Source organism: Arachis hypogaea, chromosome 13 (genome assembly GCF_003086295.3).
Source record: "Arachis hypogaea cultivar Tifrunner chromosome 13, arahy.Tifrunner.gnm2.J5K5, whole genome shotgun sequence".
NCBI classification, from domain to species: Eukaryota; Viridiplantae; Streptophyta; class Magnoliopsida; order Fabales; family Fabaceae; genus Arachis; species Arachis hypogaea.
In genome coordinates, this window is record NC_092048.1 from 1,660,758 (window position 1) to 1,719,996 (window position 59,239).

General features: G+C 28.7%; 6 protein-coding genes and 2 long non-coding RNA genes across 8 annotated transcripts; 3 read left to right on the plus strand and 5 right to left on the minus strand.

Annotated features, from left to right (window-relative positions):
• Positions 1–2,031: 2,031 nt before the first annotated feature.
• On the plus strand, positions 2,032–6,024 carry LOC112736312 (cytochrome P450 71A1). The gene is made up of 3 exons (XM_025785705.3): positions 2,032–2,659; positions 3,664–4,119; positions 5,226–6,024. Exons 1-3 carry the CDS (start codon positions 2,153–2,155, stop codon positions 5,838–5,840), a joined length of 1,578 nt encoding a protein of 525 aa, XP_025641490.1. The 5' UTR covers positions 2,032–2,152; the 3' UTR covers positions 5,841–6,024.
• A 12,621-nt stretch (positions 6,025–18,645) lies between these two features.
• On the minus strand, positions 18,646–23,005 carry LOC112736313 (cytochrome P450 71A1). Its single transcript, XM_025785708.3, has 3 exons — positions 22,469–23,005; positions 20,141–20,605; positions 18,646–19,308 (listed from the first exon to the last, which is right to left on the minus strand). The coding sequence occupies exons 1-3, from the start codon at positions 22,928–22,930 to the stop codon at positions 18,694–18,696; spliced, it is 1,542 nt and encodes a 513-aa protein (XP_025641493.1). The 5' UTR covers positions 22,931–23,005; the 3' UTR covers positions 18,646–18,693.
• A 1,248-nt stretch (positions 23,006–24,253) lies between these two features.
• LOC112736316 (uncharacterized) lies at positions 24,254–25,953 on the plus strand. Its single transcript, XR_003168745.3, has 2 exons — positions 24,254–24,781; positions 25,606–25,953. It is a non-coding gene; the product is annotated as an uncharacterized lncRNA (long non-coding RNA).
• A 4,001-nt stretch (positions 25,954–29,954) lies between these two features.
• On the minus strand, positions 29,955–35,459 carry LOC112736317 (cytochrome P450 71A1). The gene is made up of 3 exons (XM_025785709.3): positions 34,734–35,459; positions 32,698–33,162; positions 29,955–30,875 (listed from the first exon to the last, which is right to left on the minus strand). The coding sequence occupies exons 1-3, from the start codon at positions 35,193–35,195 to the stop codon at positions 30,264–30,266; spliced, it is 1,539 nt and encodes a 512-aa protein (XP_025641494.1). The 5' UTR covers positions 35,196–35,459; the 3' UTR covers positions 29,955–30,263.
• A 3,059-nt stretch (positions 35,460–38,518) lies between these two features.
• LOC112736131 (phenylacetaldehyde oxime monooxygenase CYP71AN24-like) lies at positions 38,519–39,275 on the minus strand. Its single transcript, XM_025785468.1, has 2 exons — positions 39,252–39,275; positions 38,519–39,139 (listed from the first exon to the last, which is right to left on the minus strand). The coding sequence occupies exons 1-2, from the start codon at positions 39,273–39,275 to the stop codon at positions 38,519–38,521; spliced, it is 645 nt and encodes a 214-aa protein (XP_025641253.1).
• Positions 39,276–39,712: 437 nt separating this feature from the next.
• LOC112736319 (phenylacetaldehyde oxime monooxygenase CYP71AN24) lies at positions 39,713–43,446 on the minus strand. The gene is made up of 3 exons (XM_025785712.3): positions 43,416–43,446; positions 42,235–42,705; positions 39,713–40,745 (listed from the first exon to the last, which is right to left on the minus strand). Exons 2-3 carry the CDS (start codon positions 42,664–42,666, stop codon positions 40,101–40,103), a joined length of 1,077 nt encoding a protein of 358 aa, XP_025641497.1. The 5' UTR covers positions 42,667–42,705; positions 43,416–43,446; the 3' UTR covers positions 39,713–40,100.
• A 2,750-nt stretch (positions 43,447–46,196) lies between these two features.
• On the minus strand, positions 46,197–48,662 carry LOC112736318 (phenylacetaldehyde oxime monooxygenase CYP71AN24). The gene is made up of 2 exons (XM_025785710.3): positions 47,580–48,662; positions 46,197–47,014 (listed from the first exon to the last, which is right to left on the minus strand). Exons 1-2 carry the CDS (start codon positions 48,648–48,650, stop codon positions 46,391–46,393), a joined length of 1,695 nt encoding a protein of 564 aa, XP_025641495.1. The 5' UTR covers positions 48,651–48,662; the 3' UTR covers positions 46,197–46,390.
• Positions 48,663–55,886: 7,224 nt separating this feature from the next.
• Positions 55,887–58,893, plus strand: LOC140173097 (uncharacterized). The gene is made up of 4 exons (XR_011870148.1): positions 55,887–56,618; positions 57,548–57,685; positions 57,820–57,901; positions 58,430–58,893. It is a non-coding gene; the product is annotated as an uncharacterized lncRNA (long non-coding RNA).
• Positions 58,894–59,239: the final 346 nt, after the last annotated feature.

Consider the following 59,239-nt stretch of genomic DNA (forward strand, 5'->3'; position numbering starts at 1 on the left):
TAGATGCAGGTGGTGGCAACCTTGTCCTTGAATGTTGGAGTTGTTGCTACCGTGCTTCAAGCTCTTCCATTCTATCAAATTCTCTTTCAACATCATCACATGCTCCATAACTTTTTGCATAATTTTCTTGAGTTTTCCTTTTCTTATTCATAAATTCTTCAATATTTTGCCCAAATTGATGAGCAACAGCAGGTGGAACCTTTTTGCACTTCTCAACATCTCCTTCTTTTCCAGCCAAGTGATACTTAAATTGATTAATCTCACCTCCTCTAACAAGTTTGTCACAATATATGCACATCATAGTAATTTTTCCTGTTTTTTCCACAATTTATTTACAATGACCCCAAGCTGGATCAGTCTTTCCTTTATTATTATAAACTCTTTTAGTGGTAAGATCATGGGTAGGAGTTGCTGATGATGCTTGTTCTTGAGATGGTGGCGTTTCTGATGGTGTTTGAGATGAAGCAATTTTTAAAATTCTAGCAAAGAAACTAAAAATATATATTTTCAGCAACAAAGGATTTGCTTAAATCAGTTTTTAAGCAACACATCAACCACCACCATTTCACCAAAGTTTCCTGATTCAACTAACAGCAACTCTAAAGTCTAAACAAACCAGCAATAGACAACAACAGCTCTAAAAAACCCAGTAAAATACAATAGCAATTAGCAGCAACCAGCAACTAAAAAACTATATACCAAATTACCAACACAGCAACCAGCAACAGCAACAGGGAAAATACAGCAATTTTAACTAAAATTCAAGAACAAATTAACTAATATATCAACCAGATTTTAACTAATATACCAATTCAAGAACAGATTTTAACTAATATACCAACCAGCAACAATGCAATTCAAGAACAATTTTAACTAATATATCAAGTTCAACAAATTCCAATTCCATAACAATAGTTAATAGGTCAATAGCAGAGGCATTGACCTCAGGGAACAGAGACTCTGAGCTTTCTGACGACCAGGTGAGGCACCGACAAAGGACAGAAGCAAAAGCGGTGAAGTAGAGGCAGAAGAAGCACAACCCACAAACGACCAATATAACAACGAACACGACGAGGTGAGGGGAGAAGCAGTGACGGCCGGGAGAAGTAACGACACCACAGAGAGTGACGACGAGGGTGACGGAGAGACGGAGAGACGAGGTTGGCTGAGGGGGTATCGGCGGTGACTGGTGACTTCGGCGGTGACTAATGAGGCCGATTGATGAACTCAGTCTCAGACACTCACTCAACTCTCAAGAGATTTGTCTCATATGCCATTAGGGAGATCAGAGATGTGAGGGTGAGGCAATGGGGGAAATGGGGATAGCCTAGGCTTTCAGTTTCAACGAAAAGGGGGAGGGGATAGTAGAATGACGCCGTTTAGGTTTAGGATATTAAAAAAAAAATGCACTACCCGGACTGGGTCAAATAACCCGTCCGGGTCACCAGTTTTAGTCAAAACTCGTCGGATTGAACCGAGTTCTACCGGGTCCATTGTATGGTCGGTTCAACGTGTGGCTCGGCCCGATCAGGTAATCGGATGACCGAGTTCTGGTCGAACCGGCCGGATCAAACCGGGTTTGATAACTATGCTTAGTATACATTATTAAAATTTTTATGATACATTCCAAATTTAAAATCAATTTTTATACCTTTTCAAGAAAACCAACTATAATTATTTAGTTGTGGCCCGACTGCATAATCAAAATGTGAGAAATTACTACTTGATGATAATTTTCTAAAGTGCTTTGAGAAAATACCTTAGGATTTTGAATTTATTAAATAAAATTTATGCAAAATTATTTTGTATTGATTTTAAAAGAATTTTATCATTAAAATTGATATTGGTTAAAATTATAATTTTTTATCAATAAATTCATAAAATTATTTATTATAATTTAGGTATATTTTTTAAGTGTAGATAAAATTATTCATAAACACCATAAACGTCGTAATCATACAAAGACATCTAGAAGTTACACATGTTTATGTATACATATATTAAAATCAGTCACTAAAAATTTTGGAATATAATATAAATATTTATATATAAATACATAATGTGACTAATTTTGGAATATAAATAGTATTTTTATTATGTATATATATTACCTCGTTGCACCATAATAATTGCCACACGAAGTTGAGAAATAATGGGACTTGTCTCAGTTCTAAAGCAATTGTCAAATGAGGAAAACTCAACTCTTTACGTGTCAATATTATTTGGCCTCATTATCATCACCATGTTCTTGTTTCTTAATTTCACAAGAACAAAAAACAATCAAAACCTTCCTCCGTGCCCACCAAAGCTACCCTTCATTGGAAATCTTCATCAACTAGGAACACTTCCACACCGTTCCTTCCATGAACTCTCAAAGAAGCATGGCCCTCTAATGTTGTTGGAGTTGGGACAAGTCCCAACTCTGGTGGTTTCGTCCGCAGACGTGGCCAGAGAAATCATCAAGAACTATGATGTTATTTTTTCCGATAGGCCCCAAACTACGGCTGCAAATATTTTTACTTATGGATGTAAGGACGTGGGTTTTGTACCATATGGTGAAGAGTGGAGACAAAAAAGAAGAATTTGTGTTCTTGAACTTTTAAGCGTCAAAAGGGTTCGTTCTTTCTGCTTTGTTCGCGAACAAGAGGTTGCCGAATTGGTTAGTAGACAAATAATTATATTTTTAACATATTTTCTCGTGTAAAATTATTTTTTTAGCATGAAAGGTAATTTTTGCATAAATATCTTTTTAGTTTGTTTTATGTTTAGATTAATAAAGATCATTTTTTTTAATTATAAAAATTTTAACACCATATCATAAATAAATTATATAAATGCTTATTATTTTATGATTTTATACTCATATTCATGTTGGTCATCATTAGTAGAATTTTTTATTTTGCAAATTAATAAATATTTAATTATTCTATTGGTTCCTATAGTTTCGCAAAATTTTCAATTAGGTTCCTATACTTTTTTTCCTTTTAATTGGGTCCGTACAACAATTTTTTTTTTCAATTAGCTCCCTCTTAGTAGTAATTGGATTAATTGTATAGGGATCCAACTAAAAAAAATATTGGTGCAGAGACTCAAATAAAAGGAAAAAAAGTGTAGGAACTCAATTAAAAAAAAATTTGGTGCAATGACTCAATTAAAAAAAAAAGTATAGGAACCTAATTAAAAATTTTGCGAAACTATAGGAACTAACAGAGTAATTAAACTATTAATAAATTTAACTATAATATAATTAACATATTTCTGTCACCAGTGATTATATTTATATATTTATATACCTCTAAAAGGTTGTTTTTAGTGAATTTTTGTTGTTTGAATAATTAAAATAAAAATTAAATTTTATATGTATATATTTATTTTTAGAAAAAAAATTGAGGACTAACAATTTTAATTTATATTAATCAATATTTTTTGCCAATAGTTCAATACTTTTAATCCGATAACCTAATACTATACTTTAAGCCAATACTTTTAAATATTTTTAGTTAATTACTGATCAAAAATAATAAATTATATTAATCTTGTAATATTGTTTATATATATATATATGTATATATTACCATAGTTAGCTTGTATCCAACATTTTTATGTGTAGTATTTTACCGTATTTAATTTAATACATTTACATGTTTGGATACAACATATTAGGTGGGTGGAATACGTGAATCATGTGTAAGAAACAAAGGATCTTGTGTGAATCTAAGTGAGTTGCTAGTTTCAACATCAAACAACATCGTATCAAGATGTATTCTTGGACAAAAGTATAATACTCCAAAAGATTGTAACGACAAAAATTTCGGAGAGCTTGGAAGAAAATTGATGAGACAATTTTCGTCTTTCAGTGTGAAAGATTTCTTCCCTTCATTTGGTTGGATTGATTCTGTTAGAGGTTTGATATCAGATATGAATGCTACTTCTATAGCATTTGATTCTTTCTTAGAAGATGTAATTGAAGAACACATCATCAGGAGAAGGAATAAAGAGAAGAAGAAAGGTGATGATCATTTTGAGAAGAAAGATTTTGTTGATATACTTGTTGAACTTCAAGAGAATAATATGCTTGAGTTTGAGGACTCTCAAGATAACTTCAAAGCAATCTTAGTGGTATCTCTTTCTCTCTCTCCCCATTTATTTTTATAATTTTATTATTACATGAGCTTTACTACTATATGAGTTTCACCGTAGTAATTCTAAAACTAATATGTACAACAAACTTCAATTTCTAAAAGAATATATTTATTAGAAAAAAGAATAATAGAGTAAAGTAATAAATAAATCTTTAAAAATTTATATTTCGAATAGATTAGTCTGTATAAAAAATGAGGTTAAAGTATATTTATTGTCTTTGAAGTTTGACAAAAGTTTCAAAAATACCTTTAAATTTTATTTTGTTTCAATTTTGTTCCAAAAGTTTTTTATTTGCATCAAATATACCCTCAACGGCTAAATTTTTTAAAAAAATTAACACCAATCTAACAATAATGCATGAAAATTATGCTTGATTTGCTTGTGTTAAGGGTTATTCTTATGAAATTGTTGTTGAATTGGTCTTAAATTTTTTGAAAAATTAACCGTCAGGAGTATATTTGATGTAAATCGAAAACTTTTGGGACAAAATTAAAATAAAATAAAATTTAGGAATATTTTTGAAACTTTTATCAAACTTCAGGGACAAAAAATATACTTTACTCAAAAAATAAGTATCAATAAAGTCCTTTAAAATAATAAATGTAGGCATAATATCCTTAAATTATCTCCTATAATTATTAATAAAAACTCGTAATTTAAACTAACTTGTCTATATTTATTATCTTAAAAAATTTTATTAATATTTTTTTAAAGACTAATCTATCCAAAATAAAAATTCTCAAGAATTTATTTTTCATTTTATTTGCTATAATAACTCTTGGTATTGCACCATTCTTATGCTAGCTGTGTATAATTCAAATTTATGTTCAATCAATTTTTAATAGTCCGATAGTGACCTACCATAATAATAACATGTGACAGAATTTTTTTTATTAATATCAGTAATTTTTTTAAATTTAATTTTTATTCTAAATTCTAATTTCTAACTCTAAGCTTTCTAAAAGATAAGAGTTAAAAAGTTATTTTATTATTATAATAAAAATTTAATTAATATTAACTAATTAAAAATTAATTATTTTATTGATGATTATACAAATTAAAAGTTTTTCTAATAATTTCAGGACATGTTTGTTGGAGGAAGTGATACTTTCTCAACAACTCTAGAATGGACTTTTGCTGAGCTCCTCAAGAACCCAAAAGCCATGAAGAAAGCTCAAGAAGAGGTAAGGAGAGTTGTGGGGAGAAAATCAAAGGTGGAAGAAAATGATGTGAATCAAATGAACTATTTGAATTGTGTGATCAAAGAAACTCTAAGATTGCATCCTCCACTTCCTCTCTTAATTCCTAGGCAAACAACTTCAAGTGTGAAAGTACAAAGTTTCAATATTCCTCCAAAAACTAGAGTGTTTATAAATGCTTGGGCGATTCAAAGAGACCCAAAATTGTGGGAGGAGGCTGAAGAGTTCATTCCTGAGAGATTTGAAAACAACCAAGTTGATATAAAAGGGTTGGATTTTCAATTAATACCATTTGGTGTTGGGAGAAGAGGTTGTCCTGGAATTTCTTTTGGGCTTGTTTCTACCGGATATGTTCTTGCTAATCTTCTATATTGGTTTGATTGGAAGCTGCATGGTGAAGATGAAGGTGACATAGACATGGATGAAATGTGTGGACTCACTGTTAGTAAGAAAGTCTCACTCCATCTTCAACCCATACCATACTCTCTTAGTTCTTAGGCTTAATGTGTTGTAACAATAAGAGGAGTAAAATATCGTTTTTGTTTTCTAACGTTTGGGATAAGTTCTATTTGTGTTCCTAATGTTTAAATTGTTCTATTTGTATCCCTAATGTTTGTAAAAGTGATTCAGTGTTATTCTGCTGTCAATTACACATCATGAGCTTTAGTTGGAGTTCTAAAAATCTCTTTTTGAAGTTAGAATACAAATGTGTGGGTCAAAACCGATGATCCACTTCGGATAATAACTCATTAAAAGTTAAAACTAATCCCTGCAATATATATATATAATTCACTTTTTTAAGAACATAATTGAACTTGAACACAAATTTTGGATACAATATTAAAATCGAACACATTCAAGTGAGACCTAATTGAGAATGAATACATCCAAGTGAGAATAATTAAAAAATATAATCTGATCTCTATTAGTATAATTGACGGCAGGATAACATTGAATCACTTTTATAAATGTTAGGAATACAAATAGGACGATTTAAATGTTAGGGACACAAATAGGACCAACTCCAAATGTTAGGACAAAAATAATATTTTATTCTAATAAGAGTGGATACTTAAAAAAAATATTTTTAGTGACAATATCTATTACTTTTAGCGACAATAAAAATAGTCGTTAATATATTATTTATTGAGAACTATATATTGTTTGCCTTATTTTTTATTGTTAAAAATATTGTTTGTCTTATAATTTGTTATTATAATAACATATAATAATAAAATCAAATATATGAATACCACAAAATAATAAATTAATTAAAAGAAACAGTGACCATATATATATTATTATTATGTTATTACTATTGTTAAAAATTTGTCACAACCTAATTTCTTTTGTAGTGTATGTAATAACGGATATGTTATTTGTAATTATTTTTATTACATGATAAAGAGATGAATGTGAAATTAAATAGTGTATAAATAATATTTTCATTCTTTTCATATACTTGGTAGATATTTCATTCTCCAACGTCTTATTCCTTTTGATATTTTCACGAGAAACAAACAAGGGACACCGATTAAACCTCATCACATGCATTCCACTATAGCAATTAGCATGCACCTTGCTTGTTAAATGTCATTTTCCAATTTCATTCATAACATTACAATTATTGGACTATATATACTATTTGGATTTTAACTAAAATTAAAGTTTTCAAATCAAATATAAATCATAATTCATGTCATTTAATAATATTCACAAATATAAAAGAAATAAAATATTAAAATACATACGTTTTGGTTGAGTCATTTAGATAAAAAAGAGAATTAAAAACAAAAATAACATATAATATAGTAGGTATAAATTATATAATATTAAGAGTATTCAGAATCAGATTGCAGAAATAAAATTGAAAACCAAGAGTATTTAGAATGAGAGGTTCAAGATCAATGTCTTATTGTCTGGCTAATTGCGTCTATGGAGCCAAATTTTGTGAATCGAGTAATCAAATGTGAGTATATATCAAAAATCAAACACGGTTAAAGATTCAACTAAGAACACTCAAGAAGCATGGATCAACAGTAACATAGTATATGTCAAAAATCAATTAAGTAGCAGATTCGTTAAAAGCACTGGGAGCACCTCTCTCAAAAGAATAATACATTGAAGCAGCACTGGCAAGTCTTGGTGAAGAATACAATACATTTGTCACTGTCGCAATAGCAAGGATAGATCACACCATGAAAGCGAGTTTAAAACACAACTCTTGACTCAAGGAGAGTTGAGTGAGCTAGGATCAATGCAGGTGAATATTGCTCAGAGTGATAAAATTCAAGATGGATCTCAAAGAAGAGGCTACAACAATTACAATAGCAGAGGCAGCTCTCGAGGCTCCAGAGGCAGAGAACAGTTCAGGGGTGGAGGCGGACGATCCTCATGATGGTAAGGCAGTAGACCACAATGCCAATTCTGTGACAAGATTGGCCACACGGTTGTTCAATGCTACCATCGCTTTGATCAAGACTTCATGAATCCTCACCTTCAACCTCTAAACACAGCTCAACCATCTTCTCTTGCATTTCACAATGACTCAAATCCAAGAACCTCTCAGCAGCAACAACAATTTCCAAACACATCACAACCTACCTCTTTCAATCCTTAAACACTCCTCATCATGCCTTCATCAGTACCAGACACTGCATGGTACTTTGATTCGGGAGCTTCTCATCACATCACCTATGACTCAAGAAACCTAAATACAGGAACAAATTATGAAGGCACAAAGTAGGCTTTTAGAGGTAATGGCCAAAGTATAAAAATTAAGCATATTGAAAGTACATTAATGCATGCATCATTATCCAATACACCATTTCAATTACAAAATCTGCTTCATATCCCTATCATCTCCAAAAACTTAGTAAGTGTAGCCAAATTTGTATTAGACAACTGTGTATATTTTGAATTCTGGCCTTATTTGTGCAATGTGAAATGTCAGATCTCCAAAAAAATTCTTTTTTAAGGACTGCTTAAAGATGGACTTTACAAATTTGAGGGAGTTCAAATTATTCCAAGAACTTTCAACCTCAATGAAAATAGTATCACCAAACCTACTTATTACAACACTATCACTCTTCCTGACACTAAAATAGATCACATAATCAATCTCACCACCCCTTTTATAAGCCAATCAACACAACCACAAATTACCAAGCCTAACTCACTCACACACCTCACATCACAACTCATGTCAGCACCCATTATTGTAGAAAAACCAAATAACACCACCACTGCTCACACAAAGTCTCAACCAATGTCAAAGCCAACACAGTCACACAATAAGCCATCAAATGCTCATAGCACAATTCAGCAATCAACAAAGAAATCAAATCACATTCCACTAGTGATTTGTCATCTAATAGTGAAAATATAAATAAGCCAGTTAGATATGCAAGTGTGTTAATAGCTTGTAAAAATATGAGTCTTGCTGCACAACTATAGCATAGAAAGCTGGGCCACCCATCTGAGAAAGTCACTTTTATTGTAATAAAACAATGCAATGTTATTCACAATGATTCAATAAATAAAAATAGCCTTGAACCCTCATTATGCCATGCTTGTTGCATTAGCAAAATTCATCAATTACCTTATTTTGATTCCCACACCAGCTATGTACCTTTAGATTTGATCTTTTCTAACCTTTGGGGACTTGCACCTGTGTATAGTAGAACTGACTGTAGGTACTACATATGCTTCATTGATGCAAGCACAAGACACTCCAGCATCTACCTGCTTCAAACAAAAACTTGCACAAGACACTCCAGCATCTACTTGCTTCAAACAAAAAGACAAGCTTTTGATACCTTTCAAAAATACAAAGCAGCAATTGAACTCAAAACTGGACTGAAAATAAAAGCCTTACAAACTGACAATAGAAAAGAATATCTTTCTGTAGCCTTCACCCAATATCTTGAAACAAATGGCGTACAACATAGACTTACCTGCCTTTACTCTCATAAACAAAATAAAAAAATAGAAAGAAAGCATAGGCATACAACAGAAACCACCCTAACCCTCTTAGCTTAAGCAACCCTTCCCATAGCCTTTTGGGGGTAAAGCAGCCCTCTTAGCCACCTATCTTATCAATCTACTCCCAAATCCCAAGTTAAAAAATACCTCACCTCATGAAACTCTCACCAAAACCAAGCCCGATTACAACTTTCTCAAACCTTTTGGCTATACCTATTATCCATTCTTCAGACCATACAATCAAATCAAATTCAGCCACAGATCATAAAAATGTATCTTCATTGGCTATGTTCCAAATCATAAAAGTTACATTTGCCTCTCTCCAAATGGCAAAGAGTTCACTTCAATAGATGTTATCTTTAATGAATATGAGTTTTTCTATAATCAACTATTCCTTTCCCAAGCCATCCCTACCCCAACACCCCCTCCAACCCAAACCTCCCCTCTCATCTACCTACCCTTGGCTGCTACCTCAGCAACACCTCCCCCCATCCCTCCTCACAGCCATCCTCATCAACTCTGCCTCCACTACCCACCCAGTCTCAACCCCCCAAGCCCTCTACCCTTACATACATTACATGATACTTCCAATACTATTAATTTAATACCTGCATCATTACCTGCTTTACTTGTTTCTATGGCTAATAATTTTTTTTCTGTGGCTACTGCTGCTAATGCCTCTGCTAGTCTTTTTTCATTGAGTACAGGTGCTCCCCAACCTGCTCATATTGAGGTCGTGCTGCCACTTCCTCCTCCTGCCCTAGTCAACCAACACCCTATGCAGACTCGCAGCAAGACAGGGAGTCTCCAGCCCAGGACCTATGCAGCAATGCCTACCATCCCTGCCCCTGACCTCACCCACTCTCTGCCTCAATCTGTTCACCAAGCCCTAACATGTCCCTATTGGAGGCAAGCTATGCAAGAGGAGTATGATGCCCTCATGCACAATAGCACTTGGCAGCTAGTTCCCAAGCCTCCACCATACACTGAACCTGTGATTGGCTCCAAGTGGGTGTTTCGAATCAAGAAGCACCCATATGGCACCATTCAGAAATACAAAGCCCAACTCGTCGCAAAAGGTTTTTATCAACGAGAAGGGGTCAATTATGACCAAGTATTCAGTCCTATAGTTCATCTGCCCATAATTCGCGTCATGCTCAGCTTATCACTCTCCAAGGGGTGGTCCATCCGGTAGTTCGACTTCAACAATGCGTTCCTTAACGGGGATTTACAGGAGACTATTTTCATGTCTCAACCCGAAGGCTTCACGTCCCTTGCTCAACCCCATCATGTCTGCAAACTCCAGATGTCTCTATATGGCTTGAAGCAAGCTCGCCTTGCATGGTTCACAAAGCTAAAGGACACTCTTAATTGGTTTGGCTTCACTAACACCAAATCTGATATATCTCTCTTTACTAGGTTTTCTCACTCCTCTGTCATCTACATTCTGGTATATATTGATGACATTCTAGTCACTGGAAGCTCCCAATTGGAAATTTCCAAGTTAATTACTCAGCTGCATGCGATGTTTGCTCTCAAGAATTTGGGGGGAAATGAGCTATTTCTTGGGTATTGAGGCTGTGAAACCCAACGGCAGTGACATGCTCCTCTGTCAAACTAAGTACATACAAGACCTGATAATCAGAGCAGAAATGCGTAATGCCAAGGCAGTACCAACACCCATGGTATCCAGTCTCAAGCTGTCAGCTTATGGTGAGGATATCCACCATAACCCAGTCTTGTACAGATCTATAGTTGGTGGCTTCCAATATGCCACAATTACTAGACCTGAAATTACCTTTGTTGTGAACAAAGTCTCTCAATTTATGCATACCCCTCTGGAAAGCCATTAGAAAGCAGTTAAACGGATCCTACGATACCTTGCAGAAACAATAAACTATGGCTTGAGATTCTAAAGAACTAATGAATGTCGAATCTACGGCTTCAGTGACTCAGATTGGGGCAATGACGTTGATGACAGAAAATCTACCACTGGATTCTGTGTATTCCTAGGTCCAAACCTAGTCTCATGGTCAAGTAAAAAACAAAATACAGTCTCAAGGAGCTTCACAGAGGCAGAATATCGAGGGTTAGCTGCTGGCCTGACTGAAATCATCTAGATTCAAAATTTGATGAGTAAAATAAAAATTCCATGCCCCACCATACCAAACCTCTACTGTGACAGCCAAAGTGCAGTTTTACTGGATGCAAACCTAGTCCTTCACAATAAGAGCAAGCACTTTGAGCTTGACCTTTACTTTATAAGAGCATGTTGCACAGAAGAAAGTTAACATCCTGCACATCCCCTCCCAAGACCAAATAGCTGATAACTTCACAAAATCTTTTTCCAGTCTCAATTTTCTCAAATTCAGATCCAAGCTTAGAGTTGCAGAATGAATGCAAGCCAACAACAGCCCTAATAAAAGCAGCACTACCAAAGGGAACTCCATGGAACAAAGTAGCAGGGTTGATGTTAGCAATAATGTACAAGTGAACTGCAACTAAGTGATAGTTAGAAAGTTAGTTACAACTAGAACTAACAAGAAGTCTCTAAAAGTTGTTAGTTATATTTCTAGTTAGTAAATTCAGTTACATTCCTGACTATATATATCATATAGCCATAACCACCTGTAAGAGAATCTGCAATAATTTCATTCTCCTTCCACTACAAGAAAATGGAACATTTGTAACAAAAAATTTGTATCAAATTTAAAATTGTTACAAAAAATAGTATTTTGTAATAATAATATGTGATTGTTACAAAAGAATAATGTTTTGTAACAACATTACAAGTTGTTGCAAAACATGATAATATTTTGTAACAATCTATTTTATTTTGTTACAAATTATGTTAGTTTTTGTAACGAGATGGTGTTTTGTTACAAAATATTGTAATATTTTATAACAAAAAAATAACAAGTTGCAAAAATTCAAAATATTTTGTAACAAATTTTGTTTTTTGTTTCAAAAACTCCAATTGTTTTGTAACAAAAAATTAATTTGTCACAAAATTCAATATTGTTTGTAACAAATTAATTATTTGTCACAAAATATAAATATATTTTATAACATTTTTTTTTTCAAAATGTTAAACACTTTAAGAGTAAAAAAAATTATGTATATATTTTTTTCAAAATAATTTTATTTTGTAACATCCTGCATTTTTTAAAATCTAAATATAAATAAATTGTGATTTTAGCTTATTAAGTTTAAACTTTATAATTTTAGAAATTATTTTATTCGAAATAATTAAATAGATTCGGAGATAATTTCATTATAAATCAATTAAGATTCTTAAGTAATTTTATTATAATTGAATATTTTACGTAATTTTAATAATTAAAAAATAAGAAAGAATTGTATATCTTAATTTAAGTAACTTTTATCATGAAAAAGTTATGACTTATTATTAACTTAAATTTCTTATTTTATAAACTAAATTAAGAGTAATTAAATTAATTTTATTAATATTTGGAGTTTAATTAATTAATATTTTTATGCAAATTTTATAATTGGTTATTTGAAATTAAAATTCAATAATAGAAATGTTATACAATTTAATTTAAAAAATTTTATAATTGGTTATTCTTGTGCAAATTTTATAATTGGTTATTTTTATAAAATTGTTATATTACTCGTATATATTTTATTCTAATTCTAAAATTACCAAATAAAATCCTAATTTCACTAAATTCCTAAATTTATACCCTAAATCCCTAAATTAAAACACAACGCACACACACATACTTTCAGAAAGAAAGGAAAAAAATGGAGAAGGAAGGAAAGGGAGTTCTTGAGAGAACTAGAGAAACAGAGGATGAGAGATTGAGGGAGAACGGGACGCAGAGGGAAGAGGAGAAGAGGGAGATGGTGCCGGTGTGTATCCTTGCCACCATCACCATCGTTATCACACGAGAGAAAGAGAGCCCGTGTTCGAGAGAGAAAAGGAGATGCTGTCTGCGTTGCTGCCTCCATCACGACCGATCCGCCACCGCTACTGCTAGGGTTCGTTGCCGCCACCTCTGCCAACGCCGACGAGCCCGAAGAGAGAGATAGGAGTTCGCAGAGAAGAGAGACATGACGGGGAAGATAGGGGCTCGTATCACTGCTATCGTTGCTGGAGACAGAGGTTTCCGTCGATCTGCACGCCGCTGTTGCCATCGGAAACCACTGCTGAAGCCACGATGCCATGGTGGTTGCTACTGGAGCTATACGCTACTGCCGTTGGGGCGCGGCCAGTGATGGAGGTGTTGTTGAAGACTCTATTTCGGTTTAAGTCCTTCACTCCTTTAACTTGTTCTACTTCCACTTTTACTTTATAGTCATCTTATTTCTGCTACCTTGTCTCTATTCTATTCTTTGTCAGTTACAAAAATTTCGAATTATTATTGTTGCTGTCAGAGAGGGCTGTCAGGATTGCCATTCTAGTTCTAATGTCACTGCCACTGCTACTGCTAGGAGAGTGAAGAGTCATTGGAAATCCTACTGCTGTTGTCGAGTTTATTATTAAGGCGACATCGAGGTAGGGGGTTTAACTTAAATGACTTTAATTTTAGAATGCTCATAAAGTTTATTGAATGACTGTAAATAGATTTAATTTTTATGAGTAATTGATTGGTTATGTGGATATTGAATTGTGGCTGGAAATGTGATTGAGCTTGTGGTTTTTGTGAAATTGATTGATTGCTTGTGAATTATGAATTGTTGATGAGTGATTGAATGCTGAATCTTGATGGATTGTATTGGTTGATTACCGTTGGGCTGGTTATTAAATATGTTGGGATGGTGGTAGAATTGGTTGGTGATTGTTTTGAAATTAATTTTGAGAAATATTGAAAGTTAAACTTGAAATGCTAAACTTTATGTTGAAAATCAGAGTTTTGAAATGAAACGGCAACTTTGAAAGTGCACCAGTAACTTAATAGAGATTGGAATAGTATGAGACTAAAATCTAAGCGAACTACAAGAAGTATAGTTATTAATATTCAATTTTAAAGATTTCGTATTAACTAGAGAGTTAGTTATGATTTTTCAAAGTTGAATAGTAAAATTTGATTTTCTGCATTACTTTCAAACAGAGTTAGAAACTTTGAAAAGCTATAACTAATTATGTAATGATTGGAATTGTATGAGACTAAGTCTGAGTTAACCTTGGGAATATAAGAAACTAAACTGAAAAATTTGAGACCTTTTTGTTAAATATAAAATTTATGGAGAATTTTTAAAGTTAGGTTGTTAAATCTGTCCTGCAGCAGAAAAGGTCAAGCATGGCAGCAACTTGTTTGTCTTGCTGCAACTTCTACGAACTGATTTTTGGAGTGAAACTAATTTTTTTATAAAATTTGATTAACTTGATTTATTGCTCTAAAACTTCATAATTTTAGGAGTTAAGGATTGGGAGTTGTGAGTTTTTTAATATTGGTGGTCAAAGCTGGAAAGAAACAGATTTCAGCAAGCTATGCATCAACTTCCAATACTTGTAACTCTTAGAATTGAACAGCAATTGGGTTGCAACTAAGACACACTTGTTTCTGGATGAGCTAGGAGTTTTCAAACCAAAATTTAGCTTAGTTGGAGTTTTGTAATAAAAGTTATTCAAATTGAAAGGTACTAAGCTTGTTGGCTTCTAAAAGAGATTCTGACTAATTTTTACTTAAGTTCGAGGTTATGTAACTTCTTCATTAAAAATGGTATTAACCTAAAACCAACTGAGAAAGAAATATGGATGAGCGAAGTTGAACCATATTAATTTTTAATGTTATTGTATTTAACTTGGATTTTATACTGAATTTTGAATATCACATGTTGTTGCTGTTTTCTGGTTTTACGCACTGCAGAGCAGTCACGGGTTTTTCTCTATTCCTAAGGATAGAGAAATCAGAAAATTATGATCTTTAGTTTGTTAGAAAGCTTATTTCAAGATGAACGTCTAGACATAAAGTTTTCAAATTTTGAGTTTATTTGCTATATTAAAAACAGAAAAGAAGATATAGTGTTAAGAATGTCTTAGTAACAGTTATGAGTTCATAAAATTAAAGATTAACCTTAGCGTTATATGGCTGATTCAATGTTAGAATTTGTTTGATTCTGAATTGATTTGATACTGGAAAGGTTGAAAAGAGTTTGGTAAATTGCTTGGTTGGGACCCGTAAGGGTGGTTAAGTCCTATTTTCAGAAGAGATCATGTCCGAATTTTTATAAAAGTATAAGGATCTATTCATGACATTTTACTTGTGTCATGGTTGAGAAATGACAAATGTTCTATTATTTGGTTTGATAAATTTGGTTGTGTATTGGCTGAGAAATAAGTTGTGAATTGGTTGTTTCTGTTGAAACCGTAGACGGTGGAAATATCCAAGTTTAATTTTAGGGGAGGTTCTGCCAGAATTTTTCTAAACATTTTGGATAAAACTTAATGAAAAAAATTATAATTAGTGTTATATCTTGTTTCTAATTTTTTGTTTTGTTTTTTTTTTATTTACAGGAGTGCTGAAATGGTGACCACATGCTACCTTGAGGGCTCAAGAATATTTTCTATTCATAGAGACACTAATCTATGTTAGAACTTTTAACTTTTGGTTGAACTTATGCAAGACATATAACTTGTAGAACTAATCAATGTACTCACTAAAGTTATTTTGTTTTAAAATAATTTTAGCTAAATGAGACATGTTTGAATTATGTATGTTTTTGCATATTATATAAATGTAGACTTGCTTGTTAAAACAGCTAATAGATTAGTTAATTTAAAAAATAATTTAGTAAATTATGCATGCAATTTGTATTAAAAAATGGTTACAAAATAATTATTTTGCTTTTGTAACTAAAGAAAAAAAAAGTTACAAAATCAAGTTACATTTTGTAACAAAATTTTATGATAGGAAAAAATAGATTGTCACCAAAAATACCTTGAAGATCAAAATTTGTTATCACTTTTGTAACGACTTCTGGTTTTTTGTATCAGAAAAATTTGTTACAAAATATCACTTTGAATTGTAACAGTTCCATTTTTTTTTACAAAAACTTTTTGTAACGGAACATATTGCAACGGCCCCCTTTTTTTGTTACAAAATCCTTTTATTTCAAAATTTCGATTTTTTGTAACAATTTTTTTGTTACAAATATTGATTTTTCTTGTAGTGTTCAAACCAAATTTATTTTCTTCTTCTCTCTCTGCTCTTCGCTTTATCATCATCATCTCTGGCCTGATACCTTATAGAAGTACTATATCTTAGTGTCATTGGAACACTAATGTATCTTGTTAATAATACACGACCTGATATATTATTTGTTATGAATTTACTAGTAAGGTGTAGTTTTTCTCCAACCAGATGACATTGGAATGAAATCAAACAAATTTTTTGATATCTTTATGGAACAATTGATATGGATTTGTTTTATCCATATGAATCAAAGTCACAATTAGTTGGCTATGCAAATGCAAGATACTTGTCTAATCCACACAAAGGAAGATCTAAACAGGATACTTATTCACATATGGTAATACAGTTATATCATAAAGGACCACAAAACAGACAATAGCAGCAATATCCTCTAATCATGTTCTTGGCTCAGGAGTTTAATCCAATATATTTTGTCATCATGTAGACTGATTGATCATAAAATAGGTCAAACTATTTTGTTTGAAGATAATATAGCATGCATTGCTCAACTTATGGTAGATACATCAAAAGTGATAGAACAAAGCATATTTCTCCCAAATTCTTCTTTATCCATGGTCTTCAAAATCAAGGGACAATTGATGTCTAACAGATCTACTCAAGATAGAGATAATCTGACAAATTTATTTATAAAGTCACTTCCAAAATCCTCTTTTAAAATATTGGTACATCAAATTTGGATGGCCGATTTTGAGATATTAAATAATGTCGACAAGAATGGGAGGCTGTACTCTCTTTTTTTTTTTGTCAGATTTTTTTTTTCTATTGGATTTTTCTTGACAAGATTTTTAACGAGACAATCATCATGACAAAGGAATTATATTCTTTTTCCTTCACTAACAACTTTTCTCATTTTATTTTTCTTTAGTAAGGTTTTAACGAGATATAATCTTAAATGAATATCCAATAAAGAGTATTGTGAAATGCATGAATGCCCATTAATGATATATGACTTTCTATTGGCGGCTCAATTTTTTAATACCGAAGGTCTCAACTTCTCAAGGCAAACTATAGTTGAAAATATAAACTTTATACGTATATAAATAAAGAAGCCTAATCTAAAAAAAAAAAATACACAACACTGACAAAAAACTTTCTCTCCCTATGTATACACTCATATAAAAAGTGAATATACATACATATGAATTATCTTAGTTATATTGAGATCATAATATTGGAAAATATTAATACTATAATTCTCTATTTATACCTCTTATTTTATATTTATTTTTTTTCTTATTTATTGAACCAAATAAATAAAATAAAAATTTGTAAAATTGTATAACATGGAACTGAAATATATTTCGTAACTTATATATGATGAGCATCTTTGAATAGTCTTTGATAAGATGATACTGTACAAATTAAAGTCATACTACAATAATGGAAGTAATAATTGTAACTCTGATGAGATAGGTTTTTTTTTTGTTTTTTTTTTTTGTTTTTTTTTTGTTTTTTTTGTTTTGTTTTGTTTTAATAAGCTACTGCAAACAATAATAGAGGGCAAGCTAAGAATTTAACGTGTACGATATATATTTATTATATGAAATATTTTTTAAATATTTAAATTAATAAAAAAATTTACGAAAATTTTTTTTAGATTTGTATAAATTTTTACATATTTTTTATTAGCATTATAAAATTTTTTTTAGTCAATAAAAATTAAATTTTAGATCTTTAAATCATAAAAATTTTGATATTATATTATTATAATATATAAGAGTGTGTTAGAAATAACACTTTATTTTTTATTTTTTAGTTTTTTTAATAAGCCACTATAAGTAATGATAGAAATATAATTATTTATGTTATATTTTTTTATTAATTTAAATTTTTGAAAAAAGTGATATTATGATATAGTAACAGAATTTTATATGCCAAAAATTTAGAATTTAATTTTTGGTGAATCAAAAAAAAAAAAAAGAGAAGATTTATATAAAAAGTCAAACAAACTCAAAAAAGATTTTTATTTGAGAGAAATGTGTTAAAAATATAATTATTCACGTTACTTCTTACTATGAACTTAAACTTAAAAAAAAAGTGATATTATGATAAGTAATAACAGAAGACAAACTAAGAATCTAACATGTAGGAGATATATATTATTGTCATGATATTATCTTTTCTAAACATTTAAATTAATAAAAAATATATATAAATAATTATATTTATAATTATTAAAAACCTTAACAAATTAAGTAAGGTGTTGGCTTCAAATAAAGTGGTTGTTTCTTGCTAATGTTCAACCCACTTATCTCACTCATATCTATCAATGCACTATTATTATTAGGAACATTCCAATCAAACCAATAAAGAAGATTAGCAATCACATACTCAAGAGAAGCAACTCCAAATGAAATTCCAGGACAACCCCTTCTCCCAATACCAAATGGAATAAATTGAGAATCTATCCCCTTGTAATCAATTTGTTGGTTACCTTCAAATCTTTCAGGAATAAACTCTTCAGCATTGTCCCATAATTTAGGATCTCTATGAATTGCATATGAATTTATATATACTGTTACTTTTTTGGGAATGTAATACCCTTTTATTTCCACACTATTTGCTGTTTCTCTTGGAATTAAAAGTGGACCCGGTGGATGTAATCTAAGAGTTTCTTTGATTACACACTTCATGTACTTCATTTGATTTAAGTCATTTTCTTCTATCATGGATTTTCCACCCACAATTCTTCTTACCTCTTCTTGAACTTTCTTCATTACCTTTGGATTGTTAGCAAGTTCTGCAAAGGCCCATTCAATAGTTGTTGAAACACTGTCACTTCCTCCCACTAACAAATCCTACAATTAAGGAAGATGCATAATTAATTTATTGTAAATTATCTTAACATAATAATAATAATAATAATAATAATAATAATAATAATTAAATAATTATTATTATTATTATTATTATTATTATTAAGCATTTAAGCACTTTTCAGTCTTAACATAAATATTTGAAAGTTATTTTAAATAATAAATAACTTTCAAATATTAAATAAAATATCAAAAAAATAGTCATGACAAATAATTAACTATTATTGTTGAGAATCTTTATATTCTTTTAAGGATAAATCACATAAACAAAATGAATGGCCACTAATATTATGTGATTGTCTTAATAAACTATTTTTAGTTATATATTTATCCTCCTTAATTTTTTTTATCGTAAATTGAAGCTTTTTTTATTTGTCTTATGTTATTTTTTATTTTTGGAGTTTATCAAAGATTAAACTCTTAACTTTTCGAACACGGAGTTCTGATATTATGTTATAAAGTCACTTATTCTAAAAATTTAAACTGATAAAAAAAGACAACATTAATAGTTATATCTTTAATACTTCTTCTCAAACAAGAGCCTCTTTTGGATTTGTTTGATTTTGCATAGATCTTCTTTTCTCTTTTACAGATAATTAGAACAATTTACAATTTACAAATAAATAGTATTATCCTTCCACAATTTAGTAATGTGTGCATCTAATAAAATACTAAATTTTTACACCCTACCATATCATCCTTGCCAATTCAAGATTCTATATTTGTATGAACAAATAAATAATATTTACTTAAGAAGTGATTACTTTAAAGGGATATATATGGTAATAAAAGTAAGAGAGGATTGAAATCAAACCAAGAGGAGTGCTTTCATGGTATCTCCATTGAGCTCAAACTCAAGCATGTCCCTCTCTTGAAGTTGAAGAAGTATATCAACAAAGTCTTTATTATTGTCATCTCTTTTCTTTCTCTTATGCTCTTCAATAACCTCTTCTAAGAATGCATCTAATTCAGCAAAAATAACCTTTAATCTTGACATAAAACCTGTAAGAACATCAACCCAATCTAACGAAGGAAACAAATCTCCAACCCCAAGTTTTGAAAATTGTATCATCAACTTCTTCACAACCTCAGCAATGCTTTTCCTACCATCATCACTAGTTTCGAACCTTAGCCCGAAAATGCACCTATAAGATATGTTGCTTGAGGTTACAATAATCAGCTTGGATAGATTCACTGACGACTCTTTTGCACAAGCTTCATGTATGGAGTTAATCATCATTGATACTTCATTTGCTCTAACAGAAAGAAAAGACTTTACCTGTATGTTTGAGAAATATGAATTTGAATATGACTATAAATATTGAATACAATGTTTTTAAATATATAATCATTTATATATATTGCTGCAAAAATCACTTTTAATGGTCATTTATTTTATTTTTAACGACAATAAAAATAGTTGTTAATATATTTTTCAATAATTAAATATTAGTAGTCTTATACTTTATTGTTAAAAAATTTTAGCAATAATTATTATACCATTGTTAGTAAAGACTTTTTAATGACCATAATATATATATATAGTAATAAAAAAAAGCAGTCCAATGCACTAACATCTGTGATTAGCGCAGGATTCGGAAAAAAGTCACACTCAAAAAGTGTTATCTATACAACCTAATTTAATAATTATATCAATGATGGTTTTCATGACTTGAATCCATGACTTTGAAGTCATACAAAGATAATCAACAGTTATTTCAAGGCTCCCTTTTATTATAGCATATAGAAATAACAATAAATATATAATTGCTATAAAAATATATGTTAAACAAAACATATAATGACAATCGTATTATGAGTAAAGTATCGTTTTTATCTCAAACGTTTGGGATAAGTTTTATTTGTGTCCCTAACGTTTAAATCGTCTTATTTGTATCCTTAACGTTTATAAAAGTGATTCAATGTTATCCTACTATTAATTATTATACTAACAAATCAGATTATATTTTTCAATTATTCTCAATTGGATGTATTCATTCTCAATTAGGTCTCACTTGGATGTGTTCGATTTTAATATTATACCCACTATTTGTGTTTAGATTCAATTATGTCCCTAGAAAAGTAAATTATGTAAATGTTGTAGGAATTAGTTTCAACATTTGATGAGTTATTTTTCAGAGTAGATCATCGATTCTATCTCAGACATTTGTATTCTAACTTCAAGAAGATATTTTTAAAACTCAAACTAAAGCGCTCATGATGTATAATTGACGGCAAGATAACATTGAATCACTTTTACAAACGTTAGGGATACAAATAGAATGATTTAAACGTTAGGGACACAAATAGCATTTATCTCAAACGTTGGGGACAAAAACGATACTTTACTCATCGTGTTATTATCACTAAAAATAATTTTTATTGTAGTAATATTTTTTTATATTAACTTAAATTTTTGAAAAAAAAAATCTATGATATAATATCAGGATTTTTATAATTTAAAGGATTTATAGTTTGATGGTTATTAATCTTAAAAGAAAAAATTTCAATATCAGATTAATAAAATAAGAAAATAAACTTATATAAAAAATTGACACAAACTTTAATAATAGGTTCTTGCACGAGGGACATATTAGAAATTTAATTGTTCATGTACTTTCTTTTAAAAGTTTAAATTTTTGAAAAAAATAATTTTATACATGTGATATCATGGTATCAAAATTTATAACCCAAAAGTTTAGATTCAATTCTTGTAATAATTTCTCGATAAGACCAAAAAAAAAATAAAATTTCATATAAAATTTACACACATCTAAAATGAGTAAAGTTTTAGAAATATACATTCATTTGCCTTCTCCTATAAATTTAAAATTAAAAAAAAATAATTTCATAATATGATATTATTAGAACTTTTATGTGATTTAAAGGTCTAGAGTTCAATTATTATTAATCTCAAAAGAAATAATTTTAACATAAGACTAATAAAAAAAATCTATAAAAAAATTAACGCAAAGTTAAAAAAAAAAAAACTCTACTTTAAAAAGACTCTTGTCAATTTAAATTTTTGGGAGAATTCATTAAATGACCTTCCTAAAATATTCTTTTGTTTCTCTTATATATAAAAAATAAAAAAATATATATTTTGAATAAGAATGAAGTCTTTGTTCATCAAAATTCTTACCCTGTTTGTGCTTAGAAGCTCAAGAACACAGAGCTTCCTTTTCTTTCTCCATTCCTCTCCATAGGGTGCAAAACCAATATCCTTGCATTGATAGAAGAATACCTTGGCAGCTTTAGTGTTTGCTCTATTGGAGAAAGCAACATCATGTGTTTTCACTATTTCTTCAACAATATCTGCTGAAGAGACAACTAGTGCTTGAGTTTGCCCTAACTGAAGCAACAAAAGAGGGCCATATTTGTCAGAAAGTGCCTTTAAGGATTGGTGTGGAAGTGTTCCTAGTTGGTGAAGGTTTCCAATTAATGGTAGCTTTGGTGGAGATGGTGGAAGGTTATTGATCTTGTTGTTTCTTCTTGTGAACTTAAGAATACACAATATACTTATGATTATGAAACATATGGTAGAGATGGTTGAATTTGGTTGATGTTGCAATTTCTCTAGAATTGATGATAGAACAAGTTCCATTGTATTTTTTTTTTTTTTTGGTGTATGCCTAGCAAATAGTAATTAATGAAGATCAGGTGTAGTTTTGAAAAGATTGAGAGCTCTTAATTAGTATATAATGCTCAAGGTGTTGAAATAAACGTGTGGAATAATCTTAGATTTTTTTTTTCTAAAAATTTAAACTGATGAGTAATTATATGAATTGTGTTATATATAAAAATTTTGATATTATATTAAAAAATATTTTTTTTAATTATTAAATTTTTAAATAAAAATATTATGAATAATTTTATAAACAACATGTTATGCATAAATTAAAATTGGTTACTAAAATCAGTTATTATATATTTGTATATAAATACATACGTAATTCAATTCACTTTTAGTATATATTTTATGTTTTTATGTGTATTTTATATTAGTGATTAATTTTAATAACTGTTTTTGGTGTATATTAACATAATTGATGTTTTAAAAAATGTGTGATACTTGATGGCAAACTGATTTCATCATACGAATCCATGGCTGACTGTTGGTTTGTGATTCAAGCTCTCTATTCAAATTTATCTCCATGGTCGTCTATGAATTTTTGGATCGCAAAACAACAAAATAAAATAAAATTGTGCCATGTGTAACAGCAAACTTCAATGCTCCTCTAGAGTCATTTTTGTTATTAATCTCCATCATAAAACATATACATAGCTGAAGTCACTGATTAATATAAAAGAGAAATTTTTTAGACCATTAATTTTTAGTATTTTTAGTAATTATTTAATTAATATAAATGTTAAATTATTTGTAATAAATAAATTTTATTAATTTATGTATATAAATTTTAAAAAATATAAATATAAATATAAATCATTATTAACTAAATACTAATAAAAAATGATAATATTTATTAACAATCTAACATTTCTATATTTAAAATGTTCCTTATATTACATGGTGTCAAAACCACAATAAACCTCAATAATGGTGGGTGGTGGATGATGACTCACATATCCATTTATGAGTTATTTTAATTTTTTTTATTATAAGATTGAGATCGAATATCTAACTTTGTCTAAGAGTTTAATTAATATTAAATTTATAATATTTAAAAATGTATATTCTATCAAGGTTCTGAAAACCGGACCGGACCGGCCAGTCGAACCGATCGAACCGGGAACCGTCAACAATTTCGATTCGGTTTAATAGGTAAAACTGGCAATTTGAAAACCGTTATAAAACCGTTGAACCGGCCAAGAACCGGCCGGTCAGACCGAACCGGGACCCAGCCGGTTTTCACTTTTCTGCCAAAAACGTCACCGTTTTGGTATTAAAAGAAAAGGGAACAGCCTTTCGATCTCACGCATTTGCTTCCTCTTCCTTCTCTCAAACCCTAGCCTCATCACTCTCCTCTTAAAGCTGTGTCACCGCCCCTACCGCCGTCGTCCTACCCGCTGCCGTCGAATCTGGTCCAGTCGTCGTCCCTTCTGTTTCAGCGTCGTCGCATCTCATCTCTGCCGTCACGTCACGCTGCATATGCTCCACCCTCCTCTGCTCGAACAATCACAGCTTATTCCTCAATTCGGTCTCAGTCCTCGTCTTTGCCTGCTTCGTTGCGCTACTGCCGCCGTCCGTCGTCGTCGTAGACATCGTTAAGTGACGAGACAGAGAGAGAGAATGCGCTGTGAAGGGGAAAGAAGGGGTGGAGGTCGTGGGAGGAGGCGCGCGAAGGGTGAAGCCTTTGCTTCTTCCGTCGTGTTTGAGTTCGAAGACGGCCGCCAGTGCTGTTACCTCTGTTGCTGCCTCTGTCGTGCCTTGCCATCATGTTACCACTGATTTCAAATGCCTCATTCTTGTTCTACTTCAAATCATGCTAAATTTGTGAGTGTCCTTCCTTTTTGAATGTTTATAAATAATAAGATTAGACATTGATTTTTCTGATTATGGTTTTGGTCTGAATTTGGTCTTGTTTAAATTTCATGATTTTGTTACTGGCTCCTAAAAGTTGGGTTTCTTTTTCTAATATGCTTACCATTCCTTTTTGTTTTTGCTTGAATTTTAGAAGAAAGAGCAATGTAATGTATTCCTATTTATGATTCCATAAGACCAAGGTTAAATTAACAATTCAGGTGGAGTTGAGTTTTGTTTATGAGTAATTAAATGCACGAAATAGGAATATGGTTGCTAATTTCTTTTGTGACTTTCATTGTTCTTTTCCCTTGTTGTGCTGTTGTTGTTGTTATGGCACTGTGATTCTGATCACTGATGAGTGTTTTGAATTTAGAATTTCTGATAAGTGACTTGTTAAGCTGCTGCTGTTGTTATGCTGTTTTTGTTGTTATGGCACTGTGATTGTGATTGTGATTGTGATTGTGTGATCAGTGTTTTGAATTTGGAATTTGTGATTAATGACTTGTTAAGCTGCTGTTGTTGTTATGCTGCTGTTTTGTTATCGCACTGTTGTTATGCTGCTATTTTGTAATGGTTGTTGCTGAATGCTAAAAATGAAAATCAAATCAAATGATGGTTGTTGCTGAATGAGTAGAGTAGTTACCTGCCAATGCCATATATAAATAAACTGATGAATAATGATGATGATGGTAGTGGAAAGAGAGTCAAAGTGTATAGGTAGTTGGTGATATGTTATGCTTTCTTATTGAATGACTACTTGTTATGTTGATACCTCAACTTGAAAACAACACTAGATCCCGTTTATGGCTTGCTCAACAAGAAGAATCTGTTGCTAAGAGAGCTCTTTTACAACAGATGAATGCAACGCTGCCTAAGATTAAACCGAAAAGATCATCTTGCAAGGTTCAGGTTCATGTTCAGTTAGCATAATACCACATAATGATCAACATTTTCTAACTGAACTAGCTCAACATTCTTTTGAAATTGATAATCCTTTGTCTTCTGACATTTGTAAATTAGAATCTGAGGTGTTAAGTGATCCTGTTAACCCTCAAAGTCAAAATTTAATATTTAGATATTTCTTTTTACTATTTAACTTTTGAGTTTGTATTTTGATAAGATCATATGAATTTGGTTGATGATTTTTTGTGTAGTATTTTAAATTTAGAAGATATTTTAGAATGTTTATTTATAATTTATTTATTATTTTATTCTAAAACAGTTTTTCCGGTTGAACCACTGGTTGGACCGGTTGGACCAATGAACCAGTAAACCAGTGACTAGAGCGGTTTGATGACCGGTCCGATTTTCAGAACCTTGTATTCTATTATCTTAATTTTTGAATAATTAATTTATTATTTTATTAATCTTTTTTATTTTAAAAGATGTTGATCCTATTTTTTATATCGTATATTGCATTTTATATATCGTATATCATAAAATACATAAACAATAATAATAGATAAAATTAAACTTTTATTAAATATATTCAAATCAAATATAAATCATAATTCATGTAATTTAATAATATTCACAAATATAAAAGAAATAAAATGATTAAAATACATATAAGTTTTGGTTGAGCCATTTAGATAAAAAAAAAATTAAAGACAAAATAACATAATAAAGTAGGTATATATAAATCATATAATATTAAGAAAGGAGCATAGTGAGAACAAAATGGTTGAATTAAGAAATTAATTAAATTAATTAATGATGAAAAACATTAATTTATTCAAAAATGAACTAATTAGTTTTGATTATTTTGGGTTAAAGTGATGCAAGTCAAAAATTCAATATTCAGCTGCAATCCAAACTGAATGAAAACAAAAATAAAGCTGGCGGGCTACAAATCAATAAAACACCCAAAAGAAAACTAGGCAAGAAACCAACGGGTTGAACTTGATACAAATCCGATCCAATCCTGATTAGTTCTCTAATTCAAACTCTTCCCATGTGCCTTCACCAAAAGCAACGTACACCTATCTTGTCTCAATCAGAACTCAGAAAAAGAAAGAGAAAAAGCTTAGTTGTTCACAGAAGAAGAAAGAAAGAGAAGGTTAGGCAAGAAAGGTTGAGGTCAAATCAGTAAATTCAAACCAAATCAAGCTTAGGCAAAGGTTAAAGGTAAACCATTTCCTATTGCATGCATACTGCTTTTCTCTCTTCTTCCCAACACTCTGCAAGTCCGAAATAGGATACAAGGGAAAGATGATTTGTGTTGTTTTCTGCTGTGCATCTACGGTCACAAGTGAGTAGTCTTGGAGACTAAGTAGCTTCTCAATGGCCAAGATCTGGGTTTACCATTGAGGATATCTGTTTTCTGCTTTTCTATGGTTTTCGGTCAACAAGAGAAGGTCAGAAGCAAAGTTTCTATTCTGAGGATCAACGGAAAAAAGTGAGTTGGTGGGTTGGTGTAGCACAAAGCTCAAGAAGTTGACGTAGGAAGAACAACCCAGCAACATGCAAGGAGATAAAAGAAGAGTTCTGTTCATTTAGAAAGTAAGGAGAGATAACCCAGTGTATTGAGGTTTTGTTCTGTGAAAAAACTCTCTGAAGAAGTTCATCTACTAGGACAGTACTACTTTCTTTCAAAGAAGCATTTTGCCAAAAATAAAGAACTGAATCAGAGACATGCAAATCTGGTTTATCACATAGTAAAGAGGCTGTTGAAGAAATCAATCTTCTTCATATTTTACAGATTGTAATTTACTTTTCTATATTTATCTTTCTGTAATTTATTGAGTGAAAAGACATATTGAGAGAGTTCAAGTAAAAGCCAATGAGTTGATAGAGGCTGAGTGATACACTTGAGAGAAAAGCCTAGAGTTATTTTCAGATTTCTTTAGGTAAGTCTGTGTCTTGTATCTTATACCTGTGAGGTACCCCTTTCTTAGTTAGATTAGCGCTAAGAGCGAAGAGTTAAGTATTAGCATAGCCAAAGTCAAGTTAGGTTAGAACTTGAGTGTGAAAGAACTGTGTCAATCATGTGGAATTGGTGTATGTAATACTTTAACTATAATGGAAATTCCACTATTGTTATAGTAGAGACTGGATGTAGGTTGCATAGCACAAGACAACTGAACTAGAATACATAATGGTGCTAGCTTTTCTCTTCTCTGATCTGTCCTGTTTTCTGATATTCATGAGACAAAATAAAATTGTCTCATAAATTTCCGCTGCTAAATTCAAACAGATTTAAAGTGCAAATCAATTTTAAAAGGTTAAGTTCATTAACATAAAAGAAGGTCATAAATTACCTTCTTCTCTAAACTTTCTACGACCTTCAAAAATTCTATCAAACATAACATATGATCTAATAATAAAGTAATAACAGTAAAACAATAAAATGTTAGAAAAATACACCTGTAAGTCACTAGATTGCAAAAGCCAATAAATAATATAAGGAATAAAAAGTTAAGAAAATAACTTATCTCATATCTCTAATAAAGAACGGTGATTACGAAAGTTGATATTATTGATAGTTTAAGAATTGTTAAATTATAATATAATAAATAAAAAATCAAGAAATTCTGAATTTTTTTTTTTTATTATTTGAATTGTATGATTCATCATCATCATAAAAACTTAATTCTTGTCTCAATAAAAATCTAACGTACTCAATTGTTGTTTTTAAAGTGACTTTAGTATGGAATCTCTTTTATCTTCAGTGATTATTTCTCATTTGGTGTATGCAAAAAGAAGAATTTTTTAATTTTTTTTATGAAGCACAAATAAAAAATCTTTTTTTTTTTGTTATAGCTTTAAGATGTGATCTTTGTTTGAAGAAATTAATACTCAAAATGACTCCTGAAATTTGACCTCCAATTCAATTTAACCCTTAAATTTTAAATTGATTCAAATTATACCCTGAAATTTTAATGCATGCCTCAAGTTGGCTCTTCCGTCCATTTCCGTCACTGAAAAAATGACGTGGCAAATTTAGTTGACACCTGGCAGTGGCACAAGAAAAACAACGTCGTTTTTCAAAAACCTAATTTCCTATTCCTTCACCATTGTAGGGGGGTCAAATTTTCATAGTGCCAAATTCAAACAAATCAACAAGAAGCTCCTGCAACATTCTTCCACCACCGCTAGAATAATCAGCCTCTGAATAAACCACTTCAATCACATGAAAAACTTTTTTATTTTCTATTTGTGAATGCAATGCAAAAAAAGTGAAGAAAAGTGGAGCAACACTCACGATGGTAGTGGATCCGAGTTGGGGGCGACGATGTGGTCAATGGGGGAAGGGTCACTGATTCTGGCATCAATGGCTTTGAGAACGTGGAGGGGACTCTTGATGAAAAAAGAGGGTGAGTTGAGGTTGTAGTGTTGCACTAAATCCTATCCCTCATTCTTTTTCAATAATAATAATAATAATAATAATAATTAAGAATCAGTTTGAAGTGAAATAGAGGAAGTAGAAGATATTGTGTTTGTTGTGAATGAAGCAATTGTTCATGCCTGTGTAGATGAAGGTGATGATGATTACTTGATGTCTGAAAATGGGTTGGAGAGAAACTATGGCTGCTTGAGGAGGAGGAAGGAGAGGGAGAGGGAGAAGAAATCGACGTCGTTTTGGAACAAATAGCAAAACGAGGTCGTTTAATTGTGCCACTGCCAGGTCAGCTTTCCGGTGATGAAAATGGATAGAAGGGCCAATTTGAGGCATACGTTAAAATTTCAGGGTATAATTTGGGTCAATTGAAAATTCGAGGATTAAATTTAATCGGAAGTCAAATTTCAGGGGTCATTTTGAATATTAACTCTTGCTTGAAGTCATAATTTTTTTCTTTTTTTTTTTTACTTAAAAATGGTAATTCAATTTTGATTTGAGCTCTAATTAGATTTTTTTTTAGAAACCAAGTCGAGTGAATGGACTTGGATCACTGGTTGAATCCTTTGCTTCTATTTGGTCCAAATTTATTTTTTCATATTAGTCATCCAAATATTTATATCATTTGGACTTCATTAGTTTATTATTGGGCCAGCCAAGATTCTTTCTTTCCTGCTTCTGTGCATATGAGCTATTATTCCTTTGAATGAGTGAAATGGACTTTGAATCCAAATGGACTTTGCATATGAGCTATTTAGTAACACTACATAATAATAATAATAATAATAATAATAATAATAATAATAATATGTCAAGCTTTACAAGTTTTATTTAAATAGTTGGTAAAAGCTGTCGAGTACAAGTGAGAGAAAGTTCATAGGATACAATATTGTGATACATAAAACAAATAAAAAACATACAAAACAAAGCAAACAAAACAGTAACACATAAAACAAAAAGCATATTTCCAAATAACAAATCTAAATGGCAAAAATTAAATTAAAGGTGAAAACTCAGGTGCAGTTGACTTCACGTGAAGTAGATAGCTAAAAGCCGTTAGATAATTTGACTGATTTGACTAAATTTTCATCTAACGGCTCTCAACTATCAACTTCACGTGAAGTAAGGTATTGGCTTCAAATAAAGTGGTTGTTTCTTGGTAACGTTCAACCCTCTCATCTCACTCATATCTATCAATGCACCATTATTATTAGGAACCTTCCAATCAAACCAATAAAGAAGATTAGCAATCACATACTCAAGAGAAGCAACCCCAAATGAAATCCCAGGACAACCCCTTCTCCCAATACCAAATGGGATCAACTGAAAATCTTTTACCTTATAATCAACTTGTTGATTACCTTCAAATCTTTCAGGAATAAACTCTTCAGCATTGTCCCATAATTTAGGATCTCTATGAATTGCATATGAATTTATATATATGGCTACTTTTTTGGGAATGTGGTACCCTTTTATTTCCACACTATTTGCTGTCTCTCTTGGAATTAAAAATGGACCTGGTGGATGTAATCTAAGAGTTTCTTTGATTACACACTTCATGTACTTCATTTGATTTATATCATTTTCCTCTATCTTGGATTTTCCACCCACAATTCTTCTTACCTCTTCTTGAACTTTCTTCATGACCTTTGGATTGTTAGCAAGTTCGGCAAAGGCCCATTCAATAGTTGTTGAAATACTGTCACTTCCTGCAACTAACAGATCCTACAATTAAGGAAGATGCATAATCAATTTATTGTAAATTATCTTAATAATAATAATTAAGCATTTAAGCACTTTTTCAGTCTTAACATAAATATTTGAAAGTTATTTTAAACAATAAATAACTTTCATTGTATTTTTTTTCATGTAAGTCACAACATCTATTTAAGGCTAAGGTAACTGCAGTGACTTAGTCATAGTGTTAGGTGTAATTAATCTTGGGAATCTTTATCTATTAATAGGATTAAGTGTTAGTATATATATATATGTAGAGGGAATACTGTAAGAACAGAATATATGCCTTTGACAATCTCAAAGTTCCTAGACCTGTTTCTAACAAAACTGCCTTAATCTGCAATTTGAGTGTTCATGAATCTACTTCCTCTAATACCTCTGATTTTGTTTCTCCTCATTGTAAATTTGTAATTAATCTATAAACACAAGTTTCAATTCAGCCATGCCCATCTTGAACGTTACATCCAATTCTTGTAATTCAAACAATAATCCAGTCTTATGGCACAAAAGACTTGGTTATGATTCAAACCACTGTGAGAGTAATTTTAACAATTGCACTACCTCTGGGCTGGCCGTTGAGACAGTTTGACTTCGACAATACCTTTTTGAATGGCAATCTCCAAGAAATTGTTTACATGGCATAACCCCAAGGATACAATACCAAGAATATTTCACTTGTTTGTAAACTGAACAAGTCTATCTATGGCTTGAAACAAGCTCCTAGAGCTTGGTTCAAGACCTTGACAGCCACTTTTCGAGCATTTGGATTTCAAACACTAAATCTGATGTATCTTTATTTGTTAAGCATAACTCCACTAATGTGATCTACCTATTAGTATATGTAGATGATATCATTGTAACAGGAAACAACCATCAAGAAATACAGCATCTAATCTCTCAATTACATAAAGTATTCTCTTTGAAGGATTTAGGCAGATTCAATTTCTTTTTGGGATTAGAAGCTACATACTTATCTGACACGCAGGAACAAGTAGAGTTAGTAGGTTAATTATATTAGTTAATTGTAATAAGGGAATAAGTCCCATATTGTTTAGGACAGTGAACTCTGTGTTATATTTTAGTCCCACATCGTTTAAGTCATGAAAGCTTTTTCTTTTTTCACTAGTATAAATAACTTATGTACCTTTTGTTTATGAAATAGAGTTGAAGTTGATTTTTGAATATAAAATAAGCTTGGCCGACTAAGGTGGGTTCATGGTTATTTTCACCATAGTGGGGTTGCTAACCTTGCCAAAATTGGTGAATCTAAACTATGTCACCATAGTGGAGTTGTTAACTTCGTCAAAATTGGTAATCCAAGCGGCGTCCTGGCGTCATTACCACATGGAGATCTAATGATATCTCAATCAAAATATGCAATGGAAGTCATAGTGTAACTGCAGTGAAATAGTCAGAGACTGCAGTGACTTAGTCATAGTGTTAGGTGTAATTAATCTTGGGAATCTTTATCTGTTAATAATCTTTATCTGTTAATAACACTAAGTGTTAGTATATACATGTAGAGGAAGTACTGTAAGAGTACACAATTATTATTCACTCAAGATTATAGATATGTTAGTATGTTTCTTCAATAACAAAGTGTCTTTCTCTCCTCTCAAATCCTCTGCCTCATAAGCTGTGATCCTTACTGTGAGGTTTTGATTCTTTTCTTCTCTTTCTTTACTAATTGTCATAGAATCCTTGCCAAGATTCTAAATTTGTATGAACAAATAAATAATATTTAATTTAGAAGTAATTACTTTAAAGGGATATATATGGTAATAAAAGTAAGAGAGAATTGAAATCAAACCAAGAGGAGTGCTTTCATGGTATCTCCATTGAGCTCAAACTCAAGCATGTCCCTCTCTTGAAGTTGAAGAAGTATATCAACAAAGTCTTTATTATTGTCATCTCTTTTCGTTCTTTTATGCTCTTCAATAACCTCTTCTAAGAACTCATCTAATTCAGCAAAAGTAACCTTTAATCTTGACATGAAACCTGTAAGAACATCAACCCAATCCAATGAAGGGAACAAATCTCCAACCCCAAGTTTTAAAAATTGTGACATCATCTTCCTCACAACCTCAGCAATGCTTTTCCGACCATCATCACTAGTTTCGAACCTTAACCCGAAAATGCACCTAAAAGATATGTTGCTTGAGGTTGTAATAATCAGCTTAGATAGATTCACTGACGACTCTTTTGCACAAGCTTCATGTATGGAGTTAATCATCGTTGATACTTCATTTGTTCTAACGGGATGAAAGGACTTCACCTATATGTTTGAGAAATAAGAATTTGGATATGAATATAAATATTATAAATACAATCTTATTAAATATATAATTATTTATATACACTACTACAAAAATCATTTTTAGGGTCATTTATTTGTTTTTTAGCGACGATAAAAATTATAGTGAATATATTTACCAACAATTAGACATTAGTTATCTTATACTACCACTAAAAAAATTTAGTGACAATTATTATACAATTATCTATAAAAAAATTTTTAATGGTTGTAAAATATATATTGTCATTATAATATATAATAATAAAAAAATAGCCCAATGTACTAACATTCCGTATTAGCGCAGAGTCGAGGAAAGAGTCGCACCCAAACAGTGTAATATACGCAGTACAGCCTAACCTAATAATTACATTAGTGATTGTTCCCATGACTTGAACTCTTGACCTTGAGGTCATATGAAGATAATTCAACCGTTACTCCAAATCTCCTTTTATTATAACATATAATAATAACAGCAAATATATAATTACTATAAAAACATAGGTTAAATAAGACATATAATGATAATTGTGTTATTACCACTAAAAATAATTTTTATTGTAGTGATATCTTCTTATGTCAGTTTAAATTTTTCGAAAAAATGGATCATGATATGATATGGTATTAGGACTTTTATAATTTAAAGGGGTCATAGTTTGATGATTATTAACTTTAGAAAAAAGAATTTCAATATCAGATTAATAGAATAAGAAAAAAATTTATGTAAAAAATTGACACAAACTCCAATAATAAACTTTTACACGAGGGATGTATAGTATTAGAGATATAATTATTTATATATCTCCTTTTAAAATCTTAAGCTTTTGAAAAAATTAGTTTCATGCATGCATATGGTATTATGATATCAAAATTTATATGACCCAAAAGTATAGATTTCAATCCTTATTGACCGCAACATAAATAATTTCATTGTAAGATTAAAAAAAATCTATACAAAAATTTATACAAATCCAGAAATGGGTTCTTACATGAGAGAATTTTAGAGATATACATTTATTTGTCTGTTCTTATTAACTTAAAATTTTAAAAAAAATAATTTCATGATATGATATTACAATTTTTATGTGTTTTAAAAGTCTAGAGTTTAATTATTGTTAATCTCAAAAAAAATAATTCCAGCACATAAGATCAATAAAAAAGAAAGAAAGCCTATAAAAAAATTTACACAAACTTAAAAAAAAAACTTTTGTTTCTTATTAACTTAAATTTTTGAAAAAAATCGTTTCATGACCTTTTTTAAAATATTCTTTTGTTTCTCTTATATGTATCAAATAAAAAGAAAATACTATTTGTATACTAAAATTAGCCACTAAAATTAGCTACCAATGTATTTGTATATAAATACATGGGTAGTTTAATTTATTTTCAATGTGTATTTGTATTCTAGCATGTATTTTATACTGGTGGTTAATTTTGGTGGCTGATTTTGGTGTACATGTAGCATAACCCCAAATAAAATATATATAAAATCAAATAATTATGATGAATATATTTTGAATAAGAATGAAGCTTTTGTTTATCAAAATTCTTACCCTATTTGTGTTTAGAAGCTCAAGAACACAGAGCTTCCTTTTGTTTCTCCATTCCTCTCCATAGGGTGCAAAAGCAATCTCCTTGCATTGATAGAAGAATACCTTGGCAGCTTTAGTGTTTGCTCTATTGGAGAAAGCAACGTCATGTGTTTTTACTATTTCTTCAACAATATCTGCTGAAGAGACAACTAGTACTTGAGTTTGCCCTAACTGAAGCAACAAAAGAGGGCCATATTTGTCAGAAAGTGCCTTTAAAGATTGGTGTGGAAGTGTTCCTAGTTGGTGAAGGTTTCCAATTATTGGTAGCTTTGGTGGAGATGGTGGAAGGTTATTGATCTTGTTGTTTCTTCTTGTGAACTTAACAATACACAAGATACTTATGATTATGATGAAACATATGGTAGAGAGGGTTGAATTTGGTTGATGTTGCAATTTCTCTAGAACTGATAGAACAAGTGCCATTTTAAGCTACTATTTTTTTCAACACTTTAAGCCGCAATAAATACATATATTTTTTTTTTGTTGCCCACGGTATCCCCCAACCCGACAGGCCAAGGACTAATCCGTCGCGGATTGGAGCTCCATTTAAGGGTTTGTCGCTGGCCAATAAGTTGCTGCATGCACAAGGCAGGATTCGAACCCCCAACACTTGCTTAAGCGGACGAGTGAGCTGACCACTCGACCAACCCAAGTTGGTTCGTTGCAATAGATACATATATAAATCATGTTACATATAGAAAGTCTTATATATATTTATATTATGAAATAATTTCTTGTAAATTATGAAATTGTTAGATAAAATTTGTGAATTATTTTATATTCAATTATATTATGTGGATATAAAAAATTAACTATTTATTAATTACCGTGTATAAAAATAAGGTAATTTTATGACTAAAAAAACGTATTTGATATCTTACAAAATATATTTTAATATATTATTATAAATAAATTTGATGATTTAATTTGTGTATTGTAGATTTAATTATTTTACTAGTTATAACATGTTTGATTATTCTAGTAGTTAATTGTTTAATTAAAATAATATATAAACTTGTATATATATAGTGATGATTGATTTATCGTATAATTTTAAATTTATATGAAATATTTTTTCTTCCAAGTGATAAATAATGCATAGATTTGATCAATTATTACCATTTAAAAATCTTAGTGGGACAGTAAATTAAAGAAATGAAGAAATCATATACCACATATATTTGACAGCGAACTTCAATTATCATCTATTGTATCACAAGCATTTTAAACGTGCTGTGTATATTGTATGGTGTCAAAATGACAATAAACTTGGTTGGTTTATATTGTGCCAAGTGGGGAATGAGTAGTGGAGTCCTGATGGAGGTGGTGGATGAGGCCTTAGGATAGGGCAATACTAACATATAATGTATGTGAATATATACATGGAACACATAGTATTGTATATGATATCTGATAATAAAATTATATTTTATTTAAAAAAAAAAGTAATAGAACATAGACAATATTAATGTTGCAAGTGTAAATAGCATATAAAGTTAGTCTTATATAAAAAAAAAAAATAAAGAAGAGTAAGGAGTTTATAAGCCAAGACATCCGTTAACTTACTATCTTAAGATTTTGAGTTGGATGTGATGTCTTCTTATCTTATATTCTCTCATTTTATTCTTCTTCAAAGTCTCTCCATAGTCGAGAACTCTCCACAGTGGTCTAATAAACAATTGATCATTTATTCTTATTCTTTTCTGTATTTTTCGTATAATTTTATTATGTATGAGAATGACCCTTTTGGGATAATGATTTTGACTATTGGTGGAGACAGCAAATTGTTGTGTACATGTGGTTCTTATGAATCCAATCTGATGTGGTTTGTGATATAATGTAAGTATTATTTAGTAGTTATTAATTTATATTTTTAAGTATTAGAATATTTAATTTAGGTTTATGTATTTTAATTTTATTTATTTAGTTAATAGAATGGGTTTTATATTAAGAGGTTTAAAATATTTTTTACTTTTTAATCTAATATAATACGTTATATAAATACTTTTTAAATTATTATAGCTGTCAAATAAAAATAAGAGAAATTAAAATATATTTTTTAATTTTGTGATAAAATCATGTAATACGTATTTTAAATTTTTGTGTTATACAAAATTTAAATTTTAATAGTTATTAATTTATATTTTTAAGTATTAGAAGGTCACATTTAATTTCATGTTTTTTTTTTTTGGTTTTCTAAAATAATAATTGCTTCAGTTAAAAATAAGAATGAGAACATTGTTATGTCATTTCCATGTAATAAGATTCATAATATAACTGCAACTACAAGCTTATCTTAAAATTTCAAACTATACATATATGTTATTATTAAAAATATAATTATTTACATATTTTTTATTTTTAGTTTAAATTAAAAAAAATTAATTTCATGATATAACATTAAAATTTTTATCATTGAAAAATCTAAAATTTAATTCCTGTTATCTTTCCAAAAAAATAGCATATGATAAAATAAAAAAAAGTAAACTTATGCAAACATTCAAATAAATTAAAAAAAAATTGACCAACTACTTCGATCTACAATGAATTAATTTTTGGTTTGTCATATTAAGTGATACATCATGGGCAAAAAAAAATTCTCCAATCCCTTAAGTTGTGTCTTTTTATTTATTTATTTATTTATTTATTACTATTCAAATCTTACAAACTATTCACAGGATATCTTAAAAGATGCTCAAAGTAGGTTTCTTTGAGTTAAAGCACACCATACATATATATACACCACAAAAACTAAAGGCCACATTATTTCAAATATACCATTTTCTTTAGGTGGATAGTTATTTTGAAACATAAAATAAGTACACAAGAAACAAAGTAAAAACATCATCTAAAGGAATAATAATAATAATAATAATAATAATAATAATATGTCAAACTTTACAAGCTTTTAGTCACTAAAAAAATTTTACAAGCTTTTATTCTGTTGCTAAAAGCTCTCGAGTACAACTGTACAAGTGAGAGAAAGTTCATAGGATACCCTGATATAGTACTTACAAATATAAAACATACAAAACAGTAACGCATAAAACAAAAAACATATTTCCAAATAAGAAATCTATATGTCGAAACGTGAATTAAATCGCCATTTAACGAAAATACTACTCTCATTATCATTCCGAGAGAAATAATTTGCTGACGTTGTCAATAACACGTTTGAATTCCTTTCCACCCTTAGAGGAAAAAACTTAACAAATTAGTAAAAGATTAAATTCGTTTTTAAAAGATTATCTATTATTTAAATTGGTTCTCAAAAGAATATTTTTAATTAAATTTATCTTTTAAAAATTTTAAGTCAGTCACATTGTTAATTCTATTGCTGACGACGATAAAATTTGCTAACGTAAATATTGAGTGACACTACAATATATATACATCTAACCGTCTTAATTGACTGTTAATATAATAAGTTTATGAAATTACATAAAATCAACTTTAAATTGAGCAATTTTAATACCTCCAAATTTCCTTTAGTTTAGAATTTATTTGATATAATTTCATAAATTTATCATATTAGTACTCAATTAAAACTGTCAAGTATATGCTCTGATCAATATGACGTCATTTAACATGTTACATTAATAAATTTTTATGTCGTTAACAACGAAAGTGATGAAAAGATTAATATCACAAACTTAAAATTTTTGAAGAATAAATTTAATTAAAAAAAAATTAAAAACTAATTTAAAGAACAGATAAGAGATGGGTCGAATTTAATCATTTACTCCTTAACAAATTAAATAAGGTGTTGGCTTCAAATAAAGTGGTTGTTTTTTGGTAACGTTCAACCCACTCATCTCACTCATATCTATCAATGCACCATTATTATTATTATTAGGAACCTTCCAATCAAACCAATAGAGAAGATTAGCCATCATATACTCAACTGAAGCAACCCCAAATGAAATTCCAGGACAACCCCTCCTCCCAATTCCAAATGGGATCAACTGAAAATCTTTTACCTTATAATCAACTTGTTGGTTACCTTCAAATCTTTCAGGAATAAACTCTTCAGCATTGTCCCATAATTTAGGATCCCTATGAATCGCATATAAATTTATATATACGGTTACTTTTTTGGGAATGTGGTACCCTTTTATTTCCACACTATTTACTGTTTCTCTTGGAATCAAAAGTGGACCTGGTGGATGTAATCTAAGAGCTTCTTTGATTACACACTTCATGTACTTCATTTGATTTATATCATTTTCCTCTATCATGGATTTTCCACCCACAATTCTTCTTACCTCTTCTTGTACTTTCTTCATGACCTTTGGATTATTAGCAAGTTCTGCAAAGGCCCATTCAATAATTGATGAAACAGTGTCACCTCCTGCAACTAACAAATCCTACAATTAAAGAAGATGCATAATTAATTTATTGTAAATTATCTTAATAATAATAATAATAATAATAATAATAATAATAATAATGAAGCATTTAAGCACTTAAATAATTAACTATTATTGTTGAGAATCTTTGCATTTTTTGAAGGATAAATCACATAAATAAAATGAATGTCCACTAATATTATGCGATTGTCTTAAATTATTTTTGGTTACATATTTATTCTCTTTAATTTTTTGTGGCGGTCAACCAAAACCGTTGCAAAAAGAAAACTAAAGGCAGTAGTTATTACGGCAATTTTGGCCGGCGTTGCAAATATGTTAGTATTTCGCGACAGTTTGACTTAAACCACTACGAAAATGAAAATGTTGCGACAATCAATGTGATAAAGTAAAACATCATCTATAGGACCAATAATAATAAGGTTTAATTACTCTGTTCGTCCCTATAATTTTGCGAAATTTTCAATTAGGTCCCTATATTTTTTTCTTTTTAATTGAGTCCTTGTACCAAATTTTTTTTTAATTAATTGGGTCCCTACACTTTTTTTTCCTTTTATTTAGGTTCCTATACCAATTCTTTTTTTTTAGTTCGGTCCCTATAAAATTAAGCCGATTACTACTAAGAAGGACTTAATTGAAAAAGAAAATTTAGTGCAAGGACTCAATTAAAAAAAAAGTATAGGGACCTAATTGAAAATTTCACGAAACTATATGGATCAACAAAGTAATTAAACCTAATAATAATAATAATATATCAAGTTTTATTTACAAGCTTTTTTCTCGCAGAAACTTGATAAAAGCTCTTGCTACAAGTGGAAGAAGGTTCATAGCACAAAGTGCTTATAAATACAAAAATAGAAAATAAAGCAAATAAAATACTAACACAACAGAAAAAAACATATTACCAAATAAGAATTTTATTTTGACATTGTCAATAACACACCTGAATTCCTTTCCACCCTTAACAAATTAAGTAAGGCATTGGCTCCAAATAAAGTGGTTGTTTCTTGGTAACGGTCAACCCATTAAACTCACTCATATCTATCAATGCACCATTATTATTATTATTATTATTATTATTATTATTATTATTAGGAACCTTCCAATCAAACCAATAGAGAAGATTAGCCATCATATACTCAACTGAAGCAATCCCAAATGAAATTCCAGGACAACCCCTCCTCCCAAAACCAAATGGGATCAATTGAAAATCTTTTACCTTATAATCAACTTGTTGGTTACCTTCAAATCTTTCAGGAATAAACTCTTCAGCATTGTCCCATAATTTAGGGTCTCTATGAATTGCATATGAATTTATATATACGGTTACTTTTTTGGGAATGTGGTACCCTTTTATTTCCACACTATTTGCTGTTTCTCTTGGAATCAAAAGTGGACCTGGTGGATGTAATCTAAGAGTTTCTTTGATTACACACTTCATGTACTTCATTTGATTTAGGTCATTTTCTTCTATCTTGGATTTTCCACCCACAATTCTTCTTACCTCTTCTTGTACTTTTTTCATGATCTTTGGATGATTAGCAAGCTCTGCAAAGGCCCATTCAATAGTTGTTGAAACAGTGTCACTTCCCCCAACAAACAAATCCTACAAAATTAAGAAAGATGCATAATTAGTTTACTGTAAATTATTTTTTTTTTTTTTTACCAAAGATACAAAGACTCGAACCCGCAACCTCTTAAATGAGATGGGGAGATTATGTCATTTGAACTATTATTCATTGGCTTTACTGTAAATTATCTTAACATAATAATAATAATAATAATAATAATAATAATAATAATAATAATAATAATAATAATAATAATAATAATTTGATTACGTAAACTATATCACTAAATATTTAAGCTTTTTTTCATTCTTAACATAAGTATTTCAAACTTATTTTAAATAATAAACAATTTTCAAGTATTAATAAAATATCATAAAAGAATAATAATGACGAATTAACCATTGTTGAGAATCTTTGCATTCTTTTAGCGTAAATCAGACAAATAAAATGAAATGAATGCCCCCTAATATTACATGATTGTCTTAAACTATGTTTGGTTACATATTTGTCTTCTTTAATTTTTTTTTTTTTATATGTAAATTATGGCAGGGTAGCTAGAGAGATTTACCATCTACCATTTAAAACTACTTTTTTACAATTAAAATTAAATGCTAAAACGACTCAATTAAAAAAATTGAACTTAATGGTAACCGTTTAAAACAAATTCTTAAAAATGTTTATTTCCTCTTGTAGACAATACAATTTAATTTGTATAGACTAACAATCTAAAATAATAACTATGAAAAAAAATAATCTAAAATAATTGTACACGTACATTTAACGATATATTATAATATTATTAAAAATAATTAATTTTTTAATATATTATTTAAAAAATTATCTAAACATATCAAATTGATTAAATGATCATATAAAACTTTTTACATTGATAGTGTATTAAATTAAACTATACTTAATACATACTTTATTTTTATCTAATAATTATTATTGTTCTGTAAGAAAAATGATAACATATTTTGGAAAAAGACAATATGTTAGAATGAGAACTAATTTCATTTGTGGGGGATGGGGAGCACATAAATCATGGACGGTAAGGATTCTATTACTTTGTCCAAATGTATTTATTATTATTATGTCAAAGCCGTGGAATCCTTGCCAAGATACTATATATTCTCATATATAATAAAAAAAAATTCTACATACTTATAAACAAATAATAATATTTACTCAAAAAGTGATTACTATATATATATATATATATATATAAGAAAAGTATAGGGTATCAACATATTATCTGTTAACTTATTGTCAATAATAATTAATTATTATATTTTAAACACATATATAAAGAGACACATCCAGAAAATATATCTATAAAGACACTTCTATTAAACACAGCCATAAAAAATATATTTTTATTAGACACATTTACGAAGACACTTCCATTAAATACAGTTATAAATAAGAGTCGGCAGAAGTTGACAAAAACGCTGTTGGTAACATAGCGAAACCGATATATATATATGGTAATAAAAGAAACTAAAGAGAGAATTGAAACCAAACCAAGAGGAGTGATTTCATGGTATCTCCATTGAGCTCAAATTCAAGCATGTCCCTCTCTTGAAGTTGAAGAAGTACATCAACAAAATCTTTATTATTATCATCACAATTTTTCTTCTTTCTCTTATGCTCTTCAATAACCTCTTCTAAAAATGCATCTAATTCAGCAAAAGTAACTTTTAATCTTGACATGAAACCTGTAAGAACATCAACCCAATCCAATGAAGGGAACAAATCTCCAACCCCAAGTTTTAAGAATTGTGACATCATCTTCCTCACAACCTTAGCAATGCTTTTTCTACCATCATCACTTGTTTCGAACCTTAGCCCGAAAATGCACCTACTAGATATGTTTGTTGATGTTGCAACAATCATCTTAGATAGATTCACTGACAACCCTTTTGTACAAGCTTCATGTATGGAGTTAATCATCATTGATATTTCATTTTCTCTAATGGGTTGAAAGGACTTTACCTATATTTGACAAATACGAATTTAAATAAGAATATAAATTAAATATTGAATAAATATTAGATATATACTTCTTCATTTCAGCTTAAATTTTTTTAAAAAATAAATTCATAATATGATATTAAATCTCTAATAATTTAAAATTATATAATTCAATCTTTATTAATTTTAAAAATAAAAAAATTTCAATATAACACCAATAAAGCAAAAAAAAAAGTCTATATAAAAAATTGACGCACACCTTAATAAGAGGTTTTTACGCACGTATTAAAAATATAATTATTCATGTATACTTCATTTTATTAATTAAATTTTTTTGGAGAAGTGACCGATATCAAAACTTATATAATCTGAAGAAATGTCTATGTCAAAATTCATGCAAATAAAGAAAGAATTGAAGCTCTTGCGCGTAAGAGGACGTATTAAAGAAAAAATTTTAACATAAGATCAATAAAAAAAAGGTCTATGCAACAAAATTCATGCAAACTCAAAAAAGTATTTATATCTAAAAAAGACTAAAAATGTCTTAAAGAGATAACGAGTAATCATATGTATCTTTTTATCCGCTTAAATTTTTGATAAAAGTGACGTGATAACATTACCAAAATATTCTTTTGTTTCTCTTATATGTAACAAATAAAATATAAATCAAATCAAATAATTATAAATATATTTTGAATAAGAATGAAGTTTTTGTGTATCATAACTCTTACCCTATTTGTGCTTAGAAGCTCAAGAACACAGAGCTTATTTGTCTACAAGTCAATCTTGCATTGATAGAAGAAACCTTGCAGCTTTTTTTGCTCTATTGGAAAGCAACATCATGTGATTTTGCTATTTCTTCAACAAGTTCTGCTGAAGAGACAACTAGGGCTTGAGTTTGCCCTAATTGAAGCAACAAAAGAGGGCCATATTTTTTAGAAAGTGCCTTTAAAGATTGGTGTGGAAGTGTTCCTAGTTGATGAAGGTTTCCAATTAATGGTAGCTTTGGTGGAGATGGTGGAAGGTTATTGATCTTGTTGTTTCTTCTTGTGAACTTAAGAATACACAATATACTTATGATTATGATGAAACATATGGTAGAGAGGGTTGAATTTGGTTGATGTTGCAATTTCTCTAGAACTGATAGAATAAGTGCCATTGTAATTTTGTTGTTTTTGTGTGTGCCTAGCAGTGCAAAGTTGACATCTCTTAATTAATATAATGCTCAAGATGATGTTGAAATACCTAACATTCAAGTCAATTCATTTGTGGATGTTGACCGCTTTGACATTTTGATTCTCATAACAATTCTGCGTTACCAACAGTATTTCTATCAACTTCTGCCAACTCTTATTTATAATTGTGTTTAATGGAAGTGTTTTTGTGAATGTGTCTAATAAAAATGTATTTTTTATGATTGAGGGCTTGTTTGGGTGAGTTTCTAAGAAAAGATCTTTTTTCGAGTTATCTTATTTTAAAAGATCTTATAGAAAAGTAAAAGTAATTTTATGTTTGAGTATCTCATGCAAAAAGATCTTTTTATCTATCAATTATGTTTGGATATAACATTATAAAAATACTTTTTTGTTTATTTATTATATGAAAAACATCTTTTTTTTAAGAAAAAAAAGATGTAAATTACAATTTCTCAAAAAAGATGTTTTTCTGATTTTTCTAGTGCTTTTACTTTTACTACTCGAAATTTGCCAAACACGCTAAAAAATAAAATAATGGCACTCAAACAAGCACGAGTCTAATAGAAGTGTCTTTATAGATGTATTTTTTGGATGTGTCTTTTTATACATATATTTAAAATATAATAATTAATTATTGTTGGCAATAAGTTGACAGATAATCTATTGATATCTTATACTTTTCCTTCTCATAATTTTGTTTTTTATGGTAGAAATGATTATAGAATTTCTTATACTTAACTATTAAAATGTGCTTTTAAAAGAGAAGTATTCACATCTTTATAAAGCATATTTGGTTTTTTCCTTTATAGGATGTGAGGCTTTAAAAAAATAAACTTATGGTATTACTAATGTCAAGTTATTATCTTTTTTAAGAGTGTGTGAAATATTCTTTTCTAAATTATTAATAAATTGTTAGATAATATTTGTGAATTATTTTATATGTAATTATGTTATGTATATATAGAAAGTTAGTCATTAATCAATCACTGTATATAGAAATATGTATTTAGTATTTTATAAAAATATTTTAATAATAAATAAATTTGATTATTTGCCTATTATAAATATGATTATTTTATCAACTATGATATATTTAATTATTCTAGTAGCTAATATTTAGTTAAAAAAATATAAATATATACAACATAGTGATATGATAGATATATTTAGTGACTAATTTTCAATATATATGAAATACTTTTGTTTTCATGCAATAAATAATGCATAGATTTAATCAATTATTAGTTTATTACTATTTAAAAATTTTAGTGGGCTAGTGATTAAATTAAAGAAACGAAGAAATCATGTGGCACATATATTTAATAAGACTGTTAGTAATTTAAATTGTTATTTTAATTCTTTTAAAAAATGTACGATAGATAGTGTGATAGCGAACTTCAATGGTCCTCTACAGTGCCAGCACTTTAAACGCTGCAATATATATTATATGGTTTCAAAACGACAATAAACTTTTATAGTGTTTGGCCGATGTCTGATTTTTTTTTTTTTTATGTAAAATGTGAATGAGACTGAATACCTAATTTTGTTAGAGAATGCTATTAGAGAATGCTAATGTGTTTTGAAAAAAAAATGTAGTTTTTTTTTTAAATGACATGTTATTAGAAATAAAAAATAAATTAATAAATTTTAGATTTTTTTTATAATTTTATGAAAAAGTGACTAACTTATTAATAGATTATTCTTTTAAATTTGAACTATTAATAGAAATCTTAAGTGGGTGTGGCCGGGTGATGCACTTGTATGTTTTCAACAAATAAGTTTGCATGTGGAAAGTGAGGAACAACAAATAATTAAGTTTGCATGTTCTTAGAGCTGATTATAGAATGGGTTGTTTCCTTCTTTTCCTTTCCTTTTTTTTGTTTTTTTGTGGCTTATGTTTTTCTCTTGTCCTTGGGTTTTCTGCTTTGGTGCTGAGCTCCTCCTAGATAAAAAGTTAAAACGGTATAATTTTGATGTATTGATAGTATAAAATATTTTATACAGTCGTTCAATTATATATTTATTTTTTTAATAATCATTTGCACATTTAATATAAAAAATTGTTATTTTTATTGATATGATCTTATGTAATTAGATGTACGTATAAAACTGTTTTAAACTGGCAATGCATTAAAATTAAATTAATTATTATTAGTATTTTATTATAAGAGTAGTGAATGATTAGTAGAATAATTATTCCTATCAAGGTAATAAACAAAAGTCGTCAATGAGTTATAACTCAAATGACATAGTTTCTCCATACTTACTTAACAGATTGCGGATTTGAGTCTCCTTATCTTCAATAAAAAAAAATAATTAACAAAAAAGAATAAATTATCATTTAACTTTTATTATTCTAATATATTTCAATCATTTTCTTAATACAAAGAAACATTATTTAAAATATAACACTTAACTAAAAACAAAAATATCAGAGTAACATACATTTTTTAACCTAATTTACAAAAAACTCACAAAATATACTTTAAGAACATGCAAGTATTTCGACTTTAGAAGTCGCAACTCGGCATTATCGGCTGAAGATAAAGTGGAACTTTTCTGTTGACGGTGAGGCCAAAGGTCTCAGACATATCTAGGGCATGACCAGGTACACCACTTTGATTTGGTATCTTCCAATCAAACCAACATAAAAGATTAGCAAGAACATATTCAACTGAAGTAATTCCAAATGTCATTCCAGGGCATTTTCTTCTTCCAGAACCAAATGGTAAAAATTGAAAGCATTTACCATTGAAATTAACCTCATTGTCTTCAAATCTTTCAGGTATAAACTCATCAGGTTCTTGCCAAATTTGAGGATCTCTTTGAATTGCCCATACATTAACATAAACCATTGTTTTTTGAGGAATATCATAGCCTTGGAGTTTGGTTTTACGTGTTGTTTCTCTTGGAGTCAAAAGAGGAGCAGCTGGATGTAATCTTAGGGTTTCTTTGATGACACATTTTAAGTAATTCATTTGATTAATATCATTTTCTTCTAATTTTGATTTGTTGCCAATAACTCTTCTTACCTCATCTTGGGCCTTTTTCATTTTCATTGGGCTTCTCATTAGCTCTGTGAAAGCCCATTCTAGTGTTGATGAAGTTGTGTCACTCCCTCCCAAAAACATGTCCTGAAATTTAATTTAATTTTATATGTATAAGCATATAGTCAAATGGAAAAAACCAAATAAAAGAGAAAAAAAAAACAATTTTTCATTTTTTTAGGTAATTTTTTGGATTCTATAAGTATATACAAAATAAATATTAATGAAAAGTCAGAACAAAAATTGTTGGATTGATATAATTTAGAAAATAAAAATAAAAATTAATAATCATTGGAGTGAAATTTTCTTTGAAGATTTTAATGAATATATATATCATACAATTTAATTTAATAGTTGAAAATTATCTTTTCATTTTTCATAATAATCCAACAAATATTTTCTTGATATTACCAAAAAAAAAAACGAATTATCGATAAATTTATCAACAGATTTTATCTATCAGTACAAATTTTGTTGATAATATATTTTAAAGATATTTTCACGAGGATAATTTACCGGCGAATTTTCTTTCAATAATCAATTTATAAATTTGGCAAAAAACATTCAATTTTTCAACAAAATTTTTGTCAAAAATTATAGTCATCTTGCCAAGTAATATACAGAAAATATGAGATAGAGAGAAATTAAATACCATTATGAGTGCCTTAACATCATCATCACCAAGCTCAAAGTCAACCATAATAGCCTTTTGATGTTGAAGAAGAGTGTCCACAAAATCTTTCTTCTTATTATTATTATGATCATCCTCTTTGCTTGCCATCTTATGCTCCTCAATTACATGATCAAAGAAAGCATCCAACACTTCAAAAGTGTCCCTATATCTCTTAACCCTTCCACTTATTAGAACATCAACCCAACCCAACATTGGAAAAAGATCCCCAACCCCTAAATCCAATAGATGACTCATTACCTTCCTCACAATCTCACCAAACCTAAATTTATTATTATTATTATTATTATTATTATTATTATTATTACCTTCTAGATCATAGTACTTCCTCCCAAATATACACCTACTTACAATGTTGTTTGTTGTTGTAATTATCATCTCACTAAGGTTTACATAATTAGTAGTAGAATTACCATAACTACTATTATTAACATTCATGCAAGATTCACGTAATTTATTAATCAATATTGTAACCTCCTCTTCTTTTATATATTGGAGTAATTGAACCTTTTTCGCGCTAAGCAACTCAAGAACACAAATCTTTCTTTTCTGTCTCCATGCTTCGCCGTAGGACTCGAATGCGATGTCCTTGCAACCATATAGCAAGACCCTCGTGGCCGTGTGGTGCGGCCGGCTAGCGAAAACCACATCGTTTGTTTCCATGACTTCTTTCGCCAATTCGGCCGACGAAACTACCAAAACTCGAAGGTGGCCTAGGTAGAGTAAAATTAAAGGGCCATAGGTTTTTGATAGAGATTGGAAAGTGCGGTGAGGAAGTGTTCCTAGTTGATGGTAATTTCCAATGAAAGGGAGTTTTGGTGGACATGGTGGTAGCTTCAATTTGGTTCTTCTAATTTTGAGTTTATGAAAAAAAAATAGTAGTACTAGTATGATGATTATGAAGGTAGATATAATAAAAAACGTAGCATCATCTATGTTATATGGTAGTAATTTTCTCCTCACATATGATAATAGATTTAGATCCATTATCGTTATTATTCTTCTTCCATTCATCATCTCAATAATGATCATGAAGCACTATATATAAGTGCCGCCATTGGAGATGGCGTGAGTACCCAAGAGGCTGGGATACTTATCATTAAAGTATATTTGCTTTTTATTTTTAATATTAAAGTTTATTTGCAATTGTGCTCCAACTGTAATTGCATGACACGATGGACACTACTTAAACGACGGCACATTGGTTTCGCGCTCAAACCCTTTGGGAACCATGTCGTTTTAGTTTTTATGGGTTAAAACTCTCTTTCTTTCCACTACGACGATCATAAGTTGCCAAATATCAAGAAAATCCTTACACTACGTGGTTTCCAAAGGGTTTGCGTGCGAAACCAATGCGCCGTCGTTTAAGTAGTGTCCACCATGTCATGCAATTGCACTAGATCAGCATTATTCTGGTAACGGAAATGATCGCAGGGATAAGCTGGAGCCACAATTACAAATTTGAAGATTCTAATTGGGGCCAACGAAATTGTGAGGGTCATTTTAAGTATCAGGCAAAATTTTAGGAACCAAATTGAGATTTAACTCATATATTGTGTTGTATCATGAAAATGAGAGGTGTATTATGAAATTATGAAGGACAATTAAAAAAAATTGAGAGTCAAATTTAAATACCAAAAATATGAGAATAAGATTTGTGTTTATGATTTCTTTTTTATTTGCTAAAATAAAAAATTGAGGATCGTTATTTATAAAATTTTATTATTTTAAAATCACAGATCTAATAGTCAAATTTGTGTACCTATAAAATTTTATCATAAAATTTGATCCTTAAATTTTTCATTTCTACACTAAAAAAATCACATCACATTTATTCATCTCTAAAAAAGATTAGTTTATATTCTATAAAAAATTTTAGTTAGCCAGTACTAGTCAATTTAAGAATTTAGCTTTTACAATTTAAAAATAATGTTAATAATTTATGATTTAGAAGGTAAGATAAATAAAATACTTTTTAAAGGAATTAGTTAATGTTGGTCGAAAAAAGTTGATTTTTTAAAGATTGTTTAAAAGGAAGATTGAAACTAAGAAATAGAGATTAGGAGATAAAGACTGAGAGATAAAAATTAAAAAATAAAAACTGAAAAGTAAAAATTAAATTAAGTCTCTATATTATATTTGATTAAGTTATATCTCACTTATCATATTTAGTTTAAGATAAAAAAAAAGATTAAGGGATAGATTTAGAATTTAAAAAGATAAACGGGAGTATTTTTTAAAAAAAAAAATTATTAAAATTTCAGTTATTATTCCTAAAAAATTCAGTCTCTTAAGTTTTTTGTTTATTTTTTTTCGAAGTACTTAAGAGACTAAAAATTTATGACCAAAATTAAAATTTTAGTTCCAACAAACACAATATATCAATACTCAATTTTAGTCCTTCAATCTTGATTCTAGTCCCAAAAAACAAACACAGTCTAATATTACTCATTTTATATTTTTTAAAGTCGAAATATATTTTTTTTATTAGAAAAAAATTATCAGTTTGATTTCTAAATGACATAATAAATGTGGGCAGCTGCTAAAAAATGTTTTATTAGTGATTTATACTTTAATGATTAATTATTACTCACAACCACTACTATAATTAAGTTTAATTTAGTTTGCTTATGTTTAGATTTGCATAAATTTTATATAATTTTTTTAGTTGAAATTAATTAAAATAATATCCTAAAAATTTTTAGTCATACAAATTATAATATTATGTCATGATAATAAATTTATTGTATATCTCTAAAATTTAATCAGATAATCCTTTTTAAAATTTAAACTAAACCTAACTCTATAACCAAACAAATAAATTTAAATTTAAATGATAATAAATTTGTTATATATCTCTAATAGAACTTTCCCGGCATAAGATAACGACACAAATGTTGCTCTATTATGTGGTTCGGTGCATGGCAAGATATTTTAAAATTTTGATCCCTTGCTTCTTTGTTTGTATCCTTAAAATTCAAAGAAACACATCATAATGATAATAACTGCAACAAGATTGCATACTACAAAACAGAGGTAATATTCAATGTAACTCAAGATAAGATAGAAGATAAAAAAAAAAGTTTTTTATTTTAATTTAATTTTTTGATATAATAATTAAAAAAATTCTTTTATTTTATTTATTTATATTTAAATTTTTTAAAAAAATTCAAAAAAATGTATTCATCAAATTAAATTAAAATATTTTAAAAATATAAATTAATATTTTTTCGTCAATAAGTAATAGTTCAAAGGGCTCAAATGGTATAGACTCTCCATACTCAATTAAGAGGTTGCGAGTTTGAGTCTTCTATTTTTTTAAATTTTTGCCAATGCGTAATAGCTCAAATGACATAGACTCCTCATACTCAATTAAGAGGTTGCAGGTTCGAGTCTTCTATCTTTCTAAACTTTTAGCCAATGAGTAATAGCTCAAATGACATAGACTCTCCATACTCAATTAACTCCATACTCAATTAAGAGGTTGAGGATTCGAGTCTTCTATCTTTCTAATTTTTTTTTTAAATAATATTTGAACTTTTTATATCACAAACATTTAAAATATGTCTTAAGAGGTGTATTATTGTGGTCAACGAGTAATAGCTCAAATGGCATGGCATAGTCTCCCTATTCTCAATTAAGAAGTTGCGGATTCGAGTCTCGTATCTTTGGTAAAAAAAAGAAGTGTATTATTGTGATGACAGATATTATTGGCGTTATATGTTATATATTATCTTCAGTAGTATGATGATTATGAAGGTAGATATAACAAAAAAAGTAACATCATCTATGTTATATGGTAGTAATTTTCTCCTCACATATGATAATAGATTTAGATCCATTATCGTTATTATTCTTCTTCCATCCTTCTCAGTAATGATCATGAAGCACTATATATATATATATATATATCATCATTGCTAGCTAATGTGCCGCCATTGGAGATGGCGTGAGTATCCAAGAGGCTGGGATACTAATCGTTAGAGTATATTCTTTTTTTTTTACCAAAAATATGAGACTCGAATTCGCAACTTTTTAATTGAGTATGAGAAGACTATGCCATTTGAAATATTAGTCATTGGCAATCGTTAGAGTATATTCGTTTTTTATTTTTAATTTTTTAAAATAAACAATTTGAGGATCATTTATAAAATTTTATTATTTTAAAATCACAAATTTGATAATCAGATTTGTATGTGTACCTATAAAATCCCATCATAAAATTTGGCCTTTAGATTTTCATTTTTACACTAAAAAAAACACATCACATTTATTCATTTCTAAAAAAAATTAGCTTATATTCTATATAAAAAAATAGAACGAACCAATTTTTAGTTAGTTAGTACTAGTCAAATTTAAAATTTAAAAGTTACAATTTAAAAGCAATGTTAAGAATTTATGATCTAGAATGTAAGATAAATAAAATATTTTTTTAAAAAATTAGTTAATATTGGTTGGAAAAAATTGGTTTTCTAAGATTATGTTTAAAAGAGAAATTAAAATTAAGAGATAGAGACTAGAAGATAAAAATTGAGAGACAAAGATTGAAAGATAGATACTGAACGAAAAAGACTAAATTAAGTCTCTGTATTATATTTGGTATAAAATATACTTAATTAAATTATATCTCACTATCATGTTTAGTTTAAGATAAAAATAGATATTAAAGGATAAATTTAAAATTTAAAAAGTTAAATGAGAATATTTTTAAAAATAATGCTATTAAAATTTCAGTCTTTATTCCTAAAAAATTCAATCTCTTGTATTCTCACTTTTTAAAAATACTAAAGAGACTAGAATTTTATAACCAAATTAAAATTTTAATTCCAATTTTTTATCAACAAACACAATATGTCAATACTCACTCTCAATCTCTCAATCTTAATTCAAATCTAAAAAAATAAACACAATCTAATATTACTCATTTTATATTTTTTAAAGTCGAAAATACAATTTTTTTTTTTCTATTAGAAAAGAATTATCAGTTTGATTTCTAAATGACATAATAAATGTAGGCAGCTACTAAAAAATGTTTTATTAGTGATTTATACTTTAATGATTAATTATTACTCACTATCCCCACTACTATAATTAAGTTTAATTTAGTTTGCTTATGTTTAGATTTACATCAATTTTGTATAATTTTTTTATTTGAGATTAATTAAGATAATATTCTAAAATTTGTAGTCATATAAAATATAATATATAATATTATGTCATGATAATAAATTTATTGTATATCTCTAAAATTTAATCAGTAAATCCTTTTTAATAAAATTTAAACTAAACCTAACTCTATAGGTTGATTTTTTTTATATAAAAAAAATATTGGTGTTTTTTTTAAATAGAATTATTTGATATAATTACAGATAAGAGAATTTTGTAGGTGAAAAATTAACACGTAGGGTCGTATTGCAACACGTGGGGGCGTACTAGACATGTGGCAGTATCTTGGCCAACACGTAGGGACGTGTTGGACACGTGGCAACATATTGGCCAACACGTAGTGGACGTGTTGAAATATGTGAAGAACGTGTTGAATGATTTTCACAATATTATAATACATTTTAAATATTAATATTCAACCAAAACATCATCTCCATTTCTATATTAAAAATAATTTCTGAACTCTATAACCAAACAAATAAATTCAAATTTAAATGATAATAAATTTGGTATATATCTCTAATAGCTAGAACTTTAATTTCCTCGTATAAGATAACAACACAAATGTTGTTCTATCACGTGGTTCGGTGCGTCGGCAAGATATTTTAAACTTTTTTGATCCATTGCTTCTTTCTTTGACTGTTTGTATTCTTAAAACAAAGAAACACACGATAATGATAATAACACTGCCACATGATTACATACTATAAAAGAGAGGTGTATTATTGTGACAGATATTATTGGCGTTATATGTTATATATTATCTTCATCAGTACCATATAGATACATATAACACGATCTCCAAAGTAGGCTTGTGATATGATAGAGATATATAGGAACTTAACATATCAACAAGATGAGAGAGGAAAAAAAATCTTGAACTATATATGATTTTTTTTTTTTTTTGGGATTCTTAAGAATTCAGATCCCGAAATCGCATCATCCACATGAATGAGAATTATTATGAGTACATATCTACCGTTAAAATTTCAGCAGAATATATCCATATAGGAGAAATAATTGACGCATCCAAACCTCTATTTGATGAAGAAAAATTAACGATGCAAATTTCGGACACCTTGTTAAAATTATTAAATAATATAAAATTATTATTATATGTTTGTTTTTGTCGATTTTTAGTAAATCGATAATAGTTCGTTATCTAGTAGTCTGAAAAAGAAACATATTTCTGTGTGTAAGTACCAGTTTTCTAAAAGTGCATCAAAATGTCTTCGATTAGTTGTGTATCGAGATGACAGATAAATAAAGGTTTGTAAAAGGATAAAGAAGTTTAAAACAAACAATTTCAAAAGGTAAATTGACTGAAATCGAAATATTTGCATTGAAAATAAAGAAAGCAATAAAGTGCCTTTGAGTGAGTCAAAGGACTTTGACATGAAAATTAAAAGTGCAGAAATATAAATTGGACATTGAAATTAAATGGTACTTGGAAGATAAACTTGCTTGAAAAATAAAGTTTACAAGAAAATAAATTGAAAGAGTAAAAAAAGGAACCCTACGAAAAAGTAACTCGATCGCAGACTCATAAATTCTCTGGGGATGTGAGTGTGCTTGATTATTTTTTGAATTAAAGTTCCAACCCTTATTCTCTAAAATTTTCTAGTATTTATAATCTACTTTTGGTAACTGACAACTAATTACAATTAATTACCAAATCACAGCCTTGAATGCATACTCCTTGATAACCGTTCCTGCTTTTTGGCTATAAACGTTTCCTATGACTTCCTCGCGTGATGAAAGCCTTTAACTTCTCCACTACCATAACTGCTCGATCCACTTATTCGAATATCTTGTTCGATCACCTGTCTCGAATATCTTGTCGATTTGGCCTATTCGATTTAATAAAACAAATATAATCTAATCTGCATCGATTACCTCCAACTCACACTTGCACGTGTATTTTTTCGAAAACTGCCTATGTCTTTGACCTCTTTATTACTTCGAACTAACTTACCTTTATCGAAAATATTTTTCAATCAACAATGTTATAAATTATAATGATAATTATATACTATTTAGAGTTATTAAAAAAGTTATTATCAATAATTGTATAATTATTGTTAAAATTTTTTAGTTATAAAACATAATATAACTAATGTTTAATTATCTATAAATATATTAATAATTATTTTTATTATCATTAAAAATAAAATAAATAACTATTAAAAATAATTTTTTTTAGAAATAAAAAAATTTTAGTTTTTGATGTAAATTCAGTTTTTAATCACCATCTTTATTTGTTATTTCTAATTCTAATATATAGTTCTTTAATCTTATTCCATTAAAATCTATTAAATACTACTTATTGAGGATAAATAGCAACTCTTGATATGCAAAATTAGAAGACGATTGTAGTGAATATTTTACTATAACATATTTAATTTGATTATTTTATTAATTAATTATTTAATTAAAAATTAAAAATATTATTTATACACTAAAATTAATTATTATTATGTATTAAATATATGTATTATTTAATTTATTTTTAATATATATTTTGTATTCTAACTTATATGGTATACTAGTGATTAATTTTATTAATTAATTTTAATATATATATAACATATATAGTTGATTAATATTAAAAATATACAGTATTTTATTTAATAGTTAATTTTTAATTTGCAAAGCCTTTGTGAAAAAATAATCCAGGTGTAATTTGCATGAGGAAAAGTATATGGAATCAACTCAAAATCAATTAAAAATGGAACAATTTAATTAATTATAAATATAATAATTAATTTTATTTATTTATGATTTAAAATATTAGTTATTAAATGTTTTATCACCACATTCAAATTAGAAGGAGATGTATCATTGTAACGTGAATCACGAAAACTGATTCAATTAGCTTCTATCTCTTCACCCTCCTTCTCTCTCCAAATGATTAAAACATGATAAATCAGAAAATAAATTCAGAATCATCCAATTTACAAAGAAAAGAAACATTCTAATATCTAGTATAAACACTATTCATGTAGAGATTTTGGATTCATCCAAAAATATTTGGTTGGTTTTTTACTAGAACCATCTTGGTTGCTAGCATTATTGTTTTCATAATCATTTCACATGGAGAAAGGCATTGTATTGTATCCAGTCCTATATATCATCACCATGTAAATCGGATTTTAATTTGTAATTTTGTATAGCACAAATACATAAAAATCAAAATTTTCTAAACCCCATCTTACTACCTAGAAATATGGAGAAGAAAAGGATAATTAAAGTAAGCAAGAAAGAAAGAAGAAAGACTTCCAAAGAATGCTAATAACCAAGGGATAATTAAAGTAAGAGCAAGAACAAAGAAAAAAGAAAGACTAACAACAAAGAATGCTAATTAGCATTGAATTTGTATTGTTCCCAAAAAAAAAAAATTCATCTTACAATGAAAGAAATTCAAGGAAGGGGAAGTAGAAGAATACACAAATAAAACCCCACTTTCAAGTTTTTACTTTTCTTTTTTTCCTTCTTATTTTCAAAGGAAAAAAAAAAGGAGTTTTGTGATATTGGATATGATTTTTTGGTAATTGGAGAAATAATTACCATAAAAAATTGAAAGCCATGATGGAGAATTCTGGCTATGAACGTGTCAGAAATTATGATGAATGTGATGAGAATGAAGAAAGGATGCATCTCAATCCGATTAATAGAACAAAGAAAGATGCCAAAGAAAATGGTGATGTAGAGATGGCTAATTTGCAAGTCTCAGAATCAAGACGTGGCATTATATTTTCCAATGCAAAAGATAATAATAATAATAAAAATGATCGTCTTGTTTCACTAGATATTTTTCGAGGTCTTACCGTCACAGTAAGTATCATTGTTCCTTTATTTTTTTTTTTATGCAATTTTGTTTTTTTTTTAATTTATGAATGTTCAATAATCGGATTGTGTGTTTTTGACCTTTATGCCTTCTTTTTTGGCCTTATTTGTTTATTAATTTATTTATATGCAACTACACAAATTGACTTGCTATATTGACACTTATATTTTGGAGAGGATGATGTTTCAAATGATTTGCCAATTAGTTACACTTATATTGACACTTATATTTAATAGAGTGATCAATTAACTCGTTCATTTAAATAAGTATCAAGAGTTCAAATTTTAATTTATATATGTAATAATATATTAACTAGCATCATATTTTTAAATAATTTTTAAGATTAAAAAATATCGTAATATATAAAAAAATTAGAAAAAATAATAAATAGGTCTTTGATCTTTTATCTCAAAGATAAATAAGTCATCAACTAATTAAAAATACAAAAACGTTTCTTATTTTTTAAAAAGTGAAACATCTAAAACCATCGCCAACGACAATTAAAACTGTACGTTGCCATGTCCCGTGTTCTCTTGTAGTGTAAATATTTTTAAGAGTAGACCTATATTTATCCTTATATATTTTGGATGGAGGACTTAAAAGTCTCATATTTTAGAAAATGAATAATATTTTTATATTTTTTAATTAGTCATGAATTTATGTAATTTTAAATTAAAAAAATCAAGGACTTATTTATTTATTTTCAAAAAAAAACTATATATTGTATATTAGATTATACAAAAAAAAAAATTAAGGTGTGAACAAAACATGCTACTTTTATGCAAATAGTGTACGAAATGAGGGTATTTTACATCAAATGAAATTATGTTTTTTTTTTAATATATAATCTTAATTACATATATCTTGAGAGAATTTTTTTTAATCCTAATAATGCAATTGCTTTATGAGGATGCAGCTTATGGTATTTGTGGATCATGCTGGTAGACTCTTTCCAGGGATTAATCATTCGCCATGGAATGGCTTAACATTAGCAGATTTTGTCATGCCATTTTTCCTTTTTATTGTTGGTGTCTCACTTGCACTCACATACAAGGTATATATATCTATATGTTTAATTTAATTTCACAAGTTAATTAAATTATTTGTATATATATATTTATATATATACATACTTTGTATAAACTAACGTTGGATCAATTTTGCTTAACAAGCTTTATTTATAAACAGAGATTATCTTCTGGAATTATTGCAACTAGAAAGGCAATTCTACGAGCTCTTAAGCTTCTATCAATAGGTGTTTTTCTTCAAGGTGCTTAACTGAGCCTTTTATTCTGTATATGCCAAATTTTCAATTGGTTTAATTTAATTAATTTGTTAGTAGATAATTTTACCAAATTTTTAATTTGGTGCTTGCATATTTAAAGTTTATAATTAGATCTAATACTAAATAAAAAATTATAATTATATACTTACTAGTTGTTATTAATTTAAAATAAAAATACAATAATCCTAGAATATTTATTTTTAAAATATTTCATAACTATTCTACAATAATAAATACAAAAATTAATATTTCAAAAATAAATTGCATTTTTTAGTTAGGATGAATTTGATTGAAAAATTTTTATCTAATATAAAAATTTTGTTAAAGTATAAGAATCCTGTAATTCAATTTTATTTAATTTCATATGTTATTTTAATCAACAATCTTCAGTATAAATATTTATTTATTTTTTTTGGTGACTAGTATAAATATATAAATATTTATTTAAGACATAAAACAATGTGCTTGTATATTAATAAACCAAATATATTATATATATATATATACACACAGGAGGCTTTATCCATGGTCTCAATGATTTAACATATGGAGTGGATATAAAACAAATAAGATGGATGGGAATACTACAGGCAGGTATCTTTGTTCCTCTTTATAGTACTCCTTTTCAAACAAATTTTTTGTTTTTATTTTTTATTTTTATTTTTATATATAGTGGTGGATATATATCATTTGTTATAATTTCTTTGATGATTAATTTCATATTAATTAATTTCGTCAATTGAATTGACTAATTCAGTTGCTACATTGTTAGAAAAAAAAAAGATTTTTTTAATTTTAAATTCGGTTGTAGCAAATTTCACTTTGATTTTGCAGTAATTTTCGATCTAGTTCGATAACTTATACGATTATGTCTCTAGTTAGGGTTGTTAAATGGGTTAACACATGAATTCTTTAAAAAATGTGCACACAAATTAAAATGTTACCATTATTTTCTGTTGTATATATATTATTTTACAAAAATATAAAAAAATAACCCTCACTCCTAATTTTCTTCATTTGATGTCAGAGAATTGCTATAGCATATTTGGTTGCGGCATTATGTGAAATTTGGTTGAAGTGTAATGATTCTGTTAATTCAGTTTTGTCCCTATTAAGGAAGTATAGATACCAGGGGTAAGCCTTCATTTTTTATCCATGTACTTTTAGTTTATTAATTAATTCAAATTTGATGAAGTTACATAGTTTCTAATGGTTAAGGTTAATAAGAAAATGTATCAGAAATAATGATAATTTAAATTTAAATTAAATACTTATTTTACATATATAAAATAATTAAATATAAAGAAAAATAAATTAAAACTT

Coding starts and splice junctions, on each gene's coding strand:
- LOC112736312 (XM_025785705.3), top strand. CDS start 2,153: ATGGGACTTGTCTCAGTTCTAAAGCAATTGTCAAATGAGGAAAACTCA. Junction 2,660..3,663: donor AACAAGAGGTTGCCGAATTG/GTTAGTAGACAA, acceptor ACAACATATTAG/GTGGGTGGAATACGTGAATC. Junction 4,120..5,225: donor ACTTCAAAGCAATCTTAGTG/GTATCTCTTTCT, acceptor TAATAATTTCAG/GACATGTTTGTTGGAGGAAG.
- LOC112736319 (XM_025785712.3), bottom strand. CDS start 42,666: ATGATGATTAACTCCATACATGAAGCTTGTACAAAAGGGTTGTCAGTG. Junction 40,746..42,234: donor CCATGAAATCACTCCTCTTG/GTTTGGTTTCAA, acceptor TTAATTTTGTAG/GATTTGTTTGTTGGGGGAAG.
- LOC112736318 (XM_025785710.3), bottom strand. CDS start 48,650: ATGATCATTATTGAGATGATGAATGGAAGAAGAATAATAACGATAATG. Junction 47,015..47,579: donor ATGTTAAGGCACTCATAATG/GTATTTAATTTC, acceptor ATTAAATTTCAG/GACATGTTTTTGGGAGGGAG.
- LOC112736131 (XM_025785468.1), bottom strand. CDS start 39,275: ATGCAAAGATTCTCAACAATAATA. Junction 39,140..39,251: donor AAAGATTCTCAACAATAATA/GTTAATTATTTA, acceptor CTTTAATTGTAG/GATTTGTTAGTTGCAGGAGG.
- LOC112736313 (XM_025785708.3), bottom strand. CDS start 22,930: ATGGAACTTGTTCTATCATCAATTCTAGAGAAATTGCAACATCAACCA. Junction 20,606..22,468: donor AGCTTCTAAGCACAAACAGG/GTAAGAATTTTG, acceptor TCAAACATACAG/GTAAAGTCTTTTCTTTCTGT. Junction 19,309..20,140: donor CCATGAAAGCACTCCTCTTG/GTTTGATTTCAA, acceptor CCTTAATTGTAG/GATTTGTTAGTGGGAGGAAG.
- LOC112736317 (XM_025785709.3), bottom strand. CDS start 35,195: ATGGCACTTGTTCTATCAGTTCTAGAGAAATTGCAACATCAACCAAAT. Junction 33,163..34,733: donor AGCTTCTAAACACAAATAGG/GTAAGAATTTTG, acceptor TCAAACATATAG/GTGAAGTCCTTTCATCCCGT. Junction 30,876..32,697: donor CCATGAAAGCACTCCTCTTG/GTTTGATTTCAA, acceptor CCTTAATTGTAG/GATCTGTTAGTTGCAGGAAG.